The sequence below is a fragment of the Ovis canadensis genome, chromosome 3, assembly GCF_042477335.2.
Source record: "Ovis canadensis isolate MfBH-ARS-UI-01 breed Bighorn chromosome 3, ARS-UI_OviCan_v2, whole genome shotgun sequence".
NCBI classification, from domain to species: Eukaryota; Metazoa; Chordata; class Mammalia; order Artiodactyla; family Bovidae; genus Ovis; species Ovis canadensis.
The window spans coordinates 231959403-232030548 of record NC_091247.1 but is presented as its reverse complement, the minus strand read 5'-3'; the positions used below and the strand labels follow the sequence as shown (position 1 = coordinate 232030548).

The 71146-nt window shown below is 50.6% G+C and overlaps 2 long non-coding RNA genes across 2 annotated transcripts; both read left to right on the top strand.

Annotated features, from left to right (window-relative positions):
- Positions 1-20035: 20035 nt before the first annotated feature.
- Positions 20036-34397, top strand: LOC138436217 (uncharacterized). The gene is made up of 6 exons (XR_011255409.1): positions 20036-20451; positions 22966-23169; positions 23325-23419; positions 24163-24294; positions 32673-33051; positions 33900-34397. It is a non-coding gene; the product is annotated as an uncharacterized lncRNA (long non-coding RNA).
- Positions 34398-46446: 12049 nt separating this feature from the next.
- LOC138438362 (uncharacterized) lies at positions 46447-47172 on the top strand. Its single transcript, XR_011256302.1, has 2 exons — positions 46447-46696; positions 46869-47172. It is a non-coding gene; the product is annotated as an uncharacterized lncRNA (long non-coding RNA).
- The last annotated feature ends 23974 nt before the right edge of the window (positions 47173-71146 follow it).

Here is a 71146-nt window from a genome sequence, read left to right as displayed (position 1 = left end):
CATCCTCGGTCGTCCCCTTCTCCTCCTGCCCCCAATCCCTCCCAGCATCAGAGTCTTTTCCAATGAGTCAACCGTTCGCATGAGGTGGCCAAAGTACAGGAGTTTCAGCTTTAGCATCAGTCCTTCCAATGAACCCAGGACTGATCTCCTCTGTTTCACTTAGATAGCTCATTAATAAGAGTTTGGTTACCAGTCTCATACTCAGCATATTGTATTGCAATGATTCAAAGGGAAAACTGGGGACTTTTGAGTTAAAAGCCGTTTGGTTGTCTGTGATGCTCTGCACCCCCGTGACTGCCGTGGCTATGGCGCCTCTCAAGCAGGAACACTGGAGTGCTTGTCATCCCTCCTCCAGGGGATCTTCCCTGACCCACGCACTGAACCCATGGCTCTTGCGTTGCAGGCAGAGTCTTTCCCACTGAGCCACATGGGAAGCCCTGTACATTATAATTCAAGGTCTCCACTCGATGGATGGCCTGTCTTTTGGAAACAGTTCAAAAGTCTGGGGTCACCAGACTTCAAACTCCAGTACTTTGGCCACCTCATGTGAAGAGTTGACTCATTGGAAAAGACTTCCCCGCCCTTCCCCGCCCTTCCCCGCCCTTCCCCGCCCTTCCCCGCCCTTCCCCGCCCTTCCCCGCCCTTCCCCGCCCGTCCCCGCCCTTCCCCGCCCTTCCCCGCCCTTCCCCGCCCTTCCCCGCCCTTCCGAGAGGGGATGAGAGTGTTCCCAGCGGAGATGTCATAAGACCGTCAGGGCATCGTGTCTGCAGAGCCTTAGAACGCTTTCTGGCAGAACTGGAAAATCAAAGTGGACGCCGATGAACTTCCCCAACATCACCGGGCCGGACCTGGGCCACCAAGGTGCAAGGATGCACCCCTGCGCCGCCTGCAGGCCGCCTGTGGGACAAAGAGCGTGGGCCTGAGATCGATCTCCAGTCCCTCCTAGTTTTGCATTCAGGCCAATCCCTGTTCTAGCAATGAGGTGAACGACTGGGATTAGGGTGGACGCGACCCACGGGGCAAAAACGCGGTTTGGTGTACGTCTGCCTCGCTCCTTTCTGGGCCCTTTGCCAGCGGAACCCACGACAAACAGCCCTGAGACCACAAGCGGAAAGCGTCCTACGGGAGGACGCGCCACGCAGCGCCGGCAGGCCGGGCGCCATCACCTGACTCGGAAAAGCGGCCGTGCCCTCGTCCTCTAGAGATGCAAACTCAATCTCCAGCGACAGAAGGCGGGTGTCCAGTCCTCGCCGCTCCGGGACTCTCGCCGCCAGCGCTGCCGGCTCCCGAAACGCTCCCTCCGGGCGGGTGGCGAAGTCGCAGCCCTTGGGAAGGGCACTGAAGCCCCAGGGGGAAGAAAGTGAAGTCGCTCAGTTGTGTCCGATTCTTGGCAACCTCATGGACTGTAGCCCACCAGGCTCCTCCATCCATGAGAATTTTCAGGCAAGAATACTGGAGTGGTTTGTCATTTTCTTCTCCAGGGGATTTTCCTGACCCAGGGACGAACCTGGGTCTCCCGCATTGCGGGCAGACAGGCGCGTTACCGTCTGAGCCAGCAGGAAAGCCCAGCAGGAAGGGATGAGTTCAAGACAGCAGCAGGTGGCTCCGAATCACTGCTGGAAGTTCCCGGGGATCGGTCCCGGTCTCGAGCCTGTTGTTGAGAAGGGAACAGCGCGAGTCGCTGAAACGCCCTAGCGCCTCCCAGGACGTCTGCCTCAAAGCAGGCTCCCAGCCCATTCAACATGCCATGGCCGCGCGACCTGGGCCGCGGAGGAAACGCGGCCATCGGGGAGCCGGAAGTGCCTGGCCTTGGAGGCTGCCTCCAAGGAGACGCGCCCGGTTGACCCCGACGGGGCGGCGCACACGCAACCCAGGGACCCTGCGTGGTCCCTGCTCATGGGACTGACTGGACTGTGAAACGGCGACTGTGAAGCTACTGGGGAAAAGCGTGCGTGAATAATCTATATTCTGCAGTTTCAGAGTGGCGTCCTTGCGAGGAACTTGTTTATAAAGTCCGGAAGTCATAAAGAAGTGAAGAATAAATGGCTACAAACTGATCTTTACATATTTCACGAGGTCCAGTGATAAATGTATCCGGAGAGCACTCAGGAAATTTACATGCTTAATAAATTTTGAGGTCAGCTTTGCTTAAAATAAAGGCAAAGTAGTTGGAAGACTATTATGAGGAACCAGGCTGGTAAATTCTAATAGAACTGCACAAGGCAATCTTCCCAACTTGTGTTTGAGTTATTGGTGTTAAATGAAGAAGATCTATCAGTACTGCAAAGAAGTGGACAGTGAAGCTGTTCAACGAAAATAAGTTGAACTTCCAATGGTGTTTTTCAAAATAATAATATACATTATCTTCTGAGGAAATTTAGATGGAAAGGCAAAAAGAATAGCTAAAGGAATTTAAAAAAAAAAAAAACGTAGAAAACAGGCTTCCCTGTGACTTGGACTCTGGAGTCAAAAAGATAAGTGTCTCTAGAAATAAAGATGGGCAACCTCTCCTGCTACAGCCTCAAGGCTGCCCGCTGGCATCCCAGTCCCTAAACGTCCATTTCATGTTGATCCAGAGCCAGATGTGTGATGTGTGGGGGTAACCTCCACTCTGCAGGCCTGCACGCCCTGACCTCTTTCCTTAACCTGGGAGTCCCCACCCCCAGCTACATGGATTGATATGATTGCCTTGTGTAGTTGTACCAAAAATTACCTACCTAATTCCTTTTAGGGGTTGTTTTCCAAATACTCTGCTTTTATATTAAGCAATGCTGGTACTCATACCAATCATCCCCATCAGGGGCTGCTGGGCCTACCTTGCATGGCTGCAGCCCTTCTCTCCATGAGCCTTGAGCTGTGTTCCCAAGGAACGGACATGCCCCTTCCATGAAATGCAGTACTTGGGTGCAATCTCAAAAATGACAGAACGATCTTTGTTCATTTCCAAGGCAAACCATTCAATATCACAGTAATCCAGGTCTATGTCCCAATCATTAATGCTAAACAAGCTAAAATTGAATGGTTCTCTGAAGACCTACAAACCTAGAACTAACACCAAAAAGAAAAATTTCCTTTCCATCATAGGGGACTGGAATGAAAAGTAGGATGACAAGAGAAACCGGCAGTAACAAGCAAGTTTGGGTCTTGGAGCACAAAATGCAGCAGGGCAAAGGCTGTTTTGCCAAGAGAATGCACTGGTCAGTATCCTCTTCCAACAACACAAGGGAAGACTCTACACATGGACATCACCAGATATGCAATACGGAAATCAGACTGGTTGTATTCTTTGCAGCCGAAGATGGAGACACTCTATACAGTCAGCAACAAAAAGACCAGGAGCTGATTGTGGCTCAGATCACGAATTCCTTATTGCCAAATTCAGACTTAAATTGAAAAAAGTAGGGAAAACCACTAGGCCATGTATAACATAAACCAAATGCCTTATGATTATACAGTGGAAGTGAGAAATAGATTTAAGGGACTAAATCTGATAGACAGAATGCCTGATGAACTTTGAAAGGAGGAGGTTCGTGACACTATACAGGAGACAGGGAGCAAGACCATCCCTCCAAAAAAAGAGATGCAAAAAGGCAAAATGGTTGTCTGAAGGGGCCTAAAAATTAGCTGAGAAAAGAAGAGAAGCTAAAGGCAAAGGAGAAAAGGAAAGATACACCCATCTGAATGCAGAGTTCCAAAGCGTAGCAAGGAGAGATAAGAAAGTGAACAATGCAAAGAAATAGACAAAAACAATAGAATGGGAAAGACGAGATTGCTTCAAGAAAAATAAGAGATACCAAGGGAATATTTCATGCAAATATGGGCTCAATAAAGAAGAGAGATGCTATGGACATAACAGAGGAAGAAACTACTAAGAGGTGGCAAGAATACACAGAAGAACTGTACAAAAAAGATCTTCACAACCAAGATAATCACGATGGTGTGATCACTCACCTAGAGCCAGACATCCTGGAATGTGAAGCCAAGTGGGCCTTAGGAAGCACCACTACGAACAAAGCTGGTGGAGGTGATGGCAGTTGAGCTATTTCAAATCCTAAAAGATGATGCTGTGAAAGTGCTGCGCTCAGTATGTCAGCAAATTCGGAAAACTCAGCAGTGGCCACAGGACTGGAAAAAGTCCGTTTTCAATTCCAAAGAAAGGCAATGCCAAAGAATGCTCAAACTACCACACAATTGCACTTATCTCACACACTAGCAAAGTAATGATGCTCAACATTCTCCAAGCAAGTCTTCAACAGTACTTAAACCGAGAACTTCCATGTGTTCAAGATGGATTTAGAAAAGGCAGAGGAACCAGAGATCAAACTGCCAACATCCGTTGGATTATAGAAAAAAGCAAGAGTTCCAGAAAAACATCTACTTCTGCTTTATTGACTTCAAGGCTGTATATTGCCACCTTGCTTTTTAACTTATATGTAAAGTACAAGTGAAATAAATGCTGGGCTGGATGAAGCACAAGCTGGAATCAAGATTGCCAGGAGAAATATCAATCACCTCAGATATGCAGATGGCACCACCTTTATGGCAGAAAGTGAACAAGAACTAAAGAGCCTCTTGATGAAAGTGAAAGAGGAGAGTGAAACAGTTGGCTGAAAGCTCAACATTCAGGAAACAAAGATCATGCATCTGGTCCCATCACTTCATGGCAAATAGATGGAGAAATAGTGGAAATAGTGTCAGACTGTATTTTGGGGGGCTCCAAAATCACTATAGATGGTGACTGCGGCCATGAAATTAAAAGACGCTTACTCCTTGGAAGAAAAGTTATGACCAACCTAGACAGTATATTGAAAAGCAGAGACATTACTTTGCCAACGAAGGTCCATCTAGTCAAGGCTATGGTTTTTCCAGTGGTCATGTTTGGATGTGAGAGTTGGACTATAAAGAAAGCTGAGCACTGAAGAACTGATTGATGCTTTTGAAGTGCGGTGTTGGAGAAGATTCCTGAGAGTCCCTTGGACTGCAAGGAGATCCAACCAGTCCATCCTAAAGGAGATCAGTCCTGGGTATTCATTGGAAGGACTGATGTTGATGCTGAAACTCCAATACTTTGGCCACTGATGCGAAGAACTGACTCATTAGAAAAGACCCTGATGCTGGGAAAGATTGAAGGTAGGAGGAGAAGGGAATGACAGAGGATGAGATGATTGGATGGCATCACTGACTCTATGGACATGAGTTTGAGCAAGCTCCGGGAGTTGGTGATGGACAGGGAGGCCTGGTGTGCTGCAGTGCATGGGGTCACAAAGAGTCGGACACACTGAGCAACTGAAATGAACTGAACTGAACTACTCCTGCCAAGTGAGAAGCCTGAAGCAGGAAACCTGTGGCAGGGCAATGAAACTGTCATCACAGTTAATTAGAGCCTGGTTTTGCTTCAGTCCATCTCTAGGCTCAGCACTAAGTTTTGCTCTAGGGATCTGTGTGATATCTAGAATTTTTCACATTCTTTTACTTCCAACCATTAATCAATATCCAAGAAGGGGAAGAAGTCAGATTCTTAAATCCAGGATTCAGATACTTGACATTGCCATGAATTGCAGGGTAATGTCCACCCAGTGAAAATCTGCCTGACTATGCAGAAAAGCTACAATTCTCCTGTCTCTTCTCTGGCTTAATGTCTGCAGGAAAGGGCAAGTGACTTGCCCCCTGAGTCCCTTTCTGTTATGCCCACCTTAGGTCCTGTCCCTATTTACCCCAATACCCCGAGGAAAAAGGTCTACAGAGAGATGAGGCCAGGGAAGCTAGCCCGCTGTCCCTGACCCCCCTGGGATGACCTTGGCACTCAGTCATGTGCGACTCATTGCAACATCATGGACGCAGCACCCAGGCTTCCCTGTCCCTCACCAACTCCCAGAGCTTACTCACACTCATGTCCATCAGGTCGATGATGCCATCCAATCATCTCATCCTCTGTCATTCCCTTCTCCTCCTGCCTTCACTCTTTCCCAGCATCAGGGTCTTTTCTAATGAGTCAGTTCTTCGCATCAGGTGGCCAAATTATTGGAGTTTCAGCATCAACATCAGTCCTTCCAATGACTATTCAGGACTGATTTCCTTTAGGATGGACTGGTTGGGTCTCCTTGCAGTCCAAGGGACTCTCAAGAGTCTTCGAAAGCATCAGTTCTTCAGCACTCAGCCTTTATAGTCCAACTCTCACATCCATACATGACCACTGGAAAAACCATAGCTTTGACTACATGGACCTCTGTTGGCAAAGTAATGTTTTTGCTTTTTAATATGCTCTCTAGGTTGGTCATAGCTTTTCTTCCAAGGAGCAAGCATCTTTTAATTTCGTGGCTGCAGTCACCATCTGCAGTCATTTTGGAGCCAAGAAAATAGTCTCTCACTGTTTCCGTTGTTGTCTGCAAATCACATCTGTCTGCTGGCCCCTCCCACCATCTGGCCAGGAGATCAGGTGCAGGGACCTGCTCAGCACGTCTGCCCTGAGTATCACAAAAGACCAGGGAATGCAGAAGATGGAAAGGGAAGCCGTCCAGGTGAGGGGACCACACTCAGGATGAGCTTGCTACAGTTTGGCTTCACTTACTGGAAAAAGAGGGAGACTGCCATGTGCAGCTAGACTTCTGCAGAAACGGGAGACTGCCAGGAATCCTGGACTTGTCTTGAAAGTGAAAGTGTTAGCTGCTCAGTTGCATCTAACTCTTTGTGACCCCATGGACTCTGGCCCACCAGACTCCTCTGTCCATGGGACTCTCCAGACAAGAACACTGGAATGGGTGGCCGTTTCCTTCTCTTAATGCTTGTTAAACAGCCCTCTGCTTGTAGCCTGTCTTCATGGCCCAAGCTCACTTTAACTGCTTCTTTTTTTTTGCACATCTCATGCCCTTCAAGATTCACGCAGCCTAAATTTTAAGATGTGGCCCCAGTTATTTTCAAAGAGCTTGGAGCCAGTTGTGTCTATTTCAAGCTTGAGCTAGGTAAGACTTGCTGGGACCACTTCCTTCAAAACTGGACCTGTGTAGGGTCCTGTGAATGACTGATGTTAGATGAGCAAAAATTCCACCCTTAGATCATGCAAAGTGCCACCAGCTTTGAACACACCTCCCATGAAGAAGTAACATCCCGTTACCCAGATACATCAGCACAGAATACTAACTGACTTACCTTTCCTCACATCCAATCACCTTTCCCTGCACCTAAAGCCATCCAGCCTCTTTATCCCATGAATATCTCTGACCCTGGCCTTTCAGGGAGGGGGATCTGAGACTTGATCTCCCATCTCCTTCTTGGCTGCTCTGCGAACAGCTTTTCTTGCCACAGACCTCAGTGTCTCAGGATTTGGTTCGCTGTGCATCAGGCACATGAACCTAGTTTGCTAACATGAGTACCAGTGTTTCTCGTCTTTATTTTTACGAAAGATCCTCTTATCTGGGAGCAGAGACAGCTTTTAACTTTTCCTTTGGATTAGACTATGTCAGTAAAGTTGACATCGATGAATTCTAAAGTTCTGTATGTGAAGATGTATAGTGGCAAGTTCAATTAGAATCTCTCCATATTACACTTTTTAAAATTCCAAAAGAGAAGGCTGTACCCTCCCAGAGTACACGCCCACACAGTGTGTGCCCCAGCTCAACATTCACGTGAGAGTCAGCTCCAGAGTCCACAGCAGAGCTGAGTGTCAGGAGAGACAACCAAGGAAGAAGCCCAGTGCGCTGGATCCTGGGGGCGGTTATAGGCAGACGCCATCAGGGAGACTCACATCCAGAACCTACGGGCTGCCATGGGTGGGAAAGCATGGAGAAAAGTAATTCTGGGGGTCAGAGCGTCAGTTGTGAGAGTATAAAGAAAGAAAAGGCTGGGACGTGGCCATGGGCAGGGGGCAGTCTCAGGCCGGCAGTGACGATGCAGAAGCAGGAGGCTCCTTGGAAAGAGGTGCTCTTTGAAGGCTTGTGGTAAAATGTGGGATGCTGGTGAAGATGAGGCCTGGGGACGCCAACATATACGAGAGGAATCAGAAGACCCATCAGGAAGAAAAAGAATGTTGCCGTGTAGCTGCACCTAACCAGAGCACTCACAGGGGGGCTCTCTAAATGAGAATGAGGTCACCACCCGCGTGCCTCCCACCGCTCTTCACTTATAAATGCTATGGCATGCAAGTGAGTGAGGCTGAGTTCAAAACCCAGGGGCAGTACCAGCATATCAGGTATGTAGGTAGCTAATATAGGCTTCTTTATGAAAGAGCAAAAAATTTCATTTCTTCCCTGGATCTCTAGATACATGATACTTCTGGACAGAGCTGACCTTGAACTTGTCTTTCACATGTACACTCAGCCATCCAGAAGGTATAGTTCACTGTCTCTCGGGCCACTGATGATGTTTATAGTGAAACCTATGCACAAAGTCGCCGGAGACTTACAGAGTTGCAACAGGATCCTATCTGATCATGCGCCCTGTGAGTGCACTCCCGCACTTCCTGCTGCTGTTGCACGGGCCACACGCGGCCAGTCCACCTGCTTCAGTGTGCACACGTGGGAAGGAGGCCGCTTTCAGGGCACGGAAACTAGATACTTAACGGTAATTATACCAGAGGTGCCAAGTGTCATCTCGGGCACTGAAATAATTGACTTTTTATTCTTCAGAAAGTGGCTCATGGGCCAAGAGTACCCACTCCACTTTCCCTGACTTTCCTTAATTCTTCATATATTTTTTAAACAGAAAATAAATCTAAAAAGAAGTGGCTACAGTGCAGGACAGTGAAGCAACACTGCAGGACAGGGTACCCGCCAGGGTCGCAGGCTTTGGCATCTCCCCTTGGATGACCGCCACCGCTGTCCTCTCAGTCAGACAGGCACTGGGGGTTCTTCCTTCTATAGCCCAGTTCCTCCTGAGTGTCAAGGGTCCCCTCACCTGTCTGCAGGAATGTTGTAAGTGCTGTGCCAGGCTAATAAGGAATTGTTCCAGAGGGCTGTCTGCCTATGGCTCAGCAGCATCTCTAGCAGAAATATGGACCCGGCATGCCTCATATCTGGATCTCCATCTCAGGCCCATCAACTCAGACTCTTCCATTTCGAATAAATTCTAAAAATAAAAATCGTTCCCATGACATCATCTCCTCAGTAAACTTCTGTGCTTGTCCAAAGGCCTTCTCTCATATTTAGTTGTTAAGACACCCTCTTCATTTTTTTCTGGAAGATAATTATAAAAGAAATGTTGACATGTTAAGATATGGAAAAGTCATTTTGGCTTATACATGGAGTTAATTTGAATTTAATGCAACTAATATATGTGCTTTGTAGACCCTATGAACAAATTATGCCTTCACCCAATAGTCTTTATTTTACCTCAGTGCTAAAATGAATGTTTTGCTCAACAAAGAACATGCAATTGATCTAAACAGGGAGCCCAACTCTTTCCCTAAGTAGCTGTTTTGCAGGTTTAACTTATAAAATGGACATTCTCTCTCCGCTCATCTTTCTCTCAGCATCTAAGAAAAGTATCTGCATAAAGAGTAGATCTTTGGAGGGTAGACTTACAAATGGGTCTCAGGGCAGCGCCTTCCATGAGTCAGCGCACTCACTCCTGCTGTTCCCACAAAATCTAGAAATGGGACTTTCCATGTCTGCAATGATCTTCCACCTTCTCGGTTCTTCTGGGGAAAATCCTGTGGCTACAAAATGCTAATGTAGGAGATGAAGTACTGCCTGACTCAGGTCTTGGAACTTTCCTGTCCAGGCACACACAGTTCTCCTTCCTTAAAGATGCAATTAAGTTACACTCTTTAACATTCATGAAGGCGGTAATAAATGAAAAGTGTAAACTAACAGAAGTAACTGAGTGAACGTCCACTCCGAGTTCCCTGTGCGCTGGGGCTGGAGCTCCCGCTGAAGGTTCTCCCACCGTCATAACAGGGCTGGGCTGTATTTTCACATGACTTTCCAGGTGGTTTGAGAAAGAAGACTTCTGGCTGGAGGATCTACCTCCTTGATTGCAGACACAGGGTGTCTCTTCCTGCATTCTCCGTGCATGTACCTGTGAGGGGGCCTCCAAAGGCTCTTCTGCATTCATGGCTTCTCACAAAGGCTCTTCTGCACTCACAGCTTCTCACGTGGCGACTGAGGGCCTGTCTTCACCTGGTGCTTTTGCACATAGATGGCACTCACGTGGCTCCTCTCCGGTGCGAATGAGCCCCTGACTTTGAAGGAATGAAGATTCACTGAAAGCTCTTTCCTGGTCATTCCAGATAAAGGGCTGCTCTCCTATGTGGGGGCTTATAGGTGGGAATAAAAGTTGGCCCCTGATGAAGGATCTCACACATTCATTACATTTTCAGGATTTTTTTACAGTGTGATTTTTGGTGTATACACAGCCAAGGCCCCAGCTGAGTTATTTCCCTCCTTCACAACATTTGTAGGGGTCTCTCTAGGGTGAGTTCTCTCATATTGTCTAAGTTTAGAGCATCGACGGAAGCTTTCCCATGTTGACAGTTGAACTCTCTGTAATAAAATTCGCCTTCTGTTAGTTAAAATATGAATAAAGAATGGCCAAAGGCTCTTCCAACTTGGCAACAAGTATAGGGGTTTTCTCATGTCTGAACTTTTGGTGCACATAAAGCAAGTGGTCTATTGAAATCTTTCCCACATTCATAACATTGATGGGGTTCTCTTCTGCATGAGTTAATACTTGTGGAGTTGACACTTATGCATGAAATCTTCCTCATATGCGCTCCATTCATGGCCTCTTTTCCAATATGAAGTCTCTGCTAATCTGCACGGAGAGGAGAGGCTATGAGAGACTGCCCGCACACATCCAGGTACTATTTCTCTGCATATTGACAGCAGTCGCTCTCTCTGTGATGGTCTCCCTTGGAAACTCCTTTGGAAACACGTTTGTTTGGTTTCCATGCGGCGTTACTTTGCTGAACTCATAAGCATTTTCTCTTTTGTAGTCCCTCACATGCATAATGTTCTAAATGAGTTTTAAGTCTTCTGTAGTTTTCAAGCATCATGTGTGCAACCTGTGCTGAGGCAATTCAGTGCAGCTCAGTTCAGTTCAGTCGCTCAGTCGTGTCTGACTCTTTGCGACCCCATGGACTGTAGCCTACCAGGCTCCTCCCTCCATGGGATTCTCCAGGCAAGAGTACTGGAGTGGGTTGCCATTTCCTTCTCCAGGGGATCTTCCTGACCCAGGGGTTGAACCCTGGTCTCCAGCATTCCAGGCAGACACTTTAACCTCTGAGCCACCAGGGAAGTCCAGTAACTAATTTTAAAAGTATATACGTCCCTTGCTAACACTAGCAAGGGGGGCACCCCTTCTGATATCTATGTCAGAAGCTATCTCTGACCTTTTTCCACTGTAATAAAACTCTGCTACACAAACGCTCTTAAGTGATCAATCCTGGCCCTTGGTCCTGAAGCTAAATCTTCTTCAGAGATCATGAATCTGACATCGTTCACAGTGAGCTTGACTGAATCTATAACAATCTCTTAAAAGCCAAGTATAATCTTAAAATAAGCTATGCTGCTACTAAGTCACTTCAGTCATGTCCGACTCTGTGTGACCCCATAGACGTCAGCCCACCAGGCTCCCCCATCCCTGGGATTCTCCAGGCAAGAACATTGGAGTGGGTTGCCATTTCCTTCTCCAATGCAGGAAAGTGAAAAGTGAAAGTGAAGTTACTCAGTCATGTGTGACTCTGATCGACCCCATGGACCACACCCTCCAGGCTCCTCTGTCCATGGGATTTTCCAGGCAAGAGTACTGGAGTTGGGTGCTTTCTCCAAAATAAGCTGTAAGCCCTATTAAAATAAAATAAAATTCAACTGAGTAAAAGTTTAAAATCTTAGTGCCTCTATTTACAGATTTGTGAATCAGGCAGCATCCAATTCAGCAGTTAGAAACTGAGGAGTTGCACATAATAAAAGACTTTTATAGGTGTGAGGGATCGGGAACAAGGACCGTGTCCGACCCTCAGCGACCCCATGGATTGCAGCCCACCAGGCTCCTCCATCCACTGTATTTTCCAGGCAAGAGTGCTGGAGTGGGGTGCCATTGCCTTCTCCAACAGTGCTTTAGTACCCAGGAAACTATGTGGCCAAGTGCATGACTATGTGGTTTTGGTGGCTATTCTCTGAGCTCTGTAGCTGGAGAAAGATCTCAGAAACTATGCAGATAATTTTATGTGTGTACCAAGCAGCTGTCACTTTTAACTCTTTTAGCCACAGCCTAATCTTGAATCTCAAGTTCAGTACAACGAATGCTCAACCAAATATCTTGGAGCAAATGGAACAGGCTGGGAGTAAGCCTAAAGATTAATAGATGTCTGAGCTGATGAATGTTAGCGATTACCTCGTCCAGTCTCCAAATCCTCCGAAGATGTGTGGCATTGCCAGATGATCGCAGAGCCAGGCCTCTCCCAGCACACCCCCGTCACTCATCCTTCAACCATCTATTCAACAGTGACAGAGAATCAATGTGTCAGGAGCCAGGAAAGAACCACGAGCAAGGCACAGCCCTGCTCTCCCAGAGTTTTCCGTCCAGCAGGAGATTCCATAAGAACTGGCAATCTGATGAATGTGACAGAGGGGGAATGCAGGTGCTTGGGAGCTGGTGGAAGGGTTAGGGAAGACGCCCCTGAACAAGGAGTACTGAACATGGAGATGAAATGGTGGGGAGCTGGTGGAACAAGGGGTAGGGAGAAGAGCTCCCCAGGCAGGAGGAGCGGCATATATAAAGCCTTGACTCGGGGGGAAACGTACGGTGCCAGGCACTCAAAGAAGCCCAGGATGGCAGGGAGATTAGCCTGAGGAAAAACACAGGGGTCATTCATGGAAGGTCCTGGATCGTGGGTCTGGTGGTAGTGAGAAACTACTGAAATTTTTAAGGAGGATTTGGGTTTTTATTTTCTTAGTTGCATTTTCTGCTGCAGGAAGGATAGGTTGGAAGGAATGCAGAGAGACCCTCTGGGGGCAGGGGGCAGGAAGAGATGGAAAATTTGACAAATCAAGGCAGAAAAGGGTGGGAGAATCAATTAAGGGGTGACATTTGAGACAGAAAGTAGAGTAAACATCACTCTGAGAACTCGATTCAGCTTGACCATTCTCCTGAGAGGTTTTCCTGGTGGCTCAGATGGTAAAGAATCCACCTGCAATGAGGGAGACCCAGGTTCGATCCCTGGGTTGGGAAGAGCTCCTGGAGGAGGGCCTGTCAACCCACTCCAGTATTATTCTTGCCAGGAGAATCCCCAGGAACAGAAGAGCCTGCAGGGCTACAGTCCATGGGGTCACAAAGAGACACAACTTAGCAACTGAGTAGCAACTGAGTACACAGGCGCAGTGTTCATGCTGGTGAGATTTCTGAGAGTGATGTGACCAGCTGGACATCTACCCACAGGAGGTTTGTTCCAAAGAACAGAATGCACAATGTAATGTGAACTAAATTCACAGTAATTTGTAATGTGAGCAAAATTCACAATGTTTCTAATGTATAGTTCTCAGCATATGTGTTAAAAACAAACAAATAAACAAAACCCCTACCATATTTCTACAGTGGAGGTGGGCAAACCTCTATAAAGATCCAGAGAGTAAATATTTTAGCTTTGCCACATGACATCTGTTGGATCCACTCAGCTCAGTCATTGTATCCAAGAAGCACCACAGATAAGAAGTACATGAAGAGCCTGTTTCAAGAAAACACTCCTTATAGACAATGAAATCTGGATGAATATGAGTATAATGAATAGAATTTTCATGCTGCAAATACTATCTTTAAGAATTATTTTCAACCATTTAAAGGTATAAAAGTCATTTTCAGCTTTCAGGCCCTACCAGCACAATCTGGGAGTGGAATTTGGTCCATGGGATGTAAGATGCAATGGCCTATTCTATCCATTTATAGTGGACGCTCCCACCCATAGGGACCACCATTCCAAAACTGAGTGATAGAGCTATGCGCTGTAACTATGAAACCTATACTCAGAAAACAAAACCCAAATTACCAAAAGCTGCCTGAGGTGTGAGGGGTTCGAGTCCTCCCCCGCCCCAGGATACTCCGCCCCCCGCCTCCACCCCTGCCTCCCACTCATGCGTGGCCGCCTTGTTACTGCCAAAATCTCTCCTTTCTCTGCCCACCAATGCTCAATTAAAAAATACGGGAAACAGAATTTTGGAGGAATTAGACGGCTTTACTCCTCAGCTGGCCAAGGGGAGCACACAGCAGGCTAGCCCCCCAGGAACAGGGCCCTGTCCCCTCCTGGGGGACCCGAGAGACTGTGTACAGCCTGGGTCTCCTGGGTCCGCCAGCCTGCCACCTTCCTCCCGAAATGCAAACAGCTCTAAGGGGTGACTTGCTACAAGAGGGTGCAGGGAGAGCAGAAACGTGGTGCAGGATGGAAAGTACGCAGGATCGGGGACTCCCGGTTACAGACACACAGGTTAGAAACACCTCAAGTAAAACTAGGAGTGATTTAACTCTTTGGCGACCGGCCACGTTTCTCGTCTAGTCTTCCCTGTTTACTTTCCTTGTTCTCAGGACAGGAAACACTGCATTTCTCTTTTTGCTGCAACAAGCTCATCTGTGCATCCCAGCCTCCAGCAGGAGGGAAGCTGTCCTGTTCGGTACCCTTTTCCTGCTGCGCGCTGGCGCCCATCGTGTTTTGAGCAGCAGTTACTTGCTGGGCACAGTTCCTCACCCATCAAGCCGTCAGTATCTACTGAGGCTCCCAGCGGGACAGAAGCCGCCTTTCCAGCCCCAGCCCTGGAGCTGGAGTCCAGCCCTGAGAGTGACTCTCTGACGGCTGAGGAGCAGCCGAGGCGGGCACTGCTCTGTGCTCCACGCACCCACAGCGGGTTAGGCTCAGACCTGCCCTTCAGGCGCACCGCCAACAGCGTGGGTGACGGTGGCGTTTCAAATCACCAACCCTCTTATTTTGGCCGGAGAAAGAACGCCGTCTACAAAACCTTTATAGAGAACCTTTCTTCCGCCCAGGGTGGGAACTCTGGGTTCTTTCACACCGGAGACGTGGATCAAAGAAGCGACGCGCGTGCAGTTGACCCCGAGTCGTAGTTTAGGGCCGCCCCTGCGCTCCGCGGGTGGACGGCGAAGCCGCCTCGCTTGGTGTCCACCGGCCCTCGGGCTGCAGCCGGGGCGGGCGGCGGAGCCAGAAGCCCAGGCGGCCCCGTGTCCACGTCCGACGGCGCCTCCAGCGGCCGCATCTCCCTGGCTGGGGCTGCCGCTCGGCCGGCCGCTCCGGGAAGCCGCGCCCGCGGGGCAGGCGACGCGCACGGAGGGCCCAGGGCCGGGTGGAATCTGGGGTCCCGTCCCCGCAGGAGCTCCGGGCCCCTGGCCGCTGGTGGAACCCGGGAGCCTGGTGAGCCCCAAGAAGCCGGGAGGCGGCGAGGAGAGAGCGGGGCGGTCTCCGTGCCCCAGAGACCTTTCCGATCCCCCGCGGGCGGGAGATGCGGAGGCCCCGGGGATCCCGCGGGCGGCACAGCGGATCCTTCGCCAGGCTCAGGGCTTCCGACGACCGGGCTCGGCCCCGCGGGGAGAAACTGCACCCGCTCCCCGTACGCGGCCACCGACGGGGCCGCGCGTCCCCGCCCGCTCGCCTCCCCGGGCCCGACCCCGGGCCTCCGGCCGCTGCGGGAACCGGGACCGGAAGACCGGGAGAAGGGGCGCGCGGCACACCCGAGCTCAGTCGCGAGACCCAGGGCTCAGACGTGCGGGCGCCCGGGCCCCTCTCCAGCAGAGGACCGGATCGGGAAGCTCCGGGGCTGGGGATCGCCGACGGGCCGGGGCGGAAGGAGTCTCCCGGGACTCCGGGCTCAGCAGCGCTGCTGCTTCTCAAATGCTTCTTGATCTCAGCGGGCCGAACCGCCCTCTGCAGTCCTGCCACGCTGCTAATACGCTGCGCTTTTGTGTTGAATGGACGCTGTAGACCAGGACATCACGGGGTGACTAGGAGTTAAAGAGTGGGGCCCTTGCACAAATCGGTGGTGAGAAGACTCGGTGTCTCAGGGACCCCCACACGCGCAGCCGCATCCTGCCCACCCAGCTCCCACCCTGAAGTCCGGGGCTCCTCCTGCCTGAGCCTGCAGAGGCCTCGCTGTCCCTTGGATTCCATGCCTGTGTTCACCGGGACCTCGCCCGCCTCAGCCCTGTCTGTGCAGACCGCACCCACCCTCCCCGACCTCATGCTTCAGGAAACGACCCCGACAGGTGTCACCCAAATGCAACCTGATCGTCGTTTCTCGCTGGTGAAAAATTAGGAAAGCATTCTTCTAGGCCTGTTTATTGAGACCCACATTATGGCCCAGCTGTTGTGTTATCTGTACGTCATATTTTAGCAGGTGATGCTACTCTGAGCTGTTGTGAAGGTACCTTGCAATTGTTTAAAGTAATTTTCTCTCAAGTTGCGCAGAGAGAGTAGTGTGATCAAGTTTCCCTCCCCCTAAAGACGTCTGGGTCCTAATCCCCAGAACCTGTGACTGTTAACTCACAGGGCAGAAGGGACTCGTGTGGGTGTGGTTAAAGAAAGGATATACACCCGGAGGCCCTCGGGTCACTGGTGAGGGTGCAACGTAGTCCCAAGGGTCCTCAGAAGTCAGAGAGGGAGTCAGGAGGGTCACAGCTGGTGGAGGAGCCGTGACAACATGAGCCACCTCGGGGCTGAAGTGGCTGCTGGGCCCCCAGGCGAGCAGTGCGGCGACCCCTAGGAAGAACACCCCCAGATCCTCCAGAAGGAGTGCAGCCCGCTGACACCTCAACCCCTAGGAAGAGCACCCCCAGGTCCTCCAGAAGGAGTGCAGCCCGCCGACACCTCAACCCCTAGGAAGAGCACCCCCAGGTCCTCCAGAAGGAGCACAGCCCGCCGGCACCTCGATGTCCGCACAGCAAGATCCACGTTGGACTTCTCCAGACGGATGAGAAAGTGAACCTGTGCTCATTTGTTATACCAGCAGTAACAAATGAATACAGGTAGGGAAATGTATCTTTTGTAAAGATACATGGGTCCTTACTGGTAGGAAGAATTTTTTTTTTAATTTAAAATGTTTTCTTCTAAAAATGTATCTTTTTAAAAGATACATGGACTCCCTACTGGTTGGAAGAATTTCTTTGTATCAGGGAGTTAGAATGAAGAAAGGTGATTCGATAATATGTATCCTCTGAAAAGCAGTTCAGAAGCCACTCTCCTGAGCAAGAGGGAAGGGAAGATGTGGGTAGATAAGAAAGGCCCTCCCTGGGGGCAGGAAGGGACTGCAGGCAGAGGAGCCTCAGGGAAACAGCTGGGAGGGCTGTGTGCTTGTGATCTTACTCAGATCTGGAGATGCTCTGGAGACAGCTGAGCTGAGAGAGGGTGATGCACAAGGGGGTCCTGGGGCCTTGCACCTGCAGCTTCACCACCAGGTGAGCGCCATCCCTCAAAGATGAGCATCTAGGACCAGGGGGGGTCGCCACTGAAGGAAAAGAGTAACCAGGAAAAAAAAAATGACCTTATATCACAATGTGCCCCATGTAGACTTAGCTTTGCATCTTTCTCTTTCTTCTGATGCCTAGCAATGTGTGACAGAGGAGCCTGGTGGGCTGCAGTCCATGGGGTCACACAGAGTAGGACACGACTGAGCGACTTCACTTTCACTTTTCACTTGCATGCACTGGAGAAGGAAATGGCAACACACTCCAGTGTTCTTGCCTGGAGAACCCCAGGGACAGGAGAGCCTGGGGGGCTGCTGTCCATGGGGTCGCACAGTGTAGGACATGACTGATTGGCTCAGCAGCAGCAGCAGCCCATAGTGTTTTCCCCTTGACCCCAGAGAGAGCAGGGTTCCCCTTATCTCTGCATGCCCGTGGTTTGGTGGGAGGGGTCACCCCCAGGTGAGTGTTGGAGACTCAGCCTAGAGTATCCAGCAGGGCTTTAGAGGCTTGGCTCTCATGACGGCTCTCCGTCTCCTCAGCTTTATCTGGTCAGTTTCAACCGTCCTGCGTGAGGATGCAGAGGAGGACAGTGGGGGCTGAGTTCTTGACCTTGAAACAATGAGAGGGACTTGCTCTCGTTCCTGGTTTGATCTGTGTCTTGCCAAATTGTCCGGTTTCTCCTTTCGGCCTGGATCTTCTAACACCACGCAGGAAATATTGATGCCAGTGACACCCACCACTCTGTTAGGCACGTGGCAGCTCAGGGACTGATATGGAAACAGCCTCTTTCTGTCACTCACACCCGCTCGCTACAGCATCTGTAAAGGTTGTGAGTTTACAGGACAGACGGGAGAGGTTTCTATTAAAAGAAAACAACAGCACCCCTGAGGCTCACTGGAGAAAACCCCCTGATTCACCATGGGAATGGCCCCCGTGGCCGCAGGTGTGCAGCGGGCACAGATGACAGTGATGAGTGTGAAAAAGGTCCCCAACCAGGAGAACAGGAGTGTCATCAGACGAGCCCAGTGTGATGGACGCTGGGGCAGAGGTGGTGATGGGCAAGGAGGAGTAATGAGGGCCTATTTACTTTTCCTAATTTTAAAAAATATTAAGCTTTTATAGACTATATTTGAACATTTTGGCAGCTACAAAACGGATAAATACAATTTTCTCACTACCTTCTTCACAAGAACTCAGTTTCTCTCTGCTCTTAAACTTTGTTCAGATTTGAAGGCTGAACGCAATGTGTGTCGGTTCTCATTTCTTAGTGCTGAGTGTGCATTGAGGAGAAAGGGTAGAGTGGACCCAATAGAGCGCAGGGCGCGGGACAGCAAACTACAGACCAGGGCGCTAAAGCCCGCACTCTCCACAGTGAAATCAGTAAAGCCACCAGGGTCTGTCAGCGCAGAGGACCTGAGAAGTAGCAACAGTGATCTCTTTTCTTCTCCCACCATTGCCAGCTCTAGCAGGGGTCCAGAGTGGCTCCTGGGGTATGTGTGTGCTTCTGTGTTTGTGCATGTGTGTGTGTGCTCGTGCGCGTGCGTGTGTGTGTGTATACGCGCCTCGTATTTCTTCCTGCCACAGAAGTGAGTCTGGATGCTTCAAGTAAGCAGTGGCGATGCCACGTAAACAGCGCGGTGAACAGGGTAGTGTCTTTGGGAGCTGAGTGTGCACAGAGTTTGTATAATGGGTCCAGGGGCAAACTTCCGGTTGTTCCCGTTGTTCACAGCTGTTTTGTGAGGGGAATGGTCTTCCCCTGGGATATCAGCTCAAAGCTTATGGAGAGAAGGACTACACAGGTGTGTGTTAGAGCCAGCAGCTCTGGGCACGCATGATTGGGCAAGCCAAGGGAATGGCTCGAGGCTCCTGACCTGAAGGAAGAGACTGTGGACATAGGGATCCCAGGCCTGCAGAGTCAGAGCTCTGATTGCCCGCAGGGGCTCTGGGTGTTAGTGGAGCAGAGAGGTGGAGGGGCTGAGATGCCAGCTGCCTGTCCCAAGACTAGAGTAGGAGGGAGCAGAAAAGTACGTCGTGTGGCCCATCTTTGTTTCTGCACGTCTTTCTGTCCAGACACCAGGCTATAGGGAAGACTTGATTCTTGCTTTTTAAAACCTCTTTAGCTACTCTCTCTACTTTTCCACTGCATTTTTAAAAGATGGTAAATGCATATATATATATATATGCACCGCTGGAAGTGCTAGAACTTTCTGTTTTCATTTAACAGTTTGCCATAGATATCGTTTCAATACCTATAGCTCTAACTCATTTAAATAACAGCAATAAACCAAAGAGCAAATTGATAGTTGTGTTATGTAAAAGCACTGGTCTCTTGCCATGCTTTCTAAATATTCTGTGATTAAGTAATGCTGATGTCAACATCGCTGTTATACGTGTAGTTGCACACGTGTTCCCGTACACCCGTTTCTTGTCATCTGACTCTGCTTGGTAAAGACTAAAAGACCAATCACGTAGTCGAATTTTCAGTCCTTTCCTTTATGGCTTCCGAGCCTTGGGTTTTACTCTTCAGCAGCATCTCGACTCTGAAATTACAGAATGCAGTGTCTCCCGCGCTCTCTCTGTGTTGCCGTCACTGTTTCAGCCTGCAGTTCACACAGCCCAACCCCCTGCAGAATCTCCCTTGCTCAGGTTTGCCTGGGCCTTGCAGTCTCGCGTGGAGGGCCTCTCCGCCGCGGCCTCCCGCTCTCCGCCAGCCCTGGGCCGCTCCGCGCCGTGCTGTCCCGAGGGGGAGCCCCCTCCGAGGCAGAGGCCCCCGGCGAGCTCGGGCGTTCGGGCGGCAGGCGCCACTGCGGCCTGCCGGCGACGGCGCCTCGTCCCGGGGACGCTCGAACCGGTTGTCGTGCGCCCCCGGCGGCCGCTTGCAGAGCGTTCCCTTCCTTCGGCGACCTTCACAAGGGCTGCGATGCAGCCGGCAAACGCGGAAGGGAGCTCCAGAGGCCGGCAGCCCTGGCGGCGATATCCCCGGTGCTGCGGAGGCCTGGGCAGGCCTGCTCCTGCTGAAGATTGGATCTGCAGGGTGTTGGGAGGCTCCCTGGGGCCGGGGTAGGTAGGTTTGGCTGCTCGCTCGGGTCGACCAGCATTTCCCCGCGCCCAGCCATCCGCGGGGCCTCGGAACGGGGAGAGAGAGGATCTTCCCCGCCGGAGCGCTGGTGGCTCGGCGTCCAGACTCGTGGGTCACCTTTTAGGGCGTTTGTTTTCCTTCCTCGTTACCCCCGCTCCACACTCCGAGGTTTCGCCAGCCCGCGCGAATCCTGCTCGTAGAGTTCGTTTAGCGGGCCTGGACGCGTCCTGCTCCCGCTTGACTGGAACGGGCAGGCTTGCGTGACGAGGCCGACTCGTGTCTCTAGGAGCTGGGGAGCGGTCGAGACGTTTCTTCGGTCCTCGGGTACGGCCTGGGTTATAGTTAGCGGGTGAGACTGAGCGTGCCCCACGCGGTGTTCTGGGCCACGTTAGTCAGTTTTTCCGTCTCACCTGAGAGTTGCCGTGTCTCCGTCGGCCGTCCATGGATCACGGAACCCCCGGAATGGGACAGGTAGAGCGCGCGGAACAAGGCTGCGCTGTACTGCGCGTACGGCTCTCCCCGCAGCACCGCGGGTTGTCGCCGCCTGGGGCTCAGGTCTGCAGCAGAGATGGGAGGCGGGGAAGCTGCTCCCCGACGCCCACTGTCGTTTCTCCAGGCTCTGCGGTCGTACGAGGCAGGGCTGTGTCTACACGGGGACCGCCTGTTGTCCCACCTTTTCCCCTTGCGGCCCTGGACCCCACACTCACGAATCCCCTCACCGCGGGTGTTAACAGGGAACGGAGCGAGTAAGAAAAGAGCCCCATGCGCGGCTCCAGTCATGTCTGGGTTCGGCGGTCAGAAGCGCGAAACAAATATTTGAGACAGAAAGCGTCCGCGGCCGTCCCGTGGAGGGTCCTAAGGAAACGCGAGCCTGGCGCCCCTTTAGTCTCAGAAGAGCCTACACACGGGTGAACGGGAGGATGCGGGAGAGAGAAATGCAACCTCCGGCGCACTCGGAGGAAACGCGTGCGGAGTGGTGACGCTGTGCCTTCTGCTCCCTACGGTCCGGATTTGTTCCGGTGGCGTTCATGCCGGGTAGTTGTAGCTGGGTGATCATCGCCGACAGGTCGACTAGATAGCCAGGCAGCTTTGGTGCTTTGAAATTTGCTACAATGCAGGTTAGTAGGGAGAAGGTAAGGGCAACCCACTCCAATACTCTTTCCTGGAAAATCCCAGGGGCGGAGGAGCCTGGTAGGCTGCAGTCCATACGGTCGGACAGGACTAACTTCACTTTCACTTTCATGCATTGAAGAAGGAAATGGCAACCCATTCCACTGTCCTTGCCTGGAGAATCCCAGGGACGGGGAAGCCTGGTGGGCTGCCGTCTATCGGGTCACACAGAGTCGGACACGACTGAAGCGACTTAGGAGCAGCAGTAGCAGGTTTTAGTAGATGAAAGAAATCTAGAATAATGAAAATTACTATTATCGTTGTTACTTGACGATACTGTAATTACTGTTGTCTGTAATTATAAAGTTTATCTACAGAACAGCTGCTCAGTTAAAGATGACCGAAGAGGAGTTTCAGTATGTCTAAGTACTTCTTTAAACCCACAGAAAACTACAACCCGGGAGGCCTGGCCCCATTCCCCGCAGCAGCCATTCGGGAAATCCAGACCCTCCCCCCCCAAACTGCTGCAATAGGCCTTATGGTCCAGTTTCGGTTAGTGACTTTGCTTCTGTATCCTTTCCAATTAGAAACATCGGGGGGAACATGCTCCTCTAAGCAATCCCATGGGCGCCTCTCTTCCCCGCAGCCGCCCTCCAGCTTCCCTACATATCACTAGCTCTGAGCAGGACGTGCCTTCCTGGTTTGCTATCACTCCTCTGCGTACCCCTAGTCTCAGCCTAATGCAAGTGGTGCCGGCTGACCCCTTGCAACCCAAATAGTAGCTGGGAAGTGCACTTACTGATGTGCATTTTAAGGTCTTTTATAAACGTGATAATGGAAGCGTAATATTGAGTGAGGAACAGGTGTAACATTGTTGATTTCCTGTTTATAGGGCTCTTTATAACTTTTCCATCCTAAAACTAAAGCTATTCAAGGAGGGGAGAGAGGCTTAAGAAGCAAGTGATATACAAATATAAAATACATATGTAAGTAATTATGGCTAATGGGGATTGTTGTATGGCAGAAACCAACAGAAAATGGGAAAACAATTTTTCACCGATGAAAAAATTTTTGAAAGAAATACTAAAGCTATTCGAATGCCTTTTTGTATGCAAAGACCTAGTTCCGCATTACTCTTTTCACTTTTTCAGCAGAATTCGAAGGCTGGCATGACAAGAGGTTTTGACATCTTTTAAAAACTGCTTTCTAGAAACATATCCATTTACGTATGTGTGTGCTGCTCACTAGTCTTCGTTTGTCATACTTAGAAAAAAATTTAATGTGGAAGGAATTGTTTTTTTTGCTTTGAGACCAATATTTTATGTTTTGTTTTTTATTCATTACGGAATCTGACCTCTGTGTCCGCCGATTGATATTCGATAAAGACTCAAAGGGACCATTCAGCAGCTGTGGAACTTTCTCTGAGTAGCTCCCTCATTTGTGAAGCCCTGCCACACAGATCACAGCCTCGGTGGCCTCCCAGCTCAGCCGTGTTCTCTGTTCTGATTCTGCCAGAATGTTCATGGGCACCTCTGCCTGCAGTTGCAGCGTGAAAAACGCCTGAAGGCAGAGAGGTGCGGAGTCATCAGGTTGGTGTGTGTGCTCACCTTCACGCGAGGAACCTAGCCCCGGAACCCCCACACTGCCTGCGGTTCAGGGTCTGAGAATAGTTTCCTGTTTTGTTCAGCTTTCTAATTCCCAATGGTAGGTGGGCAAGTAGACACTGTTCCTCTTATCGTTGCAGGAAGGGGAACCCTCTGCAGGGCCCTAGAGTGGGCTCACACGTGCTGACAAAGCAAGAGACTTGGCTGGAGGGGCGCCCAGGAGGACAGCAGCAGGGTGAGGAAGCCCCAGGGTCCCTCTCCACCACGTGACCTGCGGTCTCAGGTTTTATGGTGATGGGGTGGGTTTCCAGGTTGTCTCGGGCCAAGCATTCTGACTCAGGGTTCGTTTCATGCATTTTGTTCAGCTTTCTAATTACGTTACTACTGGTGAGGAAGTCCAGACACTCTTTGTATTTATTTGGAAGCAGAAATCCCATTTTATTTTAGGAGAAAATTACACTTTTGATCAATAATTTAAAATCACCTAACCACACGTGCTTGAAGGTGTCTTTTGTTTCATATTCTTTGTTTTGCTCATGAACATGTTAAAACGAAGTATCAGGAGACACACTTAGATGGCTTTCCTTACCCCCTAGAAGAACATTATGCCAATAAATTGGGGGTAAGGTCTTAGGAGTCTCTGAATTTGAGTCCTTCAGGTACTATCAAGTCACTAAGGCAGTTTTTGCTCCTGTTTTCATAAGATCTGTTGGTGTAATAAGTCACACTAAATTTTCCCACAGCTTATACTGTGGAGAATTTTTTTTTTCCTGAATCCCAGTGTCTGTCTTCTTGCATATCAGTGTTCATCCCAATGTGGATGGGCAAAAAGCATTATAATACTACATCATCCACCCAGTGGCCTGCTGTGTAGGAAAGTATGTCCTGAGGGAAGACAGTTCCCCCGGCATTGTCAAATAAAATCAACATGTAACAAAACAGCATGCTTAATAGACCACTATTTGTGTTTTTAATTAGGGCATGGAGGAGAAATATACTTCCATGTTTTCTTACGAGGAACTCTAGAAGGATCCGTAAAAACAAAATACTACCTGCGGAGGGCAGATGGCCCTGGACACACAGGCTAAACGATAGGAGGCACAAATTAAGGCAAGTATATAATATATCTCTCTATTATAACCTCTTTGGAATTTTCAGTAAGTTGAATTTTTTTAAACCTCCAAAGAATACAATACATTTTACTGTTTTTATTTTACGATATTATTTTACTGCTTTTACCAACTGAATGAATTTCTGGTTTGTTTTACCATGGCTCTTGTTGGGCTTCTCTAAAATGTCTATTCATGAGATTTTTCTGGTGGTTCTGATGTTTTTATTTTAACTTTGATAAGAAACAAAGATTTTTCTCAACACCCTAGGTAGTTCATCATTTTCTTTTTTCCTCCTTTCGGATACTTTGTATACTTTGTGGGTTTGGGCACTGTTTTCATAACTTTTGTTTGCAAGAAAGAGGATAAAGCTTCACTAGTTTGCTAGGGTTGCCAGAATAAAACACCGCAGCCTGAGGCTTAAATAACAGCGCTGCATCCAGGTTATCCAGCCTCATAGCATCCGGCTGTGCAGAGTTCTCCTGCAGTGCTCTGCATTGTCAAATCAGCAGTTATGTTTCCCCTTTGTTACTGATTTTACTTGTCTTTTTCTTACTCAATATAGCTAAAGATTTGTTACTTATGTCAACCTGGTTGAAGTAACTTTTGTCTACAATTGATTTCTTTGGTTTTCCTCTTCTGTGTATGTATCTGAGAGCTAATCTTTACTATTTTCCTTCCTCCTTTTAGCTTTGAGTTTGGTTTGGTCTCCCTTTTCTGCCTAGGTGTAAAGATAGGTTGCTTATTTGAGCTTTCTTTTAAACGTATGCATTACCAGCTTTACATTTCATTGTTGGTGATGTTTTTGCAGAATCTCATACTGCTGGGGTCCAGCCCCTGTAGGATCCAGGGGAACCTGAAGGAAAAACGGTGTCGGTGATTGATTTAGAGAGAGATAAGGAAAGAATATTATAGATGAGAAAACAGAGGAGAGAAAGAGGCTGATATTTTTTGGTTTACATAGAAAGCCAATAAAACTTCGAGACAAGAAGTTTGCCCCGTTCACGGAGGCCACAGGTGCCTTCCTGGTCTCCCAAGGGAATGAAGATGCAGAACGTCTTCCCGTTCAGGTCTTAGAAACCCGGGCAGATAAGAGAACGCAGGGAGCCTCTATGCTCCAGGGATCAGCTGAAAAAGAAAGTAAGAGAGAAAAACAGAGAAAAAAGAAAAACACGGGGTGACCAAGCTTCTTCAAGCGAGGCCCATTGTTTTTATTTTTAAAAGGGCCTTTTATACCTTTACTTGTACATAGAGGGAAATGAAAGATGCAAAGTCATACAGAGTCAGCCCAAACATTACATCTGTTTTGTCTTTATCAAAACCAGGATTTTTTTCTGCAAACCTTTCCCATAAACAATATTGTGTACATTATCTTCTGGCCTTGAAGGCCTGTGAACATTTTATGACCCTCTTTTGATAAAGGCTGTTCAACCAGAAAACTTACTTTCCCTTGAAATGTTTTTTCTTATATTTCTAATCTATATTGGCCTCAGAAAGTATCAAACAGAGTTACATTCTCACGAAGCAAAGGTGCAGTGAGTTACAAGAAAGAACCAATTAGCTCAAAAGTCCGATGTGGTTAATTTCAGGCTACACCTGTTTTTCTTACTTTCCAATTCTGTTAACTAATGCACTCCCAGGTGCACAGTGGGTAAGAGATACGGGAACTCAGCAACACGCATTGGCCCAATAATGAAACCCTACACCAGCACTACTCTAATAACTTTTAACTCTCTGAAAGGCTCTATGTTTTAGGCTTTCCATGCCTCTCACAGTTTGGAAGAAGTAAATAATCATATGCATAGCTGCAAGAGTCTGGATATATCTGCCAAGCAAGCTAAAATGCTTACAGAGGGGGTTTGATTTGAAATATTTCTCTCATGTCCAGGAGACTGATTAGCTATAGCCCTGAGTTGATTTTCTCCAGTGAAAGGTGATCAGGGTTAGCCCCCTGTTAATGTCACAGGAGTTGGTGAAAGTCATGAAGTAGTAAAATAGACAGATTCTGTTTTGGGGTAGATGCTCGAGAAAGCCTAGGGAGCCTGTTGAGTTCTGAAGCCTTGCGTAACAGTTCTCTTCCACATGACCTTGTCGTGGGTGGGATCTCCCGTGGTGGCTCCCGGCACTATACATTTTGGTATGTTTATATTTTGATTTGTCTCCAGGTATTCTCTAAGCTCCTTTCTTATTGCTCTTGCTTTTAGCCTGCTGGTTACACAAGAGTGTGTTTAATCTTCACATGTTGTGGATCTTCCCACCTTTCCTTCTGCTATTAACTTTCCGCTTCGTTGCATTGTGACAGGAAACAGTGCCTTTGCAGGATTTGAGTCTATTTATAGTGGACTTATTTTCTGACCTAACATATGGTCAATTTTGGAGAATGTTCCCCGTGCACTTGTGAAAAGTATGGCATTGTGACAGGAAACAGTGCCTTTGCAGGATTTGAGTCTATTTATAGTAGACTTATTTTCTGGCCTAACATATGGTCAATTTTGGAGAATGTTCCCCGTGCACTTGTGACAAGTATGGAATATGTCTCTGCCCGGGTCACACGGTGCCCTAGCTGCGCTGTTCTCAGGGGTCACCTCTCACTGTCGGGCGCGGCTGTTGGGTCGGGCGGCCATTTTCATGCATTAGTCACAGGGGAGATCACTGGGACAAAAGGGACGCCTTTCTGTCAGCCGGTGACTCTGAGTACCCCATTCTATGGCAGATAGGCCGACAGTGTGCTCTGGTACGTCCCGGGAGCCTCTCTCAGACTCACCCCTTGGCTACATTCTCAGAAACTGGAAAATTTAGCCCTGCAAAAGGCCTGGCCCAAATACAAACTCAGTTCAGTTCAGTCGTTCAGTCGTCTCCAACTCTCTGTGACTTCGTGGACTGCAGCACGCCAGGCCTCCCTGTCCATCACCAACTCCGGAGCTAACTCAAACTCATGTCCATCCAGTTGGTGATGCCATCCAACCATCTCATCCTCTGTCGTCCCCTTCTCCTCCTGCTCTCAATCTCTCCCAGCATCAGAGTCTTTTCCAATGAGTCAGCTCTTCGCATCAGGTGCCCAAAATATTGGAATTTCAGTTTCAACATCAGTCCTTCCAATGAACACGCAGGACTGATCTCCTTTAGAATGAACTGGTTGGATCTCCTTGCAGTCCAAGGCACTCTCAGGAGTCTTCTCCAACACCACAGTTCAAAAGCATCAATTCTTCTGCACTCAGCCTTCTTCACAGTCCAACTCTCACATCCATACATGACCACTGGAAAAAGCATAGCCTTGACTAGACGGACCTTAGTCGGCAAATTAATGTCTCTGCTTTTGAATATGCTATCTAGGTTGGTCATAACTTTTCTTCCAAGGAATAAGCGTCTTTTAATTTCATGGCTGCAGTCACCATCTGCAGTGATTTTGGAGCCCAAAAAAATAAAGTCTGACACTGTTTCCACTGTTTCCCCATCTATTTCCCATGAAGTGATGGGAGTGGATGCCATGATCTTAGTATTCTGAATGTTGAGCTTTAAGCCAACTTTTTCACTCTCCACTTTCACTTTCATCAAAAGGCTTTTTAGTTCCTCTTCACTTTCTGCCATAAGGGTGGTGTCATCTGCATATCTGAGGTTATTGATATTTCTCCCGGTAATCTTGATTCCAGCTTGTGTTTCTTCCAGTCCAGTGTTTCTCAAGATGTACTCTGAATATAAGTTAAATAAGCAGGGTGACAATATACACCCTTGACATACTCCTTTCCTATTTGAAACCAGTCTGTTGTTCCATGTCCAGTTCTAACTATTGCTTCCTGACCTGCATACAGATTTCTCAAGAGGCAGGTTAGGTGGTCTGGTATTCCCATCTCTTTCAAAATTTTCCACAGTTTATTGTGATCCACACAGTCAAAGGCTTTGGCATAGTCAATAAAGCAGAAATAGATGTTTTTCTGGAACTCTCTTGCTTTTTCCATGATCCAGTGGATGTTGGCAATTTGATCTCTGGCTCCTCTGCCTTTTCTAAAACCAGCTTGAACATCAGGAAGTTCACGGTTCACGCGTTGCTGAAGCCTGGCTTGGAGAATTCTGACCATTACTACCGTGTGAGATGAGTGGAATTGTGCGGTATTGAGCATTCTTTGGCATTGCCTTTCTTTGGGACTGGAATGAAAACTGAACTTTTCCAGTCCTGTGGCCACTGCTGAGTTTTCCAAATTTGCTGGCATATTGAGTGCAGCACTTTCACAGCATCATCTTTCAGGATTTGAAATAGCTGAACTGGAATGCCATCACCTCCACTAGCTTTGTTCATAGTGATGCTTTCTAAGGCCCACTTGACTTCACATTCCAGGATGTCTGGCTCTAGATGAGTGATCGCACCATCGAGATTATCCGAGTGATGAAGATTTTTTTTATACAGTTCTTCCATGTATTCTTGCCACCTCTTCTTAATATCTTCTGCTTCTGTTAGGTCCAGACCGTTTTTGTCCTTTATCGAGCCCATCTTTGCATGAAATGTTCCCTTGGTATCTCTAATTTTCTTGAAGAGATCTCTAGTCTTGCCCATTCTGTTCTTTTTCTCTATTTTTTTGCATTGATCACTATAAAAGGCTTTCTTATCTCTTCTTGCTATTCTTTGGAATCCTGCATTCAAATGGGAATATGTTTCCTTTTCTCCTTTGCTTTTCACCTCTCTTCTTTTCACAGCTACTTGTAAGGCCTCCTCAGACAGCCATTTTGCTTTTTTGCATTTCTTTTCCATGGGGATGGTCTTGATCCCTGTCTCCTGTACAATGTCACGAACCTCATTCCATAGTTCATCAGGCACTCTATCTATCAGATCTAGGCCCTTAAATCTATTTCTCACTTCCACTGTATAATCATAAGGGTTTTGATTTAGGTCATACCTGAATGGCCTATCGGTTTTCCCTACTTTCTTCAATTTCAGTCTGAATTTGGTAATAAGGAGTTCCTGATCCGAGCCACAGTCAGCTCCTGGTCTTGTTTTTGTTGACTGTATATAGCTTCTCCATCTCTGGCTGCAAAGAATATAATCAATCTGATTTTGGTGTTGACCATCTGGTGATGTCCATGTGGAGAGTCTTCTTTTGCGTTGTTGAAAGAGGGTGGTTGCTATGACCAGTGCATTCTCTTGGCAAAACTCTATTAGTCTTTGCCCTGCTTCAGTCCACATTCCAAGGCCAAATTTGCCTGCTACTCCAGGTGTTTCTTGACTTCCTACTTTTGCATTCCAGTCCCCTATAATGAAAAGGACATCTTTCTTGGGTGTTAGTTCTAAAAGGGCCTGTAGGTCTCCATAAAACCATTCAACTTCAGCTTCTTCAGCGTCACTGGTTGGGGCATAGACTTGGATTACGGTGATATTGAATGGTTTGCCTTGGAAATGAACAGAGATAATTGTGTCGTTTTTGAGATTGCATCCAAGTACTGCATTTCGGACTCTTTTGTTGACCATGATGGCTACTCCATTTCTTCTGAGGGATTCCTGCCCGTAGTAGTAGATATAATGGTCATCTGAGTTAAATTCACCCATTCCAGTCCATCTTAGTTTGCTGATTCCTAGAATGTCAACGTTCACCCTTGCCATCTCCTGTTTGACCACTTCCAATTTGCCTTGATTCATGGACCTGACATTCCAGGTTCCTGTGCAATATTGCTCTTTACAGCATCAGACCTTGCTTCTATCACCAGTCACATCCACAGCTGGGCATTGTTTTTGCTTTGGCTCCATCCCTTCATTCTTTCTGGAGTTATTTCTCCACTGGTATCCACTAATGTGTTGGGCACCTACTGACCTGGGGAGTTCCTCTTTCAGTATCCTATCATTTTGCCTTTTCATACTGTTCATGGGGTTCAGGTATGAGTGAATGGTTGCGGGGGGAGCACCCAGGATGAGGAACGAGGCCTGAGCCCAGGACTGTAGAGTCCAGGCTGCCTCCCACCCCACTTGGCTCTGGGTGTGGAGCACAGACACTGAGGGGCTGGGATGCCAGTTGCCAGCCTGGAGGCCATAGTTGGAGGGGGCAGAAAAGCAGGAGGTGTGGCCCATCTTTATTTCTAGAGACGTTAACCTTTCTGACTCCAGAGACTAGGTTACAAGGAAGACTTGATTTTTGTGGTTAAGCAATTCTAATTCCTTGGCCTTTCCATCCACATTTCCTTAAATGACAGATGTCCTATTTTTTGAGCGATAACACCACGGGGAGTTCTACAGCTTATTTGCGTTGAGCAGTTCATCTCCAACTTCCTTCCAAGTACCTGCAGATTTATCTCATTTTAAAACCATCAATAACCAAAACACAAGTTGACGATTGCCTTGTGTGATTGTACTAGAATTTACCTACCTACTTCCTCTTAATGGCTACAATTCCAAATGCCCTGCTTTTATATTAAGTGATACTGGTCTCATTTTTTTTTTATTACACATGAATTTGCACACGTGTTCCCCAGATGCCCATTTGTTGTCATGGGTCTTTGTGAAATATGTAAAGATCAGTTTGTAGTCAACTTTATGGTTCATTTCTTTGATGATTTCTAGACTTAAAAAGTGCTTTACAAGGACTCCGTTCTGAAGTCAGAGTATGAATGATTCATAGATTTCTCCGATTACTTTCATGGTTGCAGTTTTACAGTCCACGCAGTTCAAGTCCGCCTTGTTGCACCCGCCGCGCCGGGACTCGCGGGGGTTGGGGGGGCCGTCTCCGCAGAAGCGCCCAGGAAGCTCTTACCCACTCCCCGGCGTCCCCTCCCGCTCCAGGGTCCCGGGGCGTCCCCGAGGCGCCTTGTGCGGAGCCGGGAGCCGCTCCAGGGCAGACGGCCCGGGACGAGCTAGGGCGTTTGCCGGCTCGGCTGCGTCCTCCGCGTCCTGCCGGTGACAGGGATCCACCCTGGGGCCTTCCAGCAGGCTGTCCGGAGCCACCCGACTGCCGCTTTGAGATCGTCCGTTCCCTCTGGTGGCGCTCGTGGGAAGCAGCCTGCCTGCCAGTGCAGGAGATGGAAGAGACGTGAGTTCGATCCCTGGGTTGGGCAGATCCCCAGGAGGAGGGCATGGCAACCCGCTCCAGGATTCTTGCCTGGAGAATCCCACGGACAGAGGAGCCTGGTGGGCTACAGTCCGTGCGGTCGCAAACAGTCTGACACGTCTGAGCACTCAAGCGTCTCACACTTCCCTTTAGAGCGTCTGCGACCTCTGCAAGGGCTGTGACTTGGCAGGCAGGCACGAGGAAGCATTCCAGGAGCCGGCAACACTGGCGGCGAAAGTGCCAGCATCCCTGAGGCCTAGGCGTCTCCTGCTATCGCGGAACACTGGGCTTCCAGAGTTTTTAGAGAGGGCCCGTTGCGGCGCCCTGAGTCGTGGCTGGGTGCTCGGCTGGGTCGACCAGCACTCCTGGGTGCTCTTCTGCCGACCTGCCTGTGGCTATTGGCCCCTGATACTGTCTCCAGTGTGTCGTTTACCAGTGGCCTGGAGATGAAACAACCACGCCGGGTGTCCGCATCGCTGGCCCGTGGATCCCGTTCACCCTAATCCCAGTCGCTGACATCTCTCCCGGCATAGGGACGGGCACGAATGCGCAACTAGGACTCGGAAATGGAGCCCGGACCTCCCTGTTCTCCATCCCGTGGGACCGCGACAGCCCTGCCCGCGGCCGCCCAGGGTGCGGCCTCCCGCCTTGGGGCCTCCCGCCCTGGGGCGCGGCTGCTCACTGGCGCCCACGTTCGCTTCTCAGGTCCGGCGGGAACCGGGCTCCGGACCCTGCCGCCGGGGGCCCCTACGCAGGTCGTGTGGGCCCTGACTCGGGAAGCGCCCGCGCCCCTTGTCCGGGGGGCTCCGCGGGCACGTCAGTCACAGCCCGCAGTCCCCTCCCTGCGGTGGCCGCGGGGACCCCGCAGGCTGGCGGGGGGCGCTCACGTCCCGTCCGCCGATCCCGCTCGGGGGTCGGAGGCGCCTAACCTGCCTCCGCCACACACTGACGGTGCAGAGAACCCGGAGCCCGACCGAGCTGCTGCGGGGCCGATCGCCAGCGGCTTCTCACAGTCTGGCCTCCGTGCGCGCGGACACTGAGTGCTCTCGGCCGGGCAACCCGATGCCTAGAGGCCGGGTTTGAAGCTGGGTGCTCCCCCGCACCTTCGCCCGTGTGCGACCCAGGTGCCCCCGGTGAAGAGTGTAAACAGCGGCGCCTCACGTGGTGGGTTTTGCGGCGAGGTCGATCAGAAGGCCGCAGGGTGGGGTTTCGGGTAGTGAAAACGAGTGAAGACTTTGTTTTTTCTATTGAGAGCAAGATTCACTACGATATAATCAAATTCTAAAATTTATAGCGAAAATCGCCATTGTTCCCACGCTGATCACTTTGCAGTTAATTTTTTTTTTTTTTGCAGTTAATTTTTAAAACATTGAATACAGTTTCTTTGTCCACACTATTTGAAGAGGAAAGACGTGGTCCACGATGCAGAATTTTCTAAATCCTCCTTGGGAGCCGATGATCCTCTCCTTCCAAACAGGCCCACGCCTTAGAGCAACCAACCCAGGAAGCCAGACCCCAGCCTCCACAGCAACACGCCCAACATCAGTGCTGGATCAGTGACTCACACCGTCCTCCTTTCCAACCTTTCCACTTACAGCGGGAATGTGATGCCAAATCTGTTCCCCCAGGCAATCACGTGGGACACCCCTCTTTCTGTCAGAGCTGGAAAACCTGCCTGTTTTTTCACCAGAAATCGTCCCCACTCCCACATGAGCCCGGTGTTTCCACCTCAGGTGAGTGGTGGCTGACTCCTCTGCTGTGCAGAGGAGTTCTGGATAAACTTGCCTGTTCTTATTTGGAAACTCTGGGGGTGGCCTCAGTGGCTAAGAATTCACCTGTCAGTGTGGATGTGAGTTCAGTTCCGGGGTTGGGAAGAGTGCCAGGGGAAGAAAACGGCAACTGAATCCAGTATCCTTGCCTGGAGAATTCTGTGGACAGAGGAGTCTGCAGGTTTACAGTCCATAGGTCGCAGAGTCTAACATGACCCCCTCGATCGCAGAGTCTAACATGACTGAGCGCGCATGCACATTCTCCTTTGAGGAGGCGGTCTTTGCTCACGTCTACAGAAATGATTAGCGTGGGAACCAAGTTTAGGATGTCACGCTTTGATGTTCTGAAAAGTTGCATGCTAATATTTAAAGTGAAATACACATCATCAAATCCACCCTTCCAGGAGACGACAGTGCAGTGATTCAGTTCACACAGAAATTTGCTCAACTGTCACCACCGTGACTTCAGAACACTGTTACCTCAGAAAGAAATCAAAAACTCATTAGACAGCCACTCTCCCTTCCCCTTCCCCAGCCCTCAGCCGTCCCCTGGGCGCTGTCTGCCTCTGGGCTGGCCTGTTCTGTGTGTTTCACATAACTGGAGTTGTGCAACTGTGGACATTTCCGGCTGGCTTCTCACACTTGGGGTCATGCTTTTGAGGCTCATCCATGTTAGCCAAGGGTTGGTTCCTCTCTTTTGCTGAAGAATTGCCTATTCTAAGTCAGTTAAGATGGTTAGAGGCACAATCTTTTTTACTGTGAACGATGCTCAGAACATAACAATCACCATCATTTTGTACATTCCGGTCCAGGCCGCCGCGTCTTGCTATCCTGCAGATCCCCAACTCTCCCCACCAGCCCGGAGCCACCATCAAGCTCAGTGGACAGAAGCCCAGCCCTGCTGTCTTTTCTCAAAACCCCACACGCCACCCCCCCCCCCACCCTGAGCAGGACTCCACCAATGGACGCCTCAGGACGGCGGCTAAAGGAAAGGGCTCCTGTGCCAGGCGTTGAGGGTAGTGGTGGCAAATGAGAGAGCAGAAGAGGAAGGGGGCAAAATCCTGACCCTCCAGAATATGAAGTCTCCCAACCGAGTACTGACCAGGCTCCTCAGGGAGGTGTGGCCACTGATGCCCCTAGGCTGGGCACCCTGCCAGCCAGGCTCCAGTCCCAAGCACGCTCTGAGCCCTGGGCTCCCCAGGTTCCTGTGTGTGGGCTGCTCCTGACGTGCCCTTCAGCCCTCTTGGGGCCGTCCCCTCAAGCTGAGACGTTTTACATGGGAGCTTGTGTTGCTGACTTAAAATGCATAATGTTGTGAGTTGTCTTATTTGGGGCAAAACGCCAGCCTGGGGGGCGGCGTCTCAGACCACACTGAGAAACTGCTGCAGAGGTGGGGGAAGGTCTGTGAATGTGTGCCTTTGCTGGAGATGCAATCAAGCCCATAACTTTTTCCAGAAAGTTTGCTAGTCTCGTGAAGATTCCTGCTTAGTCAAAGAGCAGAAGTCACCATGAAGGATTTTAGCGCTTTTCTAAATAAGGGGCGACACAAGGCTGGGCTCATGAAACCGTCCCCTGAGAATGTCGGGGCGATACAAGGCCGGGCTCATGAAACCGTCCCCTGAGAATGTCGGTCTGAAGACTTGTCCTGCAGTCTTCCCCGCAGCACAGGCGGCTCCTCTCTGCTCTCCACCCTGAGCTCCTGTGGGGGGCTGGAAGGCAGCCAGGGCAGCAGCTCTTTCTGTAATGCTGCAGAGGCAGATGGCAAGCGCCGGTTGGTGTGCTGCGCTCGGGGAGTGGGGCCCGTGGCGTTACCGCGGGACCAGCTGGCAGGGGCCACAGGCTTCTCCCCTCTGTTTTGGTGCCATCCTGACCGTGTCCGCCCTGCCCCTGCTCGCTCCCGCATTCCCCCATATTCCTCCAGGAGACGTTCCTGCCCCCACGCTGCAGGCTGGGGCTTTAGGGACAGCAAGGGGCTAGCATCTCACAGTCGGCAGGAACCCAGCCAGGCCTGACCTATGGAAGGCTGTCTGGCAGAGAAAAGCAAATTTGCTTGGCGTTAGGAACAGAAAATCCAAGGGGAAGAGTGACTTGTCCTAGGTCATAGAGAGAGCTTAGAACTGAGGTCTGCTGCTGCTGCTGCTGCTAAGTTGCTTCAGTCGTGTCCAACTCTGTGAGACCCCATAGATGGCAGCCCACCAGGCTCCCCTGTTCCCGGGATTCTTCAGGCAAGAACACTGGAGTGGGCTGCCATTTCCTTCAATGCCTAAAAGTGAAAAGTGAAAGTGAAGTCGCTCAGTTGTTTCTGACTCTTAGCGACACCATGGACTGCAGCCTACCAGGGTCCTCCGCCTATGTGATTTCCCAGGCAAGAGTACTGCAGTGGGGTGCCATTGCCTTCTCGGACAGGTGAGGTCTGGCAGCCTCTAAATCTGTCTCCAAAAGACAGACCATCCAAGGAGAGACCTTGAATTACAGCTGTAATCAGCTAATTATAATGAGGTATGTTGGTTAAGTCCAAAGAGGGAGCAAGTGTGTCCCGGTGGCAGATGGTGAAGACTGCCCCCATCTGTTTCCCCACTTCCTGCTGCCCAGGGGCCCAGACAACTTATGTTCCGAGAATGTCTTCTTTTGGCTCGGGTATCTGGAAGGAGTCCTGCCATTGGTTTCTCAATGAGGTTTCTCAAGGAGGGTACAGTCATGAAATTTCTTTATTCAATTGAAAATAAAAATCCTGCCAACTACTGAAGTGGCAGATGAGGTGAGGGTGAGACAAGGCCCCTCAGCTTCTGGTCCCAGAAAGAGGGCAGAGGAGAAGACAGAGACCTGTGATGAGCCCGCGCGCACGGTGTTCCTTTCTCTGCTCACTGAGGCGTCATCACAGTTTGAGTTCCTTCCTCAGTCTGGTCCAGTGTCCTCACAGATCTCACAGGCTGGAGAGGTAATCAAGCACGGTCAGAGCCCTGGGGAGTTTCAGATGAGCCCAGAGGCACCACGAAGCAGCGGTGGCCATCAGCAGGTCTTCATGGAGTGGGCAACTTCTGAGCTGGGCCTAAGGGTGAGTTAGTTATCTAGGCAAAGATTGGCATGGGTGCCAAAACAAAACACAAGGTGAGTGAATGAACAGGGGGCCCTGTAACACAAGGAGGCAGCAAACCAGGACGGGAGCCTGAGGTCGCAGGCCCCCCTGGGAGACCTGTGGGCAGGGGCTGCAGTGTGCAGCCTGCCTCACCTGCCGTGTGAATGAACGGGGCGTCCCTCTAACACAGGGAGGCAGCCCACCAGGATGGGAGCCTGAGGTCACAGGCCCCCCTGGGAGACCTGCGGGCAGGGGCTGCAGTGTGCCGCCTGCCTCACCTGCCGTGTGAACTGTGCTGCCCCACTGGCCTGTGCTCCACCCGCTCAGCGAGGCCTCTCTGCCCTCTGCTCGGGCATAGGTCCTCTTTACTGGCAATCCGCACGTGGTGTTCTGTGTGCGATTGCCCTCCGCTTGAGGGGAGTGGCTTGGTGCAGAGGTGAGTCAGTGTGCAGTCTGAGGCTGGAGAGGATGCTGGGGAGTCCTGCAGTGGTGGGATCATGGTGGAAGGTGTTGGGTGCGATGAGGCAGACGCCACTCCTGAGACTTGAGGGCGGGGCAATTAGTGGCTGCCCTTAAAGGGTGGACTCATTTGGGGCCGCATTGCCTTTGAGAAGTTTGGTGGATCTTGGGTCAGAAACATCTGGAAGGAATTACATACCGAGGATGAAGATATGAAAGCATTTGGACCAGAATTCATGACCCAGGTGAGGTGGGGAGAAAGTGGAGTGGAAGGGGCCTCAGGACATGGTGGAAATTCATTGACCACGGTCGTCAAGGGGGAGACCGTCACTTCCATTCCACAGCCTCCTGGTTACTCCCAGAGTGCTGGGTCCAGAGAGACCACTCAATAAACAGGTGCTCACTTGATCCAAAACCACTGAAGCTTTCACTTTGATTCACCACGATATAATATGCTGAATTCAAGAGACTGGTGCCCAGGTTTATATTAATGAGCTAGAAACGAGAAAGAAAAAGACTCAAGAAAAATGAAAGAATCCACACTATTAAACTCTGACCATGCTTTCCACGGTGGCCTCAGGGTCTTGGCACTTGCTGCTCTCCCAGCTCAGAACACTCTCCCCATTGATTACTCTCGAAACACACTCTGAAACTTACCTAAACTTCCTGAGTTTATTTTTCTCCCAGGTGCATATTACCACTGGACTTGGCATACATTTTACTTTTTCTGTCTCTGAGCCTGTCAGTTTCATATAAGGATTGGGGTCTCCAGCCTCCTGCTTGACCCACAGCTGAGCCCCAGTGTCTGGAATGGGCCAGGAACAAAGTGGGGCCTCCATGAACGTGCTCTCGGGAGGGAGCCCTGAGCGTGTAGTGGGGACAGGAGGTGTCACGAAGCACTGTCCTGGGCTGTGAATGAAGGGGTCGGAGGACGACAGCCTGCTGTAGGTCTTAACTCTTTTGTTTTGCATCTGTCTTACGTAATCAAGATTGAACATCAGGCCCGGAGGAGGCGGCCACTCTGACCTGGGGACAGCTGTACGCAGAGTAACCCGCAGCTCCTGTGCTGAGATCAAGAAGGATGGGTGTCAGGTCTAGGCTCTCACCGGGAGCTCTCCTCCTCCACCATCTCCTCGTTTCTCTCTGAGAAACTTACGCCCAGGACTGGTGAGTCCTGCCCTTGGCCACAGAAGCCGAGCCCAGAACCAATGACACTTCTGGAGGTAACTCCGCCCTTTGTAACCATTGCCAAAACACCCAGTCATCACTAACAAGCTTCCTGACTCCCAATTAGGCAAAGATGCCCACTCCAGTAAACACTCATAGCTCCCTAATCAATCACCTGATGCCAGCCCTACAGCAGGAATTTTCTTTGTCTTGAGGCTATAAAAATTGGTTATTAAACCCACAAAAACTGCCAAATCTCCCTGGTCTGCCCGGAGTTCAGCCCACTGTGATGGCAGTGCCCACATTATCTCTGCTTTGTGGGTAATCAACCCACTGCCTTCTGAAATGCTGTGCCTGGAGATTCCTTTCCAGCCCACACTCAGACTGCCTCAACAAGCATGCCAACCAATCCCTCCAGTTGGTGGGGCAGGTTCTGAGCGGTCCATATTTCCAGCTCAGAAAAGACTTGGCCTGTGCTTTGCAACTTAGAAGCCCCTCTCCGCCACAATGGACCCACTTGCGTCTCACCTATCCTGCAGTCACCCCACTTCCAGAGGTATTTGCAGTCTTTGTTCAGTGGGTGAGAACCCACAGGGCAGGCGCTGAGGCTCCTGCAGCCACCACGACGATCCCCCGCACCTCTGTGAGGAGTCCTGAGCCTCTGAGGGGATGGGGCCCCCTCCGTGGGTCTCCCTGGGGCTGTGACAGAACCTCCTTTCTCCTGGACCGGCACAAAGATGACTTGTCCATACCCGTGAGGGGGCGGGTAGGAGTGCACAGCGGCCCCGAGGGCCCAGCGCCCTGGGATCCTGGGGGTGGGAGCGGTGAGGGAAGGGGCCTGCAGGGTGGCTCGCCCGGGGTGGGGGCCGGGACGCCGGGCTGCTTCCAAGTGGCCACACCAGCCACAGACGCTGATGGGGACAAAGTGCTCCGGGTCTATGCGAGCCAGTCACGCAGCGAGTGCTCTCAGAACCAGCGCTTATGGTAAAACACCTGTGCTGATTGGCAACAGGGGAAGGGATGCCTGTGACCCAGGAAACTCTCCCCTAACCTTCAGGAAACACTCTGACAGGGTCTCTGAAGATGCAAAAAAAAAAAAAAAAAGTCTGCTTTGGTTAAGAAGACAGGGGAGGAATTGAACATTGGCTGCAAAGCTACATTTTTGAAGAAGTAGAAAACAGCACTATTTCTAAATTAAAAGCCTGTGTTTAGAACAAGCTTACTTAATGACTAACTGTATACTGCAGGCGCTGGTGAAAGCAAAAGCTGTGTTGCAGGCTGTGGTAACTCCCACTTGCACTTTCCTGACTTCCGCGTTGGTCTAAGGCTGGGCGCCGCGGGGAGGTGCTAGTTCTGCGCCCGTGCGCTTCACTCTTTGGAAGTGATCACACCTGTTTACACCGGTGTGAGGCGTGGGCCACAGGGGGCTGGGGCCCCTGGGCTGTGGGGACAGAGGGAAGGGGGTTGGCCAGGGAGGGGGGGTCCTGCCCTCGGGCTTCTGCTTTGCCCAGGCACTCAGGGGCCCCTGGTTCGCTCTTGACCTACTAATGGGGGAGGAGACAGACAAGAAGAGCCGTAGGGGGAGCTGCAGTCAGCACCTTCCATATACCCTCCATTTACCTCTTGGGCATCGAGCGCTCCCGAAGCTCTTCAGAGGCCTCGGTTCTTTGGATGTCTTTGGTCTTCACTAGTCTTCTTGCTCAGGTGTGTATGTGCGCACCCATGCTGTAGCTGCAGTCAGGTCTGACTGCACCGCTCTGTACTATAGGTCCACCATGCTCCTCTGTCCTCGGGGTTCTCCAGGCAAGAATACTACAGTGGGGAGCTGCTCCCCTCTCCAGACATCTCCACCCGGGGCTCGAGCCTGGGTCTCCTGCACTGCAGGTAGGCTCTTTACATCAGGGAAGTAATTACTTAATTGTAGTTATTTTCCAGCAACACTATTTGGGGGTTGACCTCAAGAGTATCCCCATGTTTTCCTTTCCCCTGTGATTTGAAGCTGCTGCTGACACCCTGGTGCTCCCACTGGGTACCTTATTATTGTTCACCCACATGGCCTGCCCCAGTGCCGCCCCTGGCCACAGAAACTCTGTGAGCTAGCAATGGAGTTCAGTCAATGACCTACCAGCAAATCTAATGAAAACTGCCCATGAACTCATGGTTTTCAACCCATTCCTGAAATGTGAATTGATGCAACTTGAAGGACAAACTCTCATACAGCAAGAACTCTGGGAAGGGTGTGGGTAGGGGGAACATGGCAGAGACACCCACTGGGCTCCTAGGAGGCTGGCCCCTTCTCTCCTGGGGGGACTGAACACTCAGCTTTGAACTGAGCACATGGCTGCCCGAGACTACAGACATTCCCAGCATCCTCTGAAGCGGGGATGCTGGTGAGACCAGCTCTCCCTCCAGGATGGAGGGAAACCTCGTGTGCTCTCCCTTCTCCTGCTGTCTTGCTGTGGGAACGTCAGCCGAGAAGGGGAAGCTCCATTCTGCTCCAGGTCCACCCTGGAGGGGGCAAACGCCCCTGGGATGACAGAACAGTATTCCTAGGACGAGAGTGGAGCTTTCTGGAACAGCCCTGCCAGACCAACCCCGGGCTGCCTCACTCCACATCTAAATGGGGAACAGACGCACACTTCTCCTGGCTGTAATTTGGTGGGGACTTTTTTTTTTGTCCACAACCTTGACTGGCACATCAGGCTCTGAGGGGGTTTCTGTGCAGCAGCCTTGTCAGGCTGCTCCAACATGCAGAAGTCTGGTGTTTTCAGCTCTCCTTTCTGTGGGAGGACAGCCAAGCTCAGCTCTATCTGCTGTCCTCTCCAGCTGCGGCTCTGAAAACCTACGTGGAAAATAGATGCTCCCGACTCAGTGAATCAGGAGGTGATCCCTCTACCTTCCAGGGAGATGGACTTGTTCCTTCCCCCGCACCGCGCACCCCCCACTCTCCCCTAAACACATAACTGGCTTTGAGATGTGTGCTCTTTTCCTGATAATAAGGGCAGTTTCTAACTGCACAGCCTCGAGGCACAGGCATCTCGTGTGTGGTGTAACTGGATTATCACAAGGAAGATGAGTTTCACTCTGGTAGGTCCCCTGCTAAACTGATGCATTGAAAACTTTCAGTGGAAATATCACTAAAACCCATTTTCAGTATTAAGCTAAAATGTGGGAAGTTGCTAAGTTTTGCCCTAAGTTCTCAGGTCAAGGAGACAGATATTCAGGATTTCCCAGGGGTCTGATCTTGTTTATGTAATTTCTTAGATATCCTTCACCCTTATGGAACCTGCTAGTTTATAGAGAAAAAAAAAACGCATATACTGAAATATTAAACTGCTTGAGAACATGGTAATAAGTTTGATAATTCATTTATTCATTTGTGCTTGTCTGAAAAGTGTCTTCTCTTTCAGGGGTAGTTTAAAATATAATTTATTAATAGTAACTGTCCTTCAGGTCCATGTGAGCCTTAGAAGAGGCATGGGGAGATGAGAGTTGACTCACGCCAAGCTGCTCTGGATGATTCTCCATTAAATAGTGACAGTCTCACCCACAGACGACTGATGTCTCCAGCATCACAAGACAGGGCTGGTCTTTCTGGAGGAAGCTCACAACCACATCCTCACAGGTCACTGACTCCTGAAAACACAGCGGGTGTTCCACATCAGGGGGTACTGTTGCAGGAAGGGGGACCCCTTCCAGGGCCCGAAACTGGGCTCCTGTCCAACACTCGGAAGTGAATTGTCCGAGGAGACACATGTGCTGACAAAGCAAGAGAGTTTATTGGGAAAGGGCACCAGCATGGAGAGCAGGAGGGTAAGGGAACCCAAGAGAACAGCTCTGCCACACGGCTCGCAGTCTCGGGTTTTATGGTGATGGGATTGGTTTCCGGGTTGTCTTTAGCCAATCATTCTGACTCAGAGTCCTTCCTGGTGGTGCACACTTGGTTCAGCCAAGATGGATGCCAGAGAGGAGGATTCTGGGAGGTGGTCAGACATGTGGTGTCTCCTTTTGAGCTTTCCCAACCTCTTCCGGTTGGTGGTGGCTTATTAGTTCCGTGTTCCTTACCAGGACCTCCTGTCATAAAACAGCTCATGCAAATGGTTACCGTGGTGCCTGGCCAGGCTGGGCGGTTTCTGTCAGCATGCTTCCCCTAACGGTCCCACTGAGGTTTCATAGATCAGGCCACAGCATCCTGCATCCCCGGGTCAGATTCTACCACAACCTGTGCTGGTTGGACCCACAAGCTAAGAATGATCTTTATTATCTTAAATGTTATAAAGTTGTGAGACATATGAATTCTATGGCTGCCAAGTCTCAGCGTCTGTAAAGATACCTGGGGCTGCTTTCCTGCTGCAATAACGGAACTGTGCAGATGCCGCAGAGATCGTAGGACCGTCTAAGATACTCACTATCTGCCGCTTAGGAAGACTTGCCAGCTCTGGCTCAGTAAAGTGGTATTTTAAACACGGTATGCTGGAGTTTTGGTTGAAGAAAGGTAAAGTTTTAGTAAATTTTGCCCCATGAAATAAATCTTTTTTAGTAATGTAAAACTGGCCACCTTACTCAGTAATCTCAGAATAAACACAAGGACAGCAAATATTTATTAATAATTGAAAATTTGTTAAAGAATCAGGTCATTTAGGTGATCTTACTTCTGCATGACACATTGACATGGTTGATTCCAGAGTTACATTTTCCCTTAGGATCAGGTGGATTCTATAGCCTCTCCTGTGTGTGTGTGTGTGTGTCTGGCCTGAATGGTTGCATGCTGCTTCTTTATTCTTGCCACCCTGGCATTGCTTAGAGACCCTGGGTGTTTCATGAAAGCAATGGCCAACTGCCGCGGCCAGCACAAACAAGAGTCGCACCTGCACAGGGAAAGAACGGAGCGTCCCCGCTAAGAAAATAAGAGAGAGACAAAAGATGGGGCTGATCCTCTCAACCCCATCTTTTGTCTCTCTCTTATTTTCTTAAAACAGATAATGGACCTGGTTATACTAGCCGTTCTTTTCAACGTTTTTGTCTTTCTTTCCAAATTCATCATAAAACAGGAATTCCATATAATCCACAAGGACAAGGCATTGTGGAATGAGCCCATCAACGCCTTAAACATCAATTATTAAAACAAAAAAAGGGGAATGAACTGTATAGCCCCTCACCGCATAACGCCTTAAATCATGCCCTCTATGTTTTAAATTTTTTAACTTTAGACACAGAAGGCAATTCAGCAGCCCAGCGTTTTTGGGGAGAACGATCCTCATGCAAAAAACCACTTGTACGATGGAAGGATCCACTTACCAATCTGTGGTATGGGCTAGACCCTGTATTAATATGGGGACGAGGGCATGTTTGTGTTTTTCCACAGGATGCCGAAGCGCCGCGTTGGATACCGGAAAGGCTGGTACGCGCAGCGGAGGAACTCCCTGACATATCAGATGCATCGCATGACACTGAGCGAGCCCACGAGTGAGCTGCCTACCCAGAGGCAGATTGAGGCGTTGATGCGATATGCTTGGAATGAGGCTCATGTACAACCTCCAGTGACACCTACTAATATACTGATCATGTTATTATTATTGTTACAGCGGATACAAAACGGGGCGGCTGCGGTTTTTTGGGCATACATTCCTGATCCGCCCATGATTCAATCCTTAGGATGGGATAAAGAAATAGTACCTGTATATGTCAATGATACAAGTCTTTTAGGAGGAAAATCAGATATTCACATTTCTCCTCAGCAAGCCAATATCTCCTTTTATGGTCTTACTACGCAATATCCTATGTGCTTTTCTTATCAATCACAGCATCCTCACTGTATACAGGTGTCAGCTGATATATCCTACCCTCGAGTGACTATTTCAGGCATTGATGAAAAAACCGGAAAGAGATGGTACCGTGACGGAACCGGACCTCTCGACATTCCGTTTTGTGACAAACATTTAAGCATCGGCATAGGAATAGACACTCCTTGGACTTTATGTCGAGCACGGGTCGCATCAGTGTACAACATCAACAATGCCAATGCCACCTTTTTATGGGACTGGGCACCTGGGGGAACACCTGATTTCCCCGAATATCGAGGACAGCGTCCACCCATTCTTTCTGTAAACACTGCTCCTATATATCAGACAGAACTGTGGAAACTTTTGGCTGCTTTTGGTCATGGCAATAGTCTATATTTACAGACCCACGTTGGGCGCCACCTGCCGCGGCCAGCACAAACAAGAGTCGCACCTGCACAGGGAAAGAACGGAGCGTCCCCGCTAAGAAAATAAGAGAGAGACAAAAGATGGGGTTGAGACCAAAATGGCTGATCCTCTCAACCCCATCTTTTGTCTCTCTCTTATTTTCTTAGCGGGGACGCTCCGTTCTTTCCCTGTGCAGGTGCGACTCTTGTTTGTGCTGGCCGCGGCAGCCAACCATGCTAAGAGGCCTAACCCTGCCTCTGTCTCGTGTCTTTAGGAGCTAAGTGCATGTCAAATGCGTATGAAAGGTCCAGATGTAAAAGTTCAGGTGCCCATTGATCCACACCACCTGTGTAAAGGGAATGTCCTTCTTTTACCGTCATGGGGGTAATTGGGGCCAGACGTGAGGACAAAGCGCACGATCAGTCCAGGTGCAAAAAGGCAGTTGTCCGCTTGCTTCACAGCTGCTGTGCGAAGGGAAAAGCCTTCCTTTGGGAAAACAGCTCGGATCTCATAGAGACAAGGGCTGCCCCCTGCAGAGTGGGGCCAGTAGCCTCTGGTGGGGAAGACTGCGGTGATGACTGACTGGCTGGGGGCTCCCAGGATGAGGCAAGAGGCTGAGGAGCCCAAGTCTGCAGAGCCAAGGTCATACCAACAGCTCCTTGGATCTGCGTCAGTCTGAGTGGAGCAGTGACTTTAAGGGGCTAGGATGCCAGCTGCCTGCCTGGAGGCCACAGGAGGAGGGGGCCGAAAAGCAGGCGGTGTGGCTCATCTTGGTTTCTGAAGACACTTCTTTCTGGCACCAGGTGCCAAGCTATGGCAAAGACTGTATTCTTTTTATAAAACTGCTTTAGCTGTTCTAATTCATTTGCCTTTCCATCTTAGTTCATTTAAAAGATAAATGTACAAATGTGTATATTTTTTCTCTTAACACCAGTGGAAACCCTAATTTGGCTATTTTTATCCAACAGTTCATCACGCAGATCTTTCAAGTCAGTACCGATAAAAATGCCCTTATCAGATCCCTCTTAATGGCTGTTTCCTGAATGTTCTGTTTTTATACTGATACTAATATCAATAATCTTATTACACAAGTATTTGCACAAATGTTCCTCCCACGCTGATGTGTTATCATTGGACCTTCCTTGTGGAATATGAAAAGGTGGGTTTATGGCTGTTTATCATTCATTCTTTGATGGCTTCTGGACTTTAAAAAATGTATCATGAGTCCATTCTTTTATTCCACAGAATAAAAGTCATTCATGCATGTTTTTACCGAATCCTTTCACGGTTTCAGCTTTACAGTCCACACAGTCTAAGTCTCACTAAATTCCCAAGTCCGCCCGGGAGCAGGGACCTGCCCTTGGGCCGCCTGGGTCCGACCCTCGGGGATCGCGGAGGAGCGCGCCTTCTCCCGCAGCTGCCCGGGGAGGTCTCCCCAGCTCCCGCCCTCCCGTCTGTTGTCTGGGTCTCCGCGCCCTGCGGGGCCGGGAGCCGGCTCCCAGGCGGACGCCCGGGACAAGCGGGGCGTCAGGGCGGCCCGGCGGTCGGGGTGCGCCCGGGGCCGTGTGCGCCGCTCGTCGGGAGCCACCCAGCGGCCGCCGCCAGCCGGTCCCTTCCCGGGGAACGCTGGCGACTCCCGCGAAGGCTGCGGCTCGGCCGCCGAGCCCGGGGCAGAGCTCCAGGGGCCGGGGGTGCCAGCGCCATGAGACCCGGGAGGAGCCTGCTGTCGCCGGAGAGTCGGGCTGCAGGTCCGCGGCCTGGGCGGGCGGCGCCGGCCGGTGTCGCTGCCCGGCCCGGGACCGGCGCGCCGCGGGGCCCCTTCTGCCCGCGGGCGCCGCCGGGGCAGCTGAGCGCGAGCCGGAAAGGTCCCGGCGCCGGCGTCCGCCGGGTCACACCTCCTCGATGTTTCCCTCTCGCCCGGAGGTGCGGACCACACGGACGCACGCGGACATGTCCAGTCTCCCCAGCCTCCCCCATGGACCCCGACAGTCCTGACTCACGAACGTGCGTCCTCTCCCCGCAGAGGGACCACGGGCCGCCCGTCCTCCTCCCCAAAGGGCGCCCGGAAGCGCTTCCTTGTCAGCCTGGGGGAACGGGCGTCCCGCTGCCGTCGCGGCGCTGCGGCTGCTCCCAGGCGGCCACGGTTCCCGGTGACGGGCCCAGGACTCAGCCGGCGGGTTTCCTGCGGGTCGGGCTGCATCTATGCGAGGGGCGCCCTGCGACCCTTCTATTCTCCTCGGGCTCAGAGGTGGGAAGAATGGTGTCCGCGTGGAGGCGCTGTTTCGCGGGTGTGAGACACGGATACGTCTGTGTGAGGATCACAAAGCCTACAGATGGGCGGCTGCTCTGGCGAGGTCGACCAGATGGCCCGACAGTTGTTGGAGCTCCTTGCTACTAATGTGGTAACCTGCTGTAATGTAGGTATCCAATGAGAAATCTTAAAATTAATTATAATGAAAATCACCATTATCATTGTTACTCAACAATAACGTAATTATTACCTTTGTTTGCAGTTAATTTAAGAAACATCGTTTCAAGCTTATCCACAGAGTATCCAATTGCAGACAACTAGAGAAGAATGTTGAGATGAAGAACTTTCTTCACACACTGGGAAGTCGGGGAATCTCTCCTTCCAGCCACGAGGCCCTGCCCAGCAGCAACCGACCTGGAAAACCAGACCCCAGCCTCCGCAGCAGTGGGCTCCAGGATTCAGTGCATGGTCAGTGACTGCCACCTTCCTTATTTTTCTTCCTTTCAATTTAGTACCAAATGGGGGAAACCAAATCTGTTATCTAAGCAGTCACCTGGGACGGCCCTCTTCCTGTCAGCCTGCCTCTGGCTACCCCATATTACACGCTCTGAGCAGGACACGCTTTCCCTTTTCCCACCAGAACGTGTCCCCACTCCAGTGTGTGCCCTGAGTCTCAGCCTAGGCGCGTGGTGGTGGCTGACTCCCTGCTCTGGAGACAAATTCTGAAGAAACAGTAAAGGATCGGGAAAATATCCTGGAGGAGGAAATGGCCACCCACTCTAGTACTCTTGCCTGGAAAATTCCATGAACCGAGGAGCCTAGCCATCTACAGGTCATGGGGTCACGAAGAGTCAAACACGACTGAGCATGCACACAGAGACACGGGCATCTTTGTTTATGTCTACAGCGCTTAGAAAGAACCAAATAAAGCACGGAGGATAATATGTGGTTGTTGTTACTTTTGAAAAAAAAATTCAAATTACTCATTTTAAGTTTAGATATATCTCATATACCAAAAACTTCTCCCTTGAGCACTGTATTGTAGTGATTGCCTATGCATATAGTTGTGTAGCCATCATCACTATCTGATCCAGAATATTTTACATTTTATCTCCCTACAAAGACACCTAGTGTTCCTTCATCAGCCACTTTAAGTTCCGCATTCCTCACTCCTTCGTCCTTATGGAACTGCCTATTCTGTGTATTCCAAGCACATGGGTTTGTGCAACTGCGGCCATTTGGGTCCGGCTCCTTACACGGTGCCGTGTTTCTGAGGCTTATTCTTATTTTATCACGTGGTCCAATTTTTTGTTTGGCTTCAGAACTTTCCTAAGTCTTTAACACACACACACACACACACACACGCTACAGTTCTTTTAATGTGGAAAATACACTGAGGTCCAGCGTCGCCATTAGAACCATTTTATGCGCACAGTTCCATGGCATAAAGTACCGCCTTCCTGTAGGCACTCAACCTGCCCCCCAACCCAGAGCGGCCAGCGTGCACAGGGGGCACCAGCCCAGCTGTGCTACCCACTGTCAGAGCCCCCAGAGCGCCCTCCCAGGCCAAGACTCAACAATAGGCCACTTCCCAATGGCCAAAGAAGGGCCCATCTGTGCCAGTGGAGGGCGGTGGCCGAGGGTGAGAGAGACGAAAGGAGGGACGGACAGGAGGGTCTGCAGCTCCTGGTCTCCCCAGGCGGTCTTGCAACCAACTACTAATCACGCTCAACTTTGCTTCAGCTTCTGAGCTCAGAAATTAGCAAGTGCCTTCACGGTGGTATGGCCCTAGATGGTGGCAGCCCCGACCAGGCACCCCAATACCCTGTGCTGTGGGACCCTGCCATGCCAGCCTTACCAGCCCCTGTCAGAGCCCTGGGGTGCCCAGCATCTGTGGGCAAACCGTTCCTGACACATCCTTCAGCCCTCTGGAGGCCTAGCCATCAGGCTGTGACTTGGAGTTCCCAGGAGGTGGTTATCACTCAGGTTATGTGGCCAATGGCAATAGGGCCTGACCCTCTGGAAGCGAGTGGAGAAAAGCCCAGTGCTCTCCTTCAGTGTGGTCCTGGCACCAGCTGCGTGTCTCTCGCTGACACCCTCACTGCTTCATCCAGATATTGCACTTACCACTCGTGTTCCAGGCTGGGATTCTAGCGGCAGCCTTCCCAGGGTTGCAGCCTTTCCCAGTGACCAATCCCAAGTACCTATGCCTCAACCTCTGGACCCTCACATAGGTAGTACCGCTATCAATGCTTCGGGTTAAAAGCAGCAGATCTCAGACGCTGAAGACTTGTCCTAGGTCTTGCAAACAGCTCCGAACTGAGGTCTGGGGGCCTTTAATGCTGTCACCTGAGACCACGCCATCTGCCAGCAGACACGTCAATCTCCAGATAATCAGAATCAGAGTGATTAAGTGCAAAGAGGGACACATGCGTCATGTTGGGAGGAGGGGGGTGGGAACAACACCCTCTGCCTTTGTCTCCCTGCTCCCAGCTGCCCAGGGCCCCAGGCCGTCTCCTCAATATCCTGTGTCAACATGTTGTTCTCTTTCGACTCAGACAACATGGAGGGTCCCTGCCCCTCAAGTAGTAATTTTCTCAGTTTTGAGGGGTACACTCATGAAATGTCTTCCAGTGTAAAAATAAATGAAAAGCTAAAAATCACCCCGACCACTGGAGTTCCATATGAGGTGAGGGTGATATAAGGTCCCTGGAACTTCTGTTCTGGAAAGAGGGAGGGAGGAGGAAGAAAAAGCTAATCTTCAGTGAATGTAACCTTCACCTGGACTCTGTTTAGTCATTTTATCTCTACAGTTATTCAGTCATCATAACATTTACTCAAGGTCTTTTCTCTTTAGGGCCTGATGTTCTCATGGAGCTCACAGGCTGAAGAGATACTCAAAGTGAGCGAGTCAGTTCCTAGGCAGGTTGATAAGAAGTCCAGGGGTACCCGAGGAGAGAGGGGTCTGGGGTTCTCAAGGAGGAGGAAAGGACAAGCACCTTTTTTCCTCTTTTTTCTTAGTCTTAGTCACTTAAAACGTTTGTTTGTTTGTTTGTTTTTCTTTCTTTGGGCCCGGAACTGATGATTACACAACTCAGTTTAAACTCTGTGAAAGAAAGTGAACTTGCTCAGTCGTGTCCGACTCTTTGCGACCCCACGGACTGTAGCCCACCAGGCTCCTCTGTCCATGGGATTCTCCAGGCAAGAGCACTGGAGTGGGTGCCATTGCCTTCTCCAAGGGATCTTCCCAACCCAGGGATCCAGCCTGGGCTTCCCACATTGTAGGCAGATGCTTTACCATCTGAGCCACTTAAACTCCGTACTAGGGATTGTATACCAACAGTGTATCTGCTTGGGGACAGTTTCTCCTTCCTGAAAACCTTCTGATTAGTCCTGATATCTCAGAATGTATATTATGGGAATGGGTCTGGCAGGATCCTTCTGTTAAACTCTGATCCTGTTCGTCCTAAAGTGTTACTTGTGAGAGTGGCTCTGGTAAAACTTTCACAACCCTGAGACCTTCTTTTGATTTAAAGTGAAGTCGCTCAGTCGTGTCCGACTCTTTGCGACCCCATGGACTGTAGACTACCAGGCTCCTCCCTCCATGGGATTCTCCAGGCAAGAGTACTGGAGTGGGTTGCCATTTCCTTCTCCAGGGGATCTTCCCGACCCAGGGATTGAACCCTGGTCTCCTGCATTCCAGGGAGATGCTTTAACCTCTGAGCCACCAGGGAAGTCCCGTAACTAATGTAAAAAGTATATACGTCCCTTGCTAACACTAGCAAGGGGGGCACCCCTTATGATATCTATGTCAGAAGCTTTCTCTGACCTTTTTCCACTGTAATAAAACTCTGCTACACAAACGCTCTTGAGTGATCAATCCTGGCCCTTGGTCCTGAAGCTAAATCTTCTTCAGAGATCATGAATCTGACATCGTTCACAGTGAGCTCGACTGAATCTATAACAATCTCTTAAAAGCCAAGTATAATCTTAAAATAAGCTATGCTGCTACTAAGTCACTTCAGTCTTGTCCGACTCTGTGTGACCCCATAGACATCAGCCCACCAGGCTCCCCCATCCCTGGGATTCTCCAGGCAAGAACACTGGAGTGGGTTGCCATTTCCTTCTCCAATGCAGGAAAGTGAAAAGTGAAAGTGAAGTTACTCAGTCATGTGCGACTCTGATCGACCCCATGGACCACACCCTCCAGGCTCCTCTGTCCATGGGATTTTCCAGGCAAGAGTACTGGAGTCGGGTGCTTTCTCCAAAAGAAGCTATAAGCCCTATTAAAATAAAATAAAATTCAACTGAGTAAAATTTTAAAATCTTAGTGCCTCTATTTAAAGATTTATGAATCAGGCAGCATCCAATTCAGCAGTTAGAAACTGAGGAGTTGCACACAATAAAAGACGTGTATAGGCTGAGGGATCAGGAACAAGGACCTTGTGCTGGGCAAAGATTCCAAGTGGCTACTGCAAGGTTACTTTCCATTAGAGGCTGGAAAGCTTTCTCAGGCAGATGGCTTAACTAGTGATAGTCAGAAGATTCCTGGCTGACTGGTTCAAGAGTTCGTTTCTGGAAGAGCCAAAACTGCATTTCCGGCTATTCTGCTGGCATGGCTCCTAACCAAGCAACTCCTCTGGGGCTGTCATCTGGTTTCTAACAGCCCCCTGGGGGCAGCAACAAGGCTTACCGCTGCTGGTTCCCTGCTAAGCACGGTGGCGGGTGTGTCCGTCCCCAAATGCTGAGAGCGCATGTGCTCTGTGCCAGGCCGGGGCTGGGGGCAGGGGCCCAGCCACCACACCTCACAGCCCTTGACACGGGGCTGGTGCCCTGGGATGACCCAGAGAGATGGCATAGGGAGGGAGGTGCGAGGGGCGTTCAGGGTTGGGAGCTCGTGTACACCCGTGGCGGACTCCTGTCGATGTGTGGCAAAACCGATACAGCATTGTAAAGTGAAATAAAGTAAAAGAAAAAATAATAAATAAATAAACAAAAAGAGGAGAGTAAGACAGAAAACCCCCACACTTTAAAAAGAAGCGATCCTGCTGCTCCCGCAGAGCTGGCGCTGTGGAGGGAGACGAGGAATGAACAGAACCGCCTGTAGAAGAGGCAGCTCCAGGGAGCGAAGGGCGGACGCGGCGCAGCGGGAAGGGGCTGGGGCGGGGGGCGGCGGGGAGGAGAGGAGAGGCGTCCCGGCCGAGGACGGATGGCTGACGAGCCCCAGCGGCGCTGACAGGGCCGGCCCTGGACCGCGAAGGGCCGAGGCGCGGAGGGCAGGAGACGCGGGGGAGCCGTCACTGCAGATGCACGTGGGGACGTGTCTCCGAGGAGGTGACATTTATGCTGCGCCCTGGGCCACCATCCCCTTCCCTCGTCACCCAGAGCCAGACGCCGAGGATGGCCGCTAACATCACGCGCACTGGCTGGTCCTGAACCTGCACACCCAGCTCGCTGTTCCCTCCTGAGGAGTCACAGGAAAGGCCCCTGTACTGAATTCCCCTCCCTCCCTCTCCGGACAAGTCCAGTCCCTTCCCGTGTGGCCCAATGGCGTGGCCTGTCCCTCCTCTTGGGAACTCTATGTCATCAACTCTCTTCGATGACAGTTGTCTCCTGATCTGTTTGCCTCATTGTGCCTCCAGTTTCCCATTAATACACTGTATTTCAATTTCCCATTAATACACTGTATTTTAAATTAGCCAAGAATGACAGCGCGCTCTGTAGACACAGAGCATCTTAACTGAGCACACTCAATTAGCTGTGGACAAAGGGAGAATGAATTATGACACTTCTTGCAATGTCTTCAATCAATTTAATGTCTTCTTGTGTGTTAAGTGTGTGTTTTGGAGAAGGGAATGGCAACCCACTCCAGTATTCTTGCCTGGAGGATCCCATGGACAGAGGAGCTTGGTGGGCTACAGTCCACGGGTCGCAGAGTCAGACATGACTGAGCGACTTCACTTTCACTTTCACTTTGAATCAGTAATTCTAAATCCGTTAACCATATGTTTGAAAGTATCTTCTGCTTCATTTTCTCTGTTTTGCTCTTGCAAATGTAAAAGCAAAACCAAATATCAAGAGACACACTAAAACAGGTTTTGTTTTGTTTTTCCTGGTTGAACTTTATGCCAACAAATCCTAGGTAAGGACTTAGGAAGCTGCAGTAAGTCAAGGCACCAGCAAGGTCACAGGATCTGCAGTCAGCAGGGGTCTTAATGGTGCCAGAGAGCCTTTTTTTTTTTTTTTTTTTCGCCTTGCTGTAGGAGGTGGATGCCGTGGCTGAGGGGCCAGAGAGACCCCGGGGCCTTAATGACACCAGTGAGCCGGCTAAGATGCAGGAAGCTGGGCCAGGTACAGTCGTTAGGCCAATGCGAGCTGAAACATATTTAATTCTGAATTTCCAGAACCGTTACCCCAAAGAAAATGTTCACCTTCTTCTGATACTCACATAGAAAGATTGCATAGACTCTTTTGCCTAGAAATTCTGCTTCCATGGAAGAAAGCCACCGGGAAGATTGCTTGGAGAATTTAAGAGAGTGTGTTTTTTAGGTGGAGAAAAGGAAGTGAGTAAATGGCAAGTGCGGTTCAGAAACGGAAAGGGGTCTGTGCGGACCCAGCAGGCTCCCTGCGGTGGAAGGCAGGCCGTGCGCTCACTCTCCTTCCCCCTTTTGCTGGGGTCACGTTTATCAGGACTTAGGTAGCTCCAGTGAAAACTTCAAGTACAGGGGCTGCCCTGGCGGTCCAGCGGTTAAGCATCTACCTTGCAGTGCAGGGGACACTGGTTCGATCTCTGGTCCCCAGAAGATCCCACGTGCCACAGAGAAATGAAGCTGTAAATACTGAGCCCAGGCATTCTAGAGCCCAGCGCTCCACAGCAAGAGAGCCACCAAAGTGGGAAGCCCAACCACCGCAACTAGAGCGCAGGCCCTGCTCTCTGCAGTAGGGAGAGCCTGCAAGCAGCAAGGAAGGCCCCGTGCGGCCAGAAAGAAATGGAACTATATTTAAGCAAACATCCTCCAAGTACAGTGACTCCCAGTGGCGCAGGTAACTCCTGCCCGATGTTCTCAGCACCCCGACGTATGGGGTCTGCAGGAACCCCTCCTCCCGGGAAGGCCCAGAGTCTCCATCGACCAGTGTCTCCCCCACTGTGCTGAGCCATCTCCCGGCTCACCTCGGCGCAGAGCTGCTTCTGGTGGTGCCACTCTCTAGGCAGGGCAGTCATCCTTGTGAATCCTCATCTAAAAATTCATATCATCTCACCTGCACTCTATTTCCATATTCCCTAAAAGGAGTTCCTTAAAATCCCAATTGTATTCCTTACAAGAGCGTTTTAACACAATCTTGATTTGAACACCTATGTTTTTATTTATCAAGTTTTATGTCTCCTTGGTTGTGTCCTGCGCTCTGGCTCAGCCTCTCTCTTGGCCTCTGCTCTTGGCCTCTCATGAAACAATGTACATTTAAGTCGCTTCAGTCATGTCTGACTCTGTGCGACCCCAGAGACGGCAGCCCACCAGGCTCCCCCGTCCCTGGGATTCTCCAGGCAAGAACACTGGAGTGGGTTGCCATTTCCTTCTCCAATGCATGAAAGTGAAAAGGGAAACTGAAGTTGCTCAGTCGCGTCTGACTCTTAGCGACCCCATGGACTGCAGCCTACCAGGCTCCTCCATCCATGGGATTCTCCAGGCAAGAGTACGGGAGTGGGGTGCCATTGCCTTCTCCAACAACGTACAGGATGTATTGATTGCGCCCACGCTCCCCTCTCGCTGGCTCTTTCCACTCTCCCTCGTCTCTCTGTGACATGTATAATTATATGCACATCACGGTCACCGTGACGCCCTCCCCTTCCCTTGGGAAGCCTGTCATTACTTTCCTGCTTCTTTCTCTGCTGCCCCGTGTGTGCCCTGCCCAACATACAGCAGCTTCACAGCAGGCTCTCCCCCTCACTCTTCTCTTCAGAGTTCCTGCTGGAATTTCTGGGCACCACCTCCCAAGTATTTACCTCTGACTCTGACTCCTTCTTCCCTGGTGTGGGCCCTGTAGCATCTTCCCCTGAATGAAGACCACAGATAAAACCTAAATTCTCCTTCTTCCCCCGCTACCTTGAACTCCCCTGTGGATGTCTCCTTCTCATCCAGGCTCAGTGATTCAATATCATCCATGAACCATTTTTCTACACTCAACCACCTATCTGGCCGCATGGATACAGTCTCCAGGGCAGTGGGGGCAGCGATGCTGGGCAATGCTGAGACCGCAGGGAGAGACCAGGCCAGGCGATGCGGGCGGCGAATGAAGGACAGTGCTGAGAAGAGCAGACGATAGGGAAGTCCCAAGCGGAGAAGAGGGTGGAGAGTGTTTCTAAAAACAGATCAGGGAGAAACCTGGGGGAGGAGAGGTCGAGTCTCAGGGAAAGAGAAGTGATCATTGCATAGCTCCTCGGGGGGCGGGGGGCGGGGGGAATCCAGCAACGTGCTAGTTTACCAGCGACATCCTATCACATGCTATATTTCAGTTAGAAATACTTCAGGCTACAAATCCATTAGATTTGTAGAAATTCCTAACGCCTTAGAAATTTATACATTTTCCTGCAATGGAATAAATTAGGCTAAGGTTTTGCATTACATTGCTTATTGTGATATCAAGATGTCATTTTATATTAGTATTTATTCCAGTGTGGACCAGTAAAGTGTATTATAGTACATCATCTATTCAGTGGACTGGTTTGTGCAAAACAGTGTCCCAAGAGAGACTATTCCCCATGATATTGTCAGCTGAGTATAAGCAAGACACCATAAAGCTCTGTGCTCAGTATGCTACCGTTCATGGCTTTAAATGCGGTGTCCTCAGTCACTCAGTCCTGCCCGACACTGTGTGACACCGTGGACTGTGGCCCACTGGGCTCCTCTGCCCACTCGATTCTCCAGGCAGGGATGCTACGGTGGTTTCCCAAGTCCTGTTCCAGAGGATCTTCCAGACCCAGGGATTGAACCTGAGTCTCTTATGTCTCCTGCACAGGGAGGTGGGTTCTTTACCACTAGCACCACCACGGGGAGTGAAGAAACAGATATTCACAGTTGCTTGTGCTTACATAAAATGACACTCTGGGGCATCTCTCCTGATCCAGGGGCTAAGACTCCGCACTCTCATTGTAGGGGCCTGAGTTCAACCCCTTGTCAGGAAACTAGGACCCACATGTCACAGCTAAGAGCTCCCATGGAAAAGGTCCCGCAGGCACAGCCAAATAAATACTTAGGGAAAAAAATAAAATAAACCCCTGGAAGGTATTCCTGAGAACAAAACACGTGGCTGACTGTGGAAGCAGCAGGGCCTTGACAAGAAGGGAGGGGGTAGGAAGAACAATGCAATGTGAGCTATTTTATATTTCTAGTTCTTGAACCTTGCACATGTGTTACAAGTTTCTCAGAAATGCCAAGACATTACAAAAATTTTAAACCTCTAAAGAATAAAACTCACAGCTTTATTTCTACAAACTGAATGAAAGTCAGGTTTGTTTTACTATCTGGCTTCTCTAAAACATCTGCTCAGGCTTTTCCCGCGCTACCCAGACAGCGGTCCATTCGGCACTGTCTGGATTCTTGTCATAACTTGAAGTGAATCTTCTACGCTCTCCTGGGTCCTTGCTGTCCGGCAAACGAAGGCCGGCGTCATCACGGTCCTGCAGCAGGAGCCCACTTAGGCGGCACCGACCTTTACTTCCCAGGGGAGCAGTACATCTACGGAGGGAACAGTGGCGGCGCCTGCATTAGGGATCCGAAGAGAACCTGCGAGAAGCTTCTGTGGGCAGCTCATGCCGCCGTTGCCCCTGAAACCCCAGCCGCTGTCCCTGCTGCGTCCTCCAGGAACCCTCGCCAGCGAGCCGAGCTGCTTTGCTGCCGCCGCTCCTCTGCTCGGCCGCTTCCCTCCTGGAGCCTCCGCTCCCCAGACCCAGGCAGCTTCCAGGAGCCAAGACTCCTGCTGGTTCCGATCCCAAGGCTGACCGCCAGCCTCTCCCAGAGGCATGCCTGTGAACTTCTTACCATCGGTCTGTGTGACACGCGCTCTCCTCTGCGCTCTGGAGACCACCCATTCCCGGCAACCAGGGAGCTCAGTCGGTGGCTCTGACTTGGCGGATGCTCGCAGAGAAGTTCTGCCCGTGCGCGGCACCGTTTCCTGTGAACACTCCTGGGAGGTCGTGCCTGATCTCCACGTCTGCAGATTCTGAAGAGATTAAAAGGGGAGAGCAGGGGGCAGCTGAGCCGCTCTGAGCAAGGAGGGCGTCACCGTGAATGGGCCACTTCAGCGCCTGAGTGCAAGGCTGCTGGGTCTGCGGGGCGGCCTAGTCCACAGGCGGGCCGCGAGCTCGCCGCCTGCTCCGCAGCTCCCCCTGAAGGCCGGCCTGCAGCGCCCACTGCTCAGGCCACTGGACGGGTAGGCAGAGCACTGCGTGGGCTTCAGCTCTTCTTTCCCAGGCTCTTTTCTTGGGTGGGGGCTGTGCTGGGTTCTTGCTGGGTCCTTGCTGCTGCACAGGCTTTGCTCTGCTTGTGGTGAGCAGGGCACATTCTCTGGTTCTGGTGCCTGGCCTTCTCATTGCAGCAGCTTCCCTTGCTATGGAGCGTGGGCCCCAGGGCCCCCACGCTTCAGCGGTGGCAGAGCGTGGGCTCAGTGGCTGTGGCCCCCAGGCTGTGGAGCACAGGCTCGGTGGTTGTGGTTTACAGCCTTAGCTCCTCTGAGGCACGTGGGATCTTCCTGGACCAGGGATTGAACTCGTGTCTCCTGCATTGGCAGGATTCTTTACCCTGAGCCATTATGGAAACCCCACAAACTCATAAAATGGAAATTGGTTGACAGAAAATAAGCAGTTTCTAAATAAATAAATATGTCTCCTCATGAGAATGTTCTGTGACTTTTGCTTTTTTCCTTTCACATAAGATGAAAATTCCTAATTCATAATTCACTATGTTCTTCCCTCAAACAACATTTGCAACTGCTAATTTCATTAGCTAAGCTTGATCCATTTCTTAAAATCCTTTTCTCCCACTTTCCCCTATGCACTGGGCATTCATTATCAGCTGAGACAATAGTTCATCATTGTGCAGCCGCTGAGTCAGGTCCAACTCTCGCGACCCCATGGACTGCAGCACCCCAGGCCTCCCTGTCCTTCACCATCTCCCAGAGATTATATTTATCTACTTCATGTGCATAGGAGGATAAGCATTTGACTTTATACTTGAATCATTTCTCTGAATCTAACATATTAATATGCCAAAAAGATATAAAACACTTGACTGACTTTAGCATAATAAAAAATAATAGAATCAGGTGACCATATCTTAAGACTGATTATGAAACCAGCCGCCATGTTGATGAGGAGCAGTGACTCACGGGGGACGTTTTATGTGGTGAGAGAGAGGAGCGCTGGCCCCAGGGATTTAAAGGGCTGTTTGAAAACAGAGTGGAACTCGGCTCAGTGGCTGGACCTCCTGGGAGTCACTTCCCAGGGACACATAGGACAGAGTCCTGAGCATCCTGAGTGCCCCACAAGGCGGTCTGAAGCGGCGGCCCCTCTGCGTGTCAGTGGAGATGGCAGCTGTATTGTGCGTCTGTAGGAGTCTGTACAAGGTGACCTTGCATGCAGGAAAGTAAATGTGACGAAATGGCAGATGGCCTCAGCTCTAATGGTAAGATCTCTTCTTAAATCAATTTCTTTCTCCTCTCAGCTTCTCCGTCTGAAAGGTGTTACTCTTCATGAGACCCATTCTCTTTTAGTTCCCTTCTTCAAATCTTAAATTTTGTAGCTTTTGTTCAGCATCTTTCCATGTTTATTCCTCAGACAAGATAAGCAAGAGTAAAATTGTCTTACAGGACTAAAGATAAACAAATACTTTTAAAATCAGACTTTCCAAAAGTTCTAATTCACTCATGTTCTCACTTTAGTATCCTCAATGCTAAGCCTGTAATGAGCGTTTTTACCTGATTCAAACACAACTCTAGGGGTGGATTGGTGGCGGGACTCCACAGACCCCTGGAATTTTGAACTTTGACAGTTAGATCTCCTTTTAGAGAAGTGTTAGCAGCCAGTGGAACAGGAGCATCTAGTGCCAGATTACAGGGCTGACAGCAGGGAGAAGACAGTTTACTGGTGATAGAAAGATCTGCCTTCTGACAAGGGGCCGCCTCTCACGGAGGCAAGCTGGAAGAGCCTGCAGAGGTGGAGCCGCGTGTGCGGGGAGGGAAGCCTCAGCCACTCCCTTATCAGCGCGGCACAAAGGGGTCCTTCCCTGACCTAACCCTGCTTCCTGTTCCTTTAACTCCCTGTGCTCGGGGCTGCTCTGCTGAGAGGGGCGCCCCTTTGCTTTTCCTAGACCTCCATGGGCCTTCTCACCGAGCCGGCAGCAGGCAGGCAGCCGCGGCGCCACGGGGCAGGCCTGCTCCGGTCACTCCTCTGGGGCCGAGCGGCTGGGAGAGCGCGCTGAGCGGCCACCGGCCCCCTCACGGGCCCAGGGGTCGGAATGTGATGGGACCCGAGGTCGGAATGGGGATGATGGAAGGGCTGCCTTTGCTTTCTTTCACTCCCGGTCCAGGAGCTCTTCACCTGAGGGACTTGGAGAGCCCAGGGAGCCTGTGGCCTCCCTGAAGTGATGCCTAAAATGCATCTGTGCACAAACTCGTTCAGATAAGAGTAAATGCCCTGGACTCACCCCTTCAGAATATTTTATCCTTGTTCCTAGTCTGTCCAGATCCTGTGCTTTGAAGCACAACACCGCTGCGGTGATTTCATCACACTTCCACTGCTGCCGGTCCCTAGAAAACCCAGCTTTCAGAATCAAGAGAAGCTGTTGGCTGACAAGGCTTAAAAGCACCCTGTGAAGTACCTAGAATCAGGAGCATTTGACTGTACTCTACTGGGACATTTTAAGGTCTAGCAGTTTTGTTAGGGGAAGCCCACTGATTGAGACCGCCCACCCAGGCCAGGCACCATAGTAACCATTTGCATGAGTTGTTTTATGACAGGAGGGCCTGATGAGGAACGCAGAACTAATCAGCCACCACCAACCGGAAGAGTTCGGGAAAGGTCGAAAGGAGACACCGCCTGTCCGTCCACTTCCCAGAATCCCTCTCGCTACCACCCATCTTGGCTGAGGATGCGTGGGCCACCAGGAAAGGCCCTGAATTAGAATGATTGGCCAAAGGCCACCAGGAAAGGCCCTGAATTAGAATGATTGGCCAAAGACCACCCAGAAACTAATCTCATTAGCATAAAACCCGAGACTGCAAGCCACATGGGAGAGCAGTTCTCCTGGGTTCCCTCACCCTACTGCTCTCCACCCCGGTGCCCTTTCCCAATAAAATCTCTTGCTTTGTCAGCACAAGTGTCTCGGACAATTCATTTTCGAGTGTTAGAGAAGAGCCCAGTTTCGGGCCCTGGAAGGGGTTCGTCTTCCTGCAACAGTTTGCTTTTCGCTTGTGAGCAGCTAGGTCAAATTGTTTCCAAACAAGAAAACCGAACTAAACTGTCTGACCAGGGTTACAGGACACAAACTACTTTGGGGTGGGTCCCAGGCTGGCCTGGGATTCTGTCATTCCAGGAATCAAAGCAGCAAAGGGCATCCGTGACACAAACCCTAACAGCGTTTCATCACTGGACAATTTGGGTTGGGCCGGCTCCCTAGAGAAGGGAATGGCAACTCACTCCAGTATTCTTGCCTGGAGAATTCCATGGGCAGAGGAGCCTGGTGGGCTCCAGTCTAAGGGATCGCAGAGTCGGACACGCCTGAGTGACTTTCACTTTCTTTTTTCAGTTCGGAATCACGGAGAGGTGGAGTCTTTCCTGCGGATATTTGTCAGTGCTTCCGACAGATCCAGTTATGTGGCTTTGTGTTCTTCTGGAGTTGCTCCCGTGACGTTGATCGGGACTTCATAGGCTTAGGCAGCGCATTACTTTGTTTTCTGTGCAATAGTGCGGAAACAGTTAAAAAGCAAGTGAACGAGCCAAAGCCCCGGGAACTGCTTTCCAAACAGGCTGAAGGCGCCACCTACTGTCCAATCTGTAGAGCTGCCCGAGGAAGGGAGTCAGCCTTATGGACTGAGAGCCACAGGAACTACTCACATCTAACTATACTTTCTACTTATATGCTATTTATAACGAGTTGTGTAGTTATATGTATGCTCTCTCCTGAGCACTCTCAATATTTGGTTACAGAAAGTAAGATATTGAAAATCACTGAACTGTGGCAGATGGAAAAACAGCATCAGGCTATCATATGCTTTCCACCGGTCCTGATTGTCCAACACCAAAATGCCTTTAGAGTTCTGGAGCAAAAATGCTCTTTGCCACTTTCATTCCTAGAAACGACTGAGGCCCAGAGCTCCCTGAGTAGCCCCTCCTGCTGGGGACTTGACTGTATTTATTTTACATGTGTTTAAGAGATGACAGAAAAAGAGAAAGCTCTAAAATGGCAAAAGCTTTCAGGTACACCGAAAAGGTGGTTTTTAATGTTGGCTTGAGAGTTTTGTTTTTAGTGGAACGATCCATTATAGAGCAGGCCAGAATACGTTTAGAGAATAAAGCGTACATTTTCTACCTCTGAGAGATGCTAATGAGAACATGTCTTTACTATGGGCCTGGCATGAATTCAGACTTGCCTTGGGCAGGGAACTGATGTCCAGGCTGCCTTAAACCCAGCAAGTGCTCAAGGAATGCTCTAGTGGCTGGAGGGGCCGGCGGCATGCAGCCAGCGTTTCACTGCGCGTGCTGCTCGTGTGCTCATTCTGTCTCTGACCCTTCAGCAGAGGCTCACTCTCCTCTGCGCAGCTCATCACTTGTTTGACTCTGAAATACATTGGTTCGGTTTTTATGATAAGCTGGTTCTGTACAATCATATGTAAAGTGTTTATCTAAATACAAACAATATACACTCATGTTCAAGTTCCTCCTGAGTTAAAAGTGCACCAAGAAACTGGATAATTTAGAGTAAAAGCAGAATTTCTCTTTCATCCTGACAAAGTGTCTGTGGTTCATTTATGTATATTCCTCCAGCTTTTTAAAAACATTTTCAAATGTGTATTTATTGACACGCAGATAACATAGGTTCACTTTCAGTTCCCTTAGACAAATAACGTGTGTTGTTTTACAGCTTGCTTTTGTCATGTAACAGTATGACTCTGAGGTGTCACCGTTTCCTGTTTGGGGGTTTTCCAGTGGTTTTAATAGGAATATAAAAATCTTTCTTTAGAACCACATGATTCTGCTATAAGCAAACTAGGTTCATGTAGCATCCACATTCAGGGAAATCCAGAAATGTCTTCAGTTGCCCTGCGCATCCCACCATCACGAATGGAGGAAACTGCAAGCAAGGAAAGTCTCAGTAATGAACCCCAGGCACCCCGTTAACCCAGCTCTCAAGGAGGAGGGCTGGGCGAGGACAGCTCACTGGCTGGAGGGAAGGTCTTGTGATGCCTGTGTCTCCAGCCGGCCGGTAGCAGCCGAGAGAATCCAGGACAGAGAGAGGGTAGGAGGAGAACAGCGGAGGGCAGGAAACGGGCCTCCGGGCGGCAAAGCAGGAAGGTCGCAGCAGAGCCTGGGGAGGCGAGCGGGTCCGCGGAGGAGCCGCAGAGAGACCCCCGGAGGACGCTCCCTCCCGCTCGCCCACCCCTGAAGGTGCCAATGAGCCGGCGCTGAGTCGCATCCGCTCCCCTCACTAAGACTGTGCGCTTCAGGCTGGTCTCAGGAACGCACTTCTTGTTTCACTTGAGTGACTTAATTACGCCTCCGCTGTAATTTCAGGTTGGGTCTTCTCTGCCTGTCTTCCCCTCACTTTTCACTCTGGCCTCAGTGTTCATTTTTTTTCTGGCAAACAAAATACGGTCAGCAGGCAGTATTGACTGCATAAAAGGCAAAGGTCTGCCTCTGAGGAGTAACATATACTCATACTGCTATGCTAGTCAACTTATATTTATTGATTTAAGTTAATATAAAATAATGCTACATAAACATATGCATATATAATGTAAATAAATATTAAATGTTATGTACTGTTATTATTTTAATATAATTTTATATATCAATGATATATGTTAATATTAATAATATACAGGCTGATTTAGTTAACGACACCCCTGGTGAGAAGACTAATGAAAACTAAAGAAGTCAGAAAAAAGACAGAAATTTGAAGATCTTTGCAAAAACTCCACGCTCTCGATGTAAATGGCGAGCCGTGCATGAAGGTTCTTGGCCAGGGCCCCTCACGGGCCTCTCCCGCCCCTGCTATGGTCAGCAGTGGACCAGGGAGCGGGGGTCCGGGCAGAGCCCCCAGGCCGAGGCCGGGCCGAGCCCCCCGCCAGTCACCTTCCTTCTGTCACCGAGCGTCACCTCCTCACCGACACTAGTGTACACGCGTGTCACCACTTCTCCCACAGAATGAAGGGTGTGTGCTGCAGGAGAGCGGGAGCCAGCTCACTGGTGGCACAAATCTTAACACCATAGACAGAGGGAGTTGGAGGGAGGGAGACAGATGAACAGACAGATGTGCCTAGCTTTAGACTGTAGGGTGACATTTATGATACTAAAACTGGTTAGCCTTTAGCTTGTATTTTTGCCAGTGCCTGTATTCAACAATTGATCAGTCACCTAAATATCATAGAATCTAAATCATAAACTAGGATTCTAAAATACTGTGGTTTTCTGTATTACCAAAATGCACTTGTGAAGCCAACGTTCAAATCATCCAGTGTCTTCTTTTTGTGTTTGGTCACATGTTTTGTTTCTTAACTTTCACTTTGTATTTAGGGTGTAGCCCGTTAACAAACAGTGTTGTGACAGTTTCAAGTGAACACCAAGGGGAACTGTTCAGCCAAACACACACGTGTGTCCTTTCTCCCCCAAACTCCCCTCCCATCGAGGCTGCTACATAGCATGGACATCCATGTGCCCAACAGTGAGTCCTTGTCGATTCCTAACCAAAGCGGATGCTCGTTGCATCATCAGAGACTCTCTCAGAATGTTTCCGAGAGGTTAGTGAGGAGTTTCCTGGAAAACACTGAGCCCACCCTCTGTTGCCAGAGGAAGGGTGTTTATATACGGGGGTTAGTTTTGAGAGAATTGGTGAACTGGACCAGCTCGTACAGAGATGGACACAGCTTGTCACCATCAACATTGTCACCGTTCCCCAGCAGGTTCAGCCTTTCCCGAATGCGCCCTGAGTCCTGACCACTGAACAGGCCAAGCCCACTCTCAGCCCCCAGCGCCTCCTCCCGCAGGGCCTCCGCCCGCAGGAGATGGAGGGACTGACCGCTCGTCCCCTCCTCCCCCTACTCATGGGCATGGAAGAGCCCAGCTCCCTGCTCTGGTTGGAGGAGAAGGAAGGCCCAGCAGCAGCCCCGGAAGAAGCGCACAGGGGCCCCTCCATTCCCAGGAGTGCGGGCTCATCGTGCAGGGCCGAGGGGACACGGGGGAGGGAGGAGCCTCAGCTCTGGACACTGTGGGAGCTGGGCTGCTGAACAGACTCGGGGACTGTCTGTTGACCATGGGATCTGAGGAACAGGAGAGATTTGGATGGACTGGGGCTAGCTGGGAGGGTTTCCCATGGTCTAAAGCACAGGCTGTGTCTCTCTGGGCTGAAAATATTCACTGCTGAGCTCTAGCTCCCACCAAAAGACGGTATTGGTTAGAGGTGTCCTGAGATGTAAGAGCTTCTTAGGCAGACAAGGGGAGATACTAGGAGGATGTGAACTGCCTTGTAGAGCCTGAACCACACGCCCAGCCTTCTGACCCCAGTTTGGGGAGGTAGCAGTTTCTTATGCATGCCCCTGGTGGCTCAGATGGTAAAGAATACACCTGTAATGTAGGAGACCTGGGTTCCATCTCTGAGTTGAGAAGATCCCCTGGAGAAGGAACAGATAACCCACTCCAGTATTCTTACCTGGAAAATCCCACGGACAAAGGAGCCTGGTGGACTACAGTCCATGGGGTCGCAGGGACATGATTAAGAGACTAACACCCTTTCAGGTGAGGGCAGCTGGTTTGCTTGGGCCTGATCAGGGAGGGGCACAGGTGAGTGTTGCTTCTGATGAGTGAAAGAGTCTTTGGGCCTAGAAAAGGAAACAGCAGTCTCAAAGGCCCTTGCTGAATCATCTAACTTCAAGGAAAACAAAACCAAACTTTAGGTCCCTCCCTGATGCTACAGGCTTGTTGCATCTACCTGGGACTTATCACCCCTCGTCCAGAGGATTTATCACCCCCTGCCCAACTGCAAATGCCATCTCAACTAAAGAATACCCAAAAGATCCCGCCTGACTAACGTTGCCCTTATCATGTCCACAAACCTCCCTTTAAATATGAAGCCTCCCTGATCCCTCTCACGCTCAGCCTGGTCATTAGGCCGACTGCAGCCCCTCCTTGCCTGAATAAAGGTAACCTACTTCAGTTGAGGTCATCTCTCCTTTTCTGCGTCAGCCCAATCTATACCTTACAACCAGCACTGGCCCAGAGAAGAGGGCAAACAGGTGCCCCCAGGGAGTCAAGACACAGGCTGCTTAGTCAGCAAGACAGCTGTGAGGGAGTGGAGTGGGCGCCCCGCGGGGCCTCTGCCACTGTCCCCGGGTGCCCTGCAGGTCCAAGCTTTGGCCTGAATGTGTCATAAGGAAGGACCCTTTGTGTTCTACCTATTACGAGTTAACCACTAAAGAAATGATGCCTATAAGCTTGTACAGAAAGTCCCGTCTCTGGGAGCCCTGCAACCCAGGTAATGAGCACCAAGCTAAAATAACTTGTTTAGCTCACAGGAAACTTCCTGACCAGACTCACCTGTGAATCATGGCAGGGAGGCAGACATTAACACATCCCCTCCGGAGCCTGATCAGAATGAGGAAATATTTGACTTTCCTCCCACACCACCTTTGAGAAGTAAGATAAAAGAAGCCTGAATTCTCACTCAGGCAAGATGGGTCCCGGGACAAGAGTCCTGGGCTTCTGAATAAAGCCGCTGTTCCTTGCCCCAGGAACTCATCTCTCAGTTTCTTGGCCTGTCATGAGGTGAGCAGTACGAGCTTGGGCTCAGTTACAGACGAGCTCACAGTCTTGCCCTTTTTGGGAACATTTCCATTTTCACTCATTTAGTGATTCATCGTGTATGTGAGTCCTGCTCAGAGCCAGGCCCTGCTGAGCTCACCCTTGGAGACCCAGCGCAGACCTCAGCGGGTCCACAACGCCTTTCTTGATCCCACGCTCTGCCCGCACCATTTTCTGCCTCACCCAGGACCCCTCGAGTCTTTAAGCACACTGTGATGAGCTCTCCAGCTTGGCAGCCATGTGGGGACCTCAAACAGATGCAGAACGGGGCTCAGAAAATGTGATGATGACCAGTAATCAAATCAATGAGCTGGTCAGACACAAACCAGGCTCAGGTCACATTCACCAAAGGTCATCTCCTCCCTCCTTCCAGAGCCAGAGTTTCAGGGGGACCTTTACCAGGAGCCCAGGATCTTCTCTGACGCTAACCTCATCCAAAACATTAACAGTCTGGGTGGATTTTATTTTCAATTTTATTTCTTTTTACACCTGAAGTCACTTTGTGACTATTCCACTGAATACTGAGTAACTGAATGAGCACTTCTGTTGTGTCTGGGCCAAGAAAGCCCAGTACGGGGGTAGGATGCTGAGGGGGAGAAGGTCGGGGGCGGGGAGGTGGGTGGGGAGAGCAGAGGCAGGCGGCCTAACCACCCTCCCCCCAACACCCTGTCCTCACTGCCCCGCCCCAGGGGTAGGATGCTGAGCAGGAGAGGGTCAGGGGAGTAGCTGGGGGTGGGGGGAACAGCAGAGGCAGTGGCCCCCACCCCCCGTTCTCACCGCCCAGCCCTGCCCCACCCCCTTTGTATGTAAGCAACCTGACTGTGATTACCAGGGTCCAGATATCTCCTTGGTCTGTCCTTTAGAGCCAGCTGTAGAGGGCACAAGACGAACCTAAGTTCTGGGGCCCCTGTGTGATCCAGGAGCACTCACCTGTGCCTTCAGAGGGTCACTTTCTGACCCACAGTGGTGCTCTCCCAGAGTCGGGCGTGAGTTGGTGGCCAGGCCTGCTCACCGTGAGATGCTGCAGCTCCTGCTCTGTCCTGAAACCCCTCCCTGCAGCCTGGCTGTGTTAGGGGACGCCTGGACACAGCAGGCATGAGCGGGTCGGAGAGAGTGGGCACTTCAGGGGCAGAAGAGATACAGAGACACTTGATGTCACTCTGGCCACTTCCAGCTGGTCCCAGCCTAATGCCGCTTGTCATACACCCTGAGTGGACACGATCTCCTGGGAGCTCAGAAGACTCTCCTGAGAGCTGGGATGTGGAGCTCTGGAGGATGGGGCTGGGATAGCCCCCCACATGAAGCTGGGGCTCTGGGGCTCTGAAGCTGGCCCGGGGAGTGAAGCTGGGCCTGGCAGGTTTGCAGTGTAGACTGTTGGGTGTCTGGCTGAAGCTGCTGACACCGGTGATCATACCTCCCTCACCCCTCTAACCATTACTGATCCCAGCAGTTAAGCAGGGCTGGTCTGGCGGGCACGCGACTGAGACAGGAGCTCAGGGGGGCAACTCCTCCACCCGCCTCTCCTCTCCTCTCTCCTGGGTCTCTCTCCTTAGCCAACTCTGCCCCCCCCCCCCATGCAGTTCTCTTCTTAGGCCGCCGTGGGGAGGCCTGCGTGGAGTCCTGGTCGTGCGGGTGGCACGGAGGGTCCTGAGAAGGGGTGTTGTGGCTGGGCTGGTTGCTCTGTGCTCATCAGTGGCTGAGGGTCGGTGAGGCAAAGAGGCTCCCTGCACAAAGACGGTTCCTAGTGACGGCTGAGTGACAATGGTAATTTTATATTCTGTGAGTTTTTCACAATTAAAAAGAAAAGACCGTGGGTGTGTGTGTGTGTATTATCATGGCCTAGAAAGGAAACTTCTCAAGTCAAACAGAGGAATGAATCGTGTGCTAAACCAGAGATGAGTCTCAAAATCACAGCACCAAGTGTAGGAAACCAGCGTGGGTGGCCACAGTGGTGCAGACCCCTGTGCTGTGAAAATGCAGAACAGGCCAATCATCAGGGTCAAAAAGCACCCAGACAGTTGCCCACAGCCGGGGAGGTGGGCGGGGAAGCGCCTGCTTAATGGGTGGTGGCTTTCTTTGTGAGGAGGTGAAGTGCTCTGATTTAGAGAGTGGTGATGGCTGCACAACCTTGCAAACAGATGATGAATCGTTGAGTTGTACATTTTACAGAGTAGATTTTATAATATGTGAATTAGATTCTGACTTAAAAATTGAGATTGCTAAAGGACTGGTTTTTTAAAAGAATTCACCCAAGAAACACATCTTATCCTGAGTTTTGTTTGGTTCTCACCCTTCTAATATCTGTAGACAAACAGACATCTGGGCAGAGATGAGGATTCTCCTTTCCTTCTTCAGCGACTGCCTTCTCTGAGCTGCCCTTCATCACCAACCACGAGGACCCTCGGCCTCTGCAGGAGCTGCTCTCCAGGTTCCTATCTTCCCCTCTCCTTCTCCTCCCCCTGCTCTGAGGGGCTTCCTGCCTCCAGCTCTGCCTCCTGAGTTCAGTCTGGGCTCCTCTCCCTGGCGCTCTTGCTGGGCTCCTGGCCGCCCTCTGGCTGCAGCTTCTCTGCCCCCCTGTTCGCTTTCTCTCTGTGATAACTGACCTGCTTTAACTGCAGTTGTGAACATCTCCGTTCTCTACTCACAGCATCTGAGTGGCGCCCACTTCCCAGGAAGGATAGTGGCATCCCAGGCCAGGCTCTACATGTCTTTCACTCTCTCTCCCCTGCCCCTTCCTCTGCCAGCCCTCACCCCCTGCGTCCACCCCGCAGTCCACACCGCCTTTGACATCATCCGGGAGCTTAGATGAACGCTCTGCCTTCGCATCTGCCTTTCTGGGGGGAGCCTGCTCTCTGTTGCACCTGCCACTGGGCCCTGGCTCTGGATTCCAGGCTGCTGAACTGTACTCCTCCGAGGCCTTGGCTTGGAAACCATCTGCTCTGCTGATTTTCCTCTGACTCCCTCGGGCTGTGTCGTAACTCCTTGTCTCTCTTCTGGTCCTGTGTGCCTTTTCTCGGTGAGCATGTGCCACATGGGGGTGCATTATGTCTCGTCTGACGCCCCTCCTGGGCCCAGGGCTTCCTGAGGACAGGAATCCAGGCCCCACGACTCTCCACGACTCTCTCAGGCCCGGAGGTGCTCCCTGCTCACCCGCACGGAGACTGGAGGCTGTGGCTCCCCCGCCAGTCTTGCGGGGCGATCTGGGTCTCATCTCAGGCGCTGTCCGCACTGTGGGGGAGCAGCTTTCACTCCAAGAAACTCCCCCGCCCTCTTGTTGCAGAGACAGGCTCTGGGAGTCAGGGGTGTCAGGGCCTGTGGCTCCGGGCGCTACAGGAGCAATAGTCGTGACGCGCGGACTTAGCTGCTCCACAGTGTGCGGGATCTTTCTGGATCGAACCTGTGTCTCTTGCGTTGGCAGGCAGATTCTTTACCACTGAGTCATCAGGGATGTCTGAGATATCACATTTCTGACTTCTGCCAATTTTGCTGAGGCCCAAGGACCGTTGAAGAATCAAGAAACACCCAAGAGCAGCCGGGCCGGTCGTCTTACACACGTGGAAGCCGACACCAGCGGAGCGTGCAGATGGTGTCCCTCCACGCGGGGTGCTGCTCAGGCCGCGGGCCTCACTCACGCCCGGGGTCTCTCCTGAGCCCACCATTTCCTCCCCCAGGTCAGAGGAGAACACTGGGACCCACACCAAGCCTCTCAGGGTCTGTGACCCTCGGGAGGCATATCTGAGGGTCAGGGGTCAGACAGAGCCTGTATCAGAGGGGCTGAGAGGGTCAGGAGCTCAGCTGGCTCCTCTCCTGCGGCCCAGCTGTGAATTCTGCGGGCTCACTTTCTACTCCTCGCAGTGACGAAGAAGCTATAGCTTCCCAGGGAGGACCCTTCCATATTTTAACAAGAGTAGTAAAGGGTCCTTCCTGTCTTTGTATATTTTATTTGCCATCAGAGATTTGAACAAGCAGTAACTCACTCCGTCAAGCCCTCATGTGATTGTAGACGCTTCTAAGAAGGGTTCAAGATAAAACTTAAAAAAAAAAAAAAATGTCCTAGGCTATTGAACCACTTGAGCTGTGACATAAAATCTTGTCCTTGAATCTAGTTTATTCATTGTGGATAGCACTCCAAAATAATACTTTAAACGTCATAGTGGTCTTTTTGCCCTTATTTCTGAAGGTCTTTGCTGGTGGGCCCCATCTGTCTGAGGAGATCGGTATATGAACATGAAACAGCATCATTTCCTGTTGGTGAAATGGTGAAAGTTGCCATTCTCCTCTTCTCTGCAAGGGAAACACCACCTCGGCTCACCCCCAGCTATTTTGCACTGTCAGGAATGGAGGCCAAAAAAGCCCCTGTGCTGTACTCATAAGTGTAACTGGATCCCTTAGAAACCAGCCCAGCTAATCTCCACCCTCAGGAGCTTTGACACCTTGCTACTCAAAGTGCAGCCAGGGATCCGCAGGAACTGGCATTTCCTGGGAGCTTGTGAAAAATGCAGAGCCCCAGGCCTGTCCCATCTGCTGCCTCCAAGGCCATAAGTACCCTTTACTTTACTGAGAGGAAGGGAAGACTGCAGACCCTGATGCAAAGCTCAAAGCTTTATCTTTCTCAGCAATTGTGAGAGCACATGTCATCCTTCCACCATTTTCTTTTTTTTCTTAATTGATGCATAGCTGACATATCCCTTCATGTTCATTTTGGGTGTGCAGCATAATGATTCACTATTTGTATATATTGTGACACTATCACCATGGTAAGTCCATCTCAGGTCCATCATCTCACACTGGGACATCTTCTCTGTGTGTGATGACGACTTTTTAGATCCACTCTTTCAGCAACTTTCAAATATACAAAATAATTTTTTAATAGTACTATTAGCTATAGGTGCCATGCTGCACATGATGATCCCAGGAGTCACTTTCCTGTAATTGGAAGTCTGTGCCTTTTGAGCACCTTCACCTACTTCTCACACCCACGGCCCGCCTTCTGCAGACACCGATCTGTGCCCTGGATTGAGGACCTTGGTGCTTTGCTTTTCATTTATTAATTTTTTTAAGATGCCACATGTAAGTGAGCTCACCCTTTTCCTGTGCACCTGTAGGACTAGTGCAGGTCTTAGTAGGTCCTGGATCTGTTACCCTCTCAACATTCCATGTGGAGATGGGAATGTGATCTCCTCCCACCGCCTGTCATGGGGCAGATTCTCCCAGCCCTGGTGTGTGGCTCTGGGGCACTTCCCCTCCACACCAGTAAAGTGTGTGGTCATTCAGTAATGACTCTCTTTCCAACAATCATGATAATGGACATCACCTTTGATAAACACTTCATTAATTAGAGCAACTACTGTTTGGAAACACAAGTCCAGACTTGAATCTCGCCCTTTGAAATGTTAAACATCTGGCAGGAAAACACCTCCGAGACTTTCCCCCAGATTGTAGTCACAGAGTCAGCAAACCCTGAAAACTTCACCTGTTCTGTAGGCCTTTACAGAAGGTTGCTTTTACATTAATTAAACCACAGGAGTGGGTTTGAACCTGCCCTAATCCTAGGTGATGCAGAACTGACTTCTGTAACTCAGGGAACATTAATTGTGCTCTTGGAATCTATGGACAGATAGGAATGAGAATTCACTCATATGAAAAGCCACAAGCAAAGATCTTAACCCTTTCTCAAAGTTTAATTGCAGGTATGGCTGGGAGACTTTTGCCCTGTATATTTCCCATTTCAGAGATTGTTGAAAGCTTTGAATAAAGTGACATTCCCGTGGGGAGGACCCCTTGTGTTTCTAGAGTACACGTTTCAACCTGATTGATTAGTCCCACCAGAGGGCCCTGGGGTGAGGGAATTA